The sequence below is a fragment of the Triturus cristatus genome, chromosome 12, assembly GCF_964204655.1.
Source record: "Triturus cristatus chromosome 12, aTriCri1.1, whole genome shotgun sequence".
Lineage (NCBI taxonomy): Eukaryota > Metazoa > Chordata > Amphibia > Caudata > Salamandridae > Triturus > Triturus cristatus.
Genome location: NC_140595.1, coordinates 703,415,372 through 703,487,460, shown reverse-complemented (window position 1 = coordinate 703,487,460; position 72,089 = coordinate 703,415,372). Strand labels below are relative to the sequence as shown.

Here is a 72,089-nt window from a genome sequence, read left to right as displayed (position 1 = left end):
AACATACATTGGACAGACGACTCAGGTCGTAAAGTTGAGGATTTCACAACATAAATCCCGTATACGATGTGGTACCATAGGGGCTCCTATGGTACAACATTTCGTTGATATGAACCATTGTGAAGATGACCTGTACTGGACTGTGCTATTGGTGGTGAAAGCATTCACCAAAACAGCACTACAAAATAAACTCAATCATCTTGAGGCACGAATGATCGAACGTTATCAGACATCCAGATTAGGTTTAAATGACCGTGATGAGGTCTGGGCGTTGATATAGGTACCATTGTCCCATATATTTTGCGTCCTCTTGATACTGTACCTAGTAGAGGGTTTTTGGGCCTTGTATTACAAGGTCGTGACTAGTGCGAATGCATGATGACATTTCCCGTACACCTCTTTTAAAATATGTCTTTCATTTGTGTTGTCATAATAGATTGTGCACTGATCAAGCGTTGTCCGAACGGTCGCCTGTGTTGCCGATGGGGTGTAGTTAGCGGTGGTTGCGCCTTGAGGGATTCGACCCTTTGATATTACACACCAAGTCTGGTCCCCGGTAATTGACTCTGTGGACTTTTTGGGAATTCTTTTTCCATGGGCAGTGTGTTGCTCGTGTTATACCTGGGTTGTACCTTCACCCTTGTCTATTAGATGCTGTCCTGCGATTTATATCTCATAGGTGGATGACTGCACCTGCTGTAATGCACCCCCTGGCTAGATGCTTTCCGCGGTAATGGTTATATGCTTCCGCGTTTTTCCCCCCCCCCCTTTTTCCCCCCCCCCTCCCTTTCCCTCCCCCCCCCCCCCCCCCCCCCCCCCCTAGTCCTCCCCCTGATCCTACTTGAGATAGAGGTTGATTTTAGACGCCCCCGTGCCAAGATGGCCGACACGTTTTCACTCCTCAGTGGAACCCTTCTTCTATGTCCACTACCCTCGTCCGATGCCGGAAAATAGGACTGAGGCTGCCCGTAGCCACACGCAGACCAGCGCTGTGAGGATTGCCGAGTAGAGTGGCTGTTTGTTCCGGACTTTCAGTCGGACGTTTCTTCAAGTAAGTTAAGCCACGCTAGTCCCATTGGACTCACGTAGTCGGTAGGCTCCCGTGTAATTCACTAAAGCCCCCGGCTTTTTGCTTTTGCAGGTAGTCATTGACCTGCATATTGGATTATATTAGTTGTTTCCAGTCAGCGATAGCGGGGAGAACTTCCTACTGAAGGAAGGTAAGCGCCTATTTCCTCATATCGTATCCGCCCTATTCGCATTATTTGCGCTGCCACTAGTGATGAGCTCCTGATATTTCTTGACAATAGGGTCGGCACCCGTTCGGGTACCTGTGGACCCGGATGACCCACACGTAGGAGCGTCCTTTGGACTACCCTACCACTGTAAGTACTACATGTTTGTTTACTCCAGCGAGACACGCAGTTAGAGTCATGGGGGAGAGAAAGTGAGAGTGGGTTTCCTCGAGGTGTTTGTCGGGTTGTGGGCACCAATGGCTACGGTGGACTATGCATTGGGTCTGTGGTGTGACACACTTTCCTTCCGCCTGCCTGAGAGATTGACACGCTGGTGGTCTCTATAACTATAGCACCTTTCGTTATGAACATATAGATTTCCTACGTAAGCCCCCGGCTCACCCCTGGGCCCCTTGGTGAAGGTCACCGACTACAGGCTCCCCGTTGGACGGCATGGCGAACTGCTAGGACTATGCTTGTGATTAGTTTTATGTAATATATTTGTATATTTATATGTGTATATACTTCTTTTTTGTAGTGTGTGTACATTCTTTGTATTAACCCTGTCCTGAGGAGGCCGAGGAATACATATGGCCGAAACGCAATTGCGTAGACCCGGTTTTGAAGGAGGAGTCCTTGAAAATAAGTACAGTGTGGATATTCACTGTTGAGTGTGCTGAGAAAGTCCGACAATAATTTGTTGAGTCGCAGCGCGCTCTGTGGACTTCCTTCCAGTGGTTCGTCCTGAAATTATTAGGAGGACACTAACAAAAATTATATGTTGGTTTAGGGGTTAACTTTTTCGTGTGTTTTTGTTGGTGACGTTCTGCACATGTTCAATTTATGTATATTTGTGTTGTTGTATTTTTGCTTTGTTGCTTCCATTAAGGTCCGTGGTCATTTTTGTTGCAGGAAAGTCCAAATATTTTGATAAAATCTGTCTAGATTAATAAACTAGATATAGAGTCAATTAGTGTGCTCTTGTCCCAAGTTATTCTCTTATCTTTTCCTTTTGTACCATTTTTGTTGCTTGCTCTTTATTGTTCCTTACCCAGGTACTAAAAGGGTCAATTGGGTATTACCCTGTCGGTTGCCAGATCACTAATCACTCCTTTCACTGCCTGCGCCCAGTGCCCTCCCCTCCCACAGCCCCCACACACTCCAGCTCCTTCCGAAGCTCTGACCCGGGGCGCTGGCTGGTCCATTCTTCGGGGCTTTGTACCCCACTGAGAGGGCGGGAGGGTGGGGGGCGTTACTGCATAGGAGCCAGTGTGCCAAGGGCCCTTGTGCAATGAAGGAAATGGGCCCCAGGCCGCTGTCTGAACGGTGAAATACTTTGATCAGGGTTCAGCGGCCTCCTCAGTCCTCTGGACCCGGTGCCACTGCACCTGCTGCAGCAATGGTAGCCATGCCTCCGTCTGGCCCCTGCTTCAATAGTTGCATTTCCTGGGCCTGTGCACTCCAGGTGATGAAGTAGCTGCATGTCAGAGTGTATGTAGTTACTTGGTCTTGTGGAGTGCTTAATTTGTCAAAATAAAATAAAACTGCCAATTCCCGTGGTCAGGAGTCACCTGTAGCTTGCTCCACCCATTGCCCCTGCCGGGCTGCCAAGGATAGCAACAACCTACGAGTGTGACAATACAGACTATTCCAGGCCCTCAAAGCTATAAGTACTTTTGGGCGGCAGATATGAGGCATTTTAGTGTCTGTTGAATTAATAATTTCCTATTGCCGTGGTCATTTCTACATGAGCCGGACAGGGCCACCTTGTGGCAGACTGTCACAAGCACCGCGGTGGACAATAAAGTGCTAGTGCAGAGCACCGGAAACCACCGGCACAAATGAAGGTTGTAGTGGGAGGGCAGGACCTTCATACAAGAGTCTGAAGTAATTCCAGTAATAGAGAAAGCTCCTTATTTCATGCTAGGCCCTTAGGTTACAGCAACAACAAGTAGGTCCTTTTAGGGATCCAACATCCCTGCAACATTTCCTCTCTGCCAGTTTTTACTCCACACCAACATTATACTACATCAAACAACCGCTGAGAAATACAGTGAATGGGGATACTCAGGTGCTACAGGGAGCTGTCAAGAATGCAGCGTAACCTCACGCCAATCATACGTTTACTTTTCAGTCTTCTTCTGGGTCCGGGTGTGCTCCTGCTCTAAGCCCAGTAGTTGCACCCAATGCTCTCAGTGTGAATGATCAGAAATAAGGCCAACTCAAAGTGAGATGACACCAAGAAGTCCTTCTCATGTTGGCAGTTCCCTGTAGAAGTGCATTAGGGGCAGTACAGGGCTCCTCTGTACCTGCTCAGAGAGTGGTAAAGATCATGTTGCAGATTTTTTCAGCCTGAAATGCAAAAGATGTGAACTTGATAGCACCTCTTTTGGGATCAATGAAAATGAAGAGTGGAAATGCTGCAATTTGGTAACCTAGGTTGTCGAATACCAAGGCTGCCTTGTCTTGATTTTGCTTCATGCCTTTTTCTTTCATTACCTTACAACTTCTTTCTTTTTAGTTTACCCCTACAGGTTATTTTTCATTCCTGTGTTCTCCCTTTGTTGCAGTTTTACCATTTTGTCTTCCTCCGCCTTTCTCTCTTTTCTGTTTTTTTGTATTGCTCCAGGTTAAAGCCTGATAATGAAAGCTTTGCGATGGTCCCCAACAATTAGTGGAGAACTTTAGAGCATTACCTATGCAAAGTTAGAAGATGGTACTTTAATTTGCTTTTGAATTCCCTTAACAAAGAAGCATCTCAGATGCCGCAGGAAGTAAGTTCCAAACCATGAAGGCAGTTTCACAGAAGGAGTGCTTCAGGGTGGAGTTTTTTTTAACTTTGCGATTTCTACGTGAAAGAGCAGCTTGCTTATAGATGTTCGGGTTTTTCCAGTATTCTTGATTGCAAGATATTCAGGAGTGCCATGCAGGAGCATTACACAGGAGCCTGTAGCCCTTGCGGTGCAGGTGGCCCCAAACCCTTCAGGGTACCCAAAACCCTTCAGGCGTCCCCATTCGGACCAACACCTTTCTATATTTGTGAAATATTGATAACTCAGAGCTCCTTATCACATTTTGCAGGGGGCCCCATCATTTTGTGTTACACCGCTGGTGCCAGGATGTACTACTGACATATGGTACCAGCTGTCATGTAGGTGCTGCAGGTTTTCCATGGTTTTCCACTGTAGCCATTTGAAGCGAGCCACCACTGTTAAAATATGGCCGAATTTCCTGGTACTGGACGTCAGATGAGCAGCAAAGCGTAACATGGTCCTAAAGGGGTGGCATGCCTCTTCTTTTGAAGACTAGGGAATAGTGTATTCCCATATTATATCCAATAGATCACTGGTCTTTGAATAATTGGTCTTGAAGTCCACTTTAATAGGAAGTGTCTAATGTTTCGGATTATCTTCAAAGTGTGATTTGCCACTATTTCCAATACTTTAATATGTGCTTCTAAATCAAGTTTCACAATACTTTTAGAGTGCCTCTCCATTGTGGTCGAAGCTGGTGGCCAGCTTTGGGAGAAGATAAAACCAGTAATTCAGTTAATTGTAGATTTAATGTGAGTTTCATGGATCCAATCAGTGAATGAACCTCTGACGTGCATGTGGATCAAGTACTGATGTGAAAATATCAGTATGCCTGGCAAGAAATACTAAAAGCTACACATGACTAATCATTTGGAAGTCAAGGTAAATTCCAGCCTTCTTTCTAGAGTATCAAATGTATTTTTCTTAAATTATTATTATTATTATTAATAATGAGAGTGATGATAATATTGGTGGTGATGATGACGGTGATAATGACGATGATAATAAATCAGCCACACTTTCACCCAGGGAGCATTTTGGAGTTGCACATGCGCGATGTGAAGAGACCATAAAAGAAAAAGAGGAAAGAAAGAGACACACTCTGTCTTTGCTCAGATCCTGTCTACCCTTTCTCTTCCTAACCTTCAGGTATCTCTCATGTGTATGCTAAACCCCTCCTCCGGAGTCACTCTATCCTTACTCAGGTCACACAATCCTTGCTTCTTAGTTTTGTTCTAATCTCTGCCAAGTTTCTGACATCAGTTCTCATCTTGCTAATTCCACTCATTCAAGGGCTTCTTCACAAGGTATGAGCAGGAACTTGGGGTAGAACCGGGAGTCTCCAGGCATGAGAACCCAAATCAAAGGCATAAAATCAAGGGAGAATGCCTCAGTAACATGTTAACCTTTGGGGGCAGCCCCTCCAAAAAAGAATTGGCCAGGAGAAACTGCCTGGCTTTAAGGGACCCTTGGTCCCCTCTCCGTAACACTCCTCTGTCTCCCACTGCAAAGAGCACAGCATTTCACATCTGCTTTCTGGACCCTCTCAAATCCTCCATCTTTAGTACCTCTTGAATGCAGCAAATACCATATGGATCCTGGTGTGGCTATGAACATCTGTGCAGCACATACATGCATCCCCTGCACACACAAAACAGTACATGCTCACAACATCCATGACCCAAATGGGTGTGCGAGGTGCCCAGTTGCAGTTGACTGGCAGACCTCTTTAAGAAGTGAGAAAGGTGGATCTCCCTGGCACACGTGGGTAAAAAGGCCAGATTTACCCCTATGAATGGTGATACTGCCACCATTATTAGTCCGCTACAGCCCGGTGAGTTGAGACTAGTCGCGCTCGACAAATAGGTTGAACATGGTGTACCCCTCCTGACAGAGCCCCACTCTGGTTCCCGCTCCTTGTCACAAGAATATGTCTAGTGCACACACATTATTGTCATGTGTGCGGATGTAGAGGTCAAAAAAGCTACAGCTTGCTGTGGTGAATTTGAGGCATAGGTGCACGCTCTCCAAAGCCATGCAGGAGATAGTTCTACATCTTAACCTATCATTTTTGAAATTATTTTATTTTCAATTTATTGCACAGCAAAATTATAACTTTTTCGTGTCTAACACATAGCAAAGTTATCCAGGCATTCTCTTATACATTTCTTAAAACTTTTTTTGGGAAACTGCAATTTTTAATAATGATGACTTGATGCTGTAATCTAAGGCAGTATACAAAGGTCAACATAAATAAAATGTTGTTTTCAAATAAAGCAGCCCTGTCATATTGCTTTTCAATTCATCTGTGGTTGATTTACAGTCTTTTAGTGGCTGAGCTCGTGCTTTTACTTTTAGCGCCAAGCTGAATCTCTGCCTGGATTACCATTGGGTCTCCTTACTAATTTACTGGCATGCCCACCTGCACTTTGGAAGTAGATACACCTCATTTAATTGTTGTTATTGTAACTGGCCATTTATATAGCCCATATTCAGCCGTTAGTATGGTATTGCAGTGCATTCAGTAGCCCATAAATGACAGTTCTGAAATTTCTATTGTACACCAGACTGTGGGAATTACTTATAAATCCATTGCCCCCACAGGTGTGGCACTTTTTTTGATGCACCGGCAGCGCAATGGGCTTGCCCATATTTACAAGACCACGTTAAAGTCACCCTGCCTGACTTTTCATGGCCTTGTAAATATGAGTCCCTTTCATGTGTTAGTCTGCGTGGAAGGGGCATTCCGTGAGTGTTGCTGTGGTTGTTCCCAAGCAACATCCATGGAACCACATTTTGTAAAACTGAGAATGCATCGGATCCTACCACATCCAAGCGGAGGCTTAGGAATGGTGCATCGAGGAGAAATACTTTCATTTCTCCTAATTTTTCCCTCTTTCTATGCGTGCTGCATTTTGCTGCAAGCTTAGAAAGAGGAAAATGCCATAATTATTGTTTTTTGTGCTGAAAGGTGTCCCGAATATTGCAGGCACCCATGTAAAATGACGAATTGGTGCCTGTGCAGGCACGTGGCAGCCAATTGTGCGCCAGTGCAGGGGAAAGCACATGGGTGTGTTGTATTGTTTTTAATACCACGCATACCTGTCCTTTGAAAATGACGTAGCACGGCACAGCTAAATTGCTTGCCACGCTGCATCATTTTCTCGTAGATGAGTCTCCCTGAGTATATTTCTAGTGATGTGTTGTCAGTAAAGTAAGGAGTGTGAGTCCTAGCTCGTCTGATTGAATCGGACGAGCTAGGACTTTTTGCCTGCCGCCCAAACCTTCAAATAAGACAACCTCGTTTGACGAGTGAGATTTATGCCTGCCACCCACTTTTACGAGATAAAAGCGCCCGGAATAAAGACGGCACTTCATAAGGAAATAGTTAACTTCGTTTGACGAGCGAGCGTTTTGCCTGCCACCCACATTCACGAGATAGAAGCGCCCAGAATATAGACGGCACTTCATTTGAAAATAGATACAATTGTGGAGCCTCAAGTGCTACGTGACCAGTGATTCAACTGCTCTCACACTCAACAAAGGCCCATCATTACCACATAATATTTAATTGGAACCCCATCCTGAGATTTACGCTGGATGTGTACTACTCCAAAAGGCCCAGACCATATTTGAATTTCAATCATACTAAGGCCGTCACCTCTTATCCAAGTCCTGATGAAGACCCGCACTGACCTCACAGTAGTGCAGCACCAGGGTTGAAACGTCGACTTTATGTTCGGACCAGTATATAGAACCTGCGTTAAAACAAATTCTTTTGTTTCGCAGCTTTACTACTAAAAACACTCAACTTTCTGGCCATGTTGAAATTATCAAGCTTTTAAACTATTGTGTATATATCACGCACGTTGTCACTGAGCACCAATTGTCACTGTGTCACTTTTTGTTATCACATTGTTAGTTGACGGCCTCTTCAAAATATAGATGCATATATGAATGACGTAATTTATATAAACAATCAGAAACAAACTGTTTGGTGTGTTGCTTATAATATGACATTGCATATTATTCAGATAGCGTTTGACTAATGCTTTATGCGCAAAGAAATTCTTTCACCCAACAGAACCACTGTTTTCTTTACAATTTACTGCCCAGGTTCTGAGGGATACTGGGTTACCCCATTGTTTATATAACTCCAACCTCCTGTAGGCAGCCATCCCCACGCAGAGCATGGCTATTGCTCATGCGTGGCATGGAGTTAGCTGCAGGGCCTGAGTTCCAGCCAGACCCTGCTTTCAAGTCCCCACAAGCAGCCAACCCCATGCTGCATCTTTGGTTGTGAGTATTGGAGGGTTAATCACAGGAGTTGGCCAGCCAACAGGCCCTGCGGCCATACTCCTAGAAGGCTGCTAACCCCACATTGTGCACATCCTTTGGCGTTAACAGCGTAGGTTTGGCCTTCAAGCACCGGGGTGCCATCCCCTGGGGCCAGAGCAAATATATATAGGGGTGGGGACATGCAGCCTCCTCCTCGACCCCTAATTGGCTCGAGGCCCCATCCCCCGGGGTCAAATACAATTAAACACGGAAAGAGGGCATGCAGCCACCTTCCCTGAGCCTTCTTGGGACCCCATGGACTTCTTCCACTGGGGCAAAAATGTAAGGGGAGGGGGCATGTAGTACCCTCCCTGATCCTTATGGGGACCCTGGGACCCCATCCGCAGGGCCAAATATAATTTTAAAAAAGGAGAGGGAGGCCGCATGGTCCTCACCCAGAGCCTCATTAGGTCCTGAAGACCCCGTTCCCTAAGCTCTTATGTATTTTAAAGGGGAGGGTTACCATGTGGGTCCCTTCCCCTAGAACCATTAGGCCCTGGGGACCCCATCCCCCAGGGCCCTATTTCTTTTTAAAGCGGAGGGGGACCCGCATGGCCCCCTTCCCAAGCCTCATTAGGCCCTGGGGACCCCATACTTTAGGACATATATATATATGGCCCAACTCCGGAGCTTCATTAGGCACTTGGGACCTCATCCCTCAGCGCTGTATCTACTTCAAAGGGGAGGGGGCTGCATGTCCCCCCTCCCTAGGCCCATTATGGCCCAATGCCACTGGAATCAATCTATCCTGGCTGAAAAGGGGTGAAACCCCGAAACCGGTCCTAGGATGTTTTCAGTTCAGGGAGGATCTGGCCTGGCAGTTCGGGCTGGACTGTTCCCATGGGGCACAGGGTCAAGACTGATTTGCATATGGCTGGGTCCAAACTGGAATGGCTTGGTGAGCAAAAAAACGATGGATTTAGGCCCAGATCTCTGTACTGGGGTGAATGTATGACATTGTTCTGCATTCTGTCCATCAACAGTTCTTTTTGCATTTGCCACACCGAGTGGGACGGGTATGCTCAGGCGTGAGTCCCGTGCTCTCCATGCCACTGGAATCAAGCTTTCCTGGCTGAAGAGGGGTGAAACCCCGAAACCGGTCCTGGGATGCTTGTTTTCAGTTCAGGGAGGACCTGGTCTGGCAGTTCGGGCTGGACTGTTCCCATTGGGCACAGGGTCAAGTCTGATTTCCGTATGGCTGGGTCCAAACTGGAATGGCATGGTGAGCAAAAGAAACGATGGGTTTAGGCCCAGATCTCTGTACTGGGGTGAATGTATGACATTGTTCTGCATTCTGTCCATCAACAGTTCTTTTTCCATTATGGCCCAAGGACACCATCCCTGGAGCCAGGTATATTATTTATGGGGAAAGGTGCCAGGTATATTATTTATGGGGAGGGTGGTACAAGGCCCCCCTCCCCAAACTGTCTCTGGCCACAGGGACCCCCATCTCCGGAGCCCAATCAATGTAATAAGGGGAGGGGGTGCAGCCCTCCCCCCCCCACCCCTTAGACATTTCCAGCTCTGGGGACCCCATCCCCTGTGGTCCAATGTGTGCATTCAGGGAAGGGGATCTGCGCTGCCCCCCTTCCCCAGGGCTGTATTTTTTTTTTTTGTGGAAGTGGCCCATGTAGCCCCCCTCCCTTAGCCTAATCTGGCTCCGGGAACCCAATCCCCCAGGGTCTGTGTTTAATATGGGTGGGTGCCCTAGTACCCACACAGGGCACCAACCATACACAATGTTGGGGACAACAGCGAAAGCCCCAGTTCCCGCACGGCCCTAGTCAACTCCCCGAATGCTGCAGGAGTGTAGGAAGGTGGATATCTGACTATGGTTACCCCAAAATTTTTGCCTAGTGTCTAGCTGGTTTTTCGACTTAGTTGGCCTGAGATCCTGCTATTCAGGATCTCAGCCTGGCTGTTCTCTCTTTAAAATGGACTCCATGTACCCTAGGTACATACCCAATTGGTTGGATCACCCTGTCAGCCCCTGTACCAGTGTACACTAGGTACCCAGGGCATTGGTGTACCCAAGGCCTGCCAGGGGCTGAAGCATGTATTATGCCACCCCAGGCTTGGCCTAACAATTTGACACAACTGGCTGATCACTCAGCTGGGGTAAGTTGGTGTAATCACCTCTTACTTAGGTGTAGTATACCTATACCTAACCTTAAATGGGACACATGGTAACCTATAAGTCACTCCTATGGCAGGCCTTAACAATCCTGAAGGCAGGGTGCTTGGTTCCATGTGAGATGGTGCTCTGGCATGAGCTGAGCCTGTCTGCAGTGGTCGGAACAACTTCCTTCTACTGTTTCCAGATATCGTCATACCATATACTCTTAAGTGCATTATGAACCTCGCGGTTAAATGCTATCTTTGGTTTGGCTTTATCAAAACATGTCGAGTAAGGTGTCATACGAATTGGAATACTAACCCCTCGCCAATTCTGGCGACGGGGTTAGCATTCCACCCTTCTAGAGGGACAAGACATGTACAGTACCTGAAACCCGGGTAAAATCAGACATAGCCTCAGCTCCACAAAATGGATGCTGCCACCACAGACACAAGTCTGCCCTCCTGCTGCTGGGAGTCCTTCCAGCTTGGGAGGTGTGGACAAAGGGTTTCCTGCCAGGGGAGGTGCATGCACCACCCCAGACAGGATTTTGTGTATTGGTCAGGTAGGGCTTGAAAGAAACCAGACATGCCTGTGGCTCACAAGGAGCCTCGGTGCATATGCCAGTTCAAACCGGTCCTGGGGCACACCAGTCCCGGGCCTGGGGCGAGCTGGACAAAGGATTGGGGGTGTAACCACCCCCCTTCCTGGTCCCACCCATAGGGAGGGACCTAGCAGGTAGTCCGGCCCCTAGAATCCGCTTAAAGGTAGGAGCTGTGTCCTAAGACTTCAGACATCCTGGAATCAACTTAACACTAAGAAGAAGACGGGAACTTCGACGCTCTGCTGCACAGAGGACTGAAGCCAATCTCCCCTGTGGTCAGGGAGTGACCACCTTGCTAACGCAAGCACCATCCAGCGAATCAACGTCTGCTTTGCCGCCGCCTCCCGCCGGAGCCCGAGCCCAGAGACTGACAAGACCTGGACCTCCAGACCTCTCACCGCCCGATCCACAGTCCCTGAAAAGAGGAGACCCGTGGAGGCACCGAGACCCGTGGAGCCAGCCATCTTGGAACGACTACGACAAGCTGACAAGTGCAACAACTGAGGCTCCCTCCAAGTTGTGCTTTGGGGTCTGAGAAGCCCAACACCCGAGCAGCATCTGCACCAAAGGTGAGCCCTCCAGCATCTCCACGATCTGCGTGGGGCCCTTCTGCATTTTGCCACTCGACGCGCCTAACCGGTTGCTGGCCCGCTGGCTAGTAGCCATCTTGGCGACGAACTTCAAGAAATACACCACTGGTCTGGTTGCTCCAGACTGGCCCTTGCTCCCCTCCAAAGGAGCAGTCCTTCTGACCTTGCTGGTCAGAACCATCAGCTTATTTCATCTCCTACAACAATTGCTTTTGCCAAGGCTTGTTTGCTTCGATCAAGTCGTCGACACCGCCGACAGCGAGAGCCTGCGTGGGACAGCTCGTGAACCAACTCCTGGACGTCGTCAACCTCCAGGGACCACGTGGCTGCAGAGACAAGCTACACCTTTCTTCCTGTTTGCACCCGACATCGCCTGGTACCCACCTGGTGCCACGCTGGTCACTGGCTAGTGACTGTGAACACTGTCCCCTCTGCTTACAGGTCTTCAACATCTCCGATCCACTCTTGGATCCACTGCATCTCTCCCGGACCGACCGCCTGCAGCATCTTTGTCTTCAAGCTCCACGGAACAGATAGAAGAAACCCGACGCACTTCGAGGCCTATGCACCCGCTTCCTGTGGGTGAGGTAAAGCTGGCACACCTGTGCCCAAGTGTAGTATTACATCTCTAGTGCCTGTGTTCCAAATCTTGAGTTCCTAGTCCATCCGGAAGATCCTCTTTGCAGTAACTTTGTACTTTTTACGCACCCATTGAAACCTATGGGAGCACGCGTGTGACTATTTGCTCTGCACACGCCACCCGTGGACCTCCTGGTCACTAACTGACGTTAGCTCCTTGTAGGCCCAGCGATTCTAGAGGCCCTAGGCCTTTTCCCTTTTCTGTTCGTGGTACTTATACCACTATTTTAGTATATGGTTCGAGTGGCCACCAGGGCCTATCCACATAAAGTGCAACTTCTGTGTATTCTGCTGTAATCTTGTTTGACGATTTGTGCTCCTGTGCTCATAAAGAGACTAGGGGTTACTTTGAGAAATAAATACATATATATTTTGAATATATATCTGTGTGGTGTCCTTTCATTGGTATAAAAGGGGGTTACATTTGGTAAAACAGCTGGCTTAACACGCTTCACGAGTTTAGCCTCAAAGACTGCTTAGCCTACGCTACCACTAGGGCAGCTAGTCCGAAAAGGTTGACTTACAACCACACCATAAGGGTTGCTTGGCATGGTACAAGGTGATCACTTTAACTAGTGAGCATCATATACCAGGCCAACTTCTCACATTGGTGAGCAGCGGTGGGATTTGAGCTTGCTGTGTTTTACCATTGTAATCTCTTGGTTACCAATTGAAAGATCACATAGGTACCTGTAGGTACATATAAAACAAGATTAGATATACATAAGTTCTACTGAACTTAGTTGTTGTAGAGCAAAGGGAGTAGCACACCCTGACTACAACTACTAGATAGGTTTAGTAGGTAAACCCAAGTGTAGGTAGATTGCAACACATCCACCCACACTTAAGAGCAATGGCCGGGGCAGAGGGGTCCACTGTACCCATCTCTGTTGAGAGTGACCCCCAGAGGGCACCATCCAGCTTTGCTACCCTTAACCAGAATGAGCTCAGGCATTTGGCAACTCTTAGAGGCCTTAAACAGCCCAAGAACCCTACCTCTGCTGAGCTCAGAGAACTCTTACAGAATGATGAGAATCAGAGAGAACTCAGGAAAGCTTCCCAGTTAGCCCCCTTAGGGTCAGGAACAGGAGGCCCCCCTTCTGAAGATGCTACAGAGGTACCCAGTTCCAATAGCCATCCCTTAGATGAGAATCATACTACAGGGGAGGAAAGTGGTGAGGATACAGAAAGTAGTGATGATGAAGGGAGAACTAGCCCAGTGCCAAGTGTTATACTTGGCCCAGCTAAACTAAGGCTATTGGGGATTGACAGTGGGTTTACCCCACTGGATCTCCCCAGTGGACTTAACACAGGGCTTGGGAGGCAGAGGAATCGCTCAGGTGACTCCAATGCTTCTCATGGCTCTAGAGGCTCTCAAGGTCACTCCAGGAAAAGGATGACCACCCCTCAGAGGAGGGAACATGAGGCCAGAATGCAGGAAGCCCAGCTGATGATCAGGAAGCAGGAGCTAGAAGTAGCCCTGATGGAAGAAAAACTGAGGAAGGCTAGGCAACCTAGAGAGAGTGGGTCTATACCCACTGGTGGCAGCATTGTCCCTAAGGACAAAGATAGGGTCTTTGATAATAGGAACCTGTCTAAGGTTGTGCCCCCCTACAAAAGTGGGGATGACATCCACAAATGGATAACTGCTCTTGAGAGAGCCTGCAAGGTACAGCAGGTTCCTGAAGACCAGTGGGCAGCAATCCTCTGGCTCTCCTTTGAAGGAAGAGGCAGAGACAGACTCCTCACTGTTAGGGAGGAGGATGTCAGAAACTACAGAGACCTGAAGAGTGTCCTAGTTGATGGGTTAGGCTTAACCACTGAACAGTACAGGTTAATGTTCAGAGACACCCAAAAGACACAGACTCAGGACTGGTCTGAATATGTTGAATGTGCCACTAAGGCTTTGGAGGGTTGGTTGCTGGGAAGTAAGGTATCTGATTTTACAGGATTGTATAATTTGATGATGAGAGAACAGATTTTAAGTAACTGTCAAAACCAGCTCCTCCATCAACACCTGGTAGACTCAGATTTGACCTCTCCCCAAGAATTGGGAAAGAGGGCAGATAAATGGGTCAGGACCAGGATCAGGCCTAAGAATCAGGGTGGTGACCAAAAGAAAGATACCACCAAACCTCAAGAGAAGGGAGGGGATAAGGCAAAAGAGAAATCTTCCTCAGGGCCCCAAAACTCCACACAGGGTGGTGGGTCCCAAGCTCCCTCCTCTACCACAGGTAAAAAGCCTTACTGCCATGAGTGTAAAACTCCTGGGCATTGGAAAACTGACAGCAGTTGCCCAAGGGCTACAAACAAAACTGTTCCTCCAATTACTCCTGTCACACCACCTATTACTGTCAGCAGTAATCCCCCAGGTGGTGGGAGTGCCCCCAAAAATTTGGGTGGGTTTACTTGGGGAACACAGGGGGACCCTGGCTTAGCCAATTCCCCTGCAGCAGATACTCTTGTCTGTGATGGTGGCATGGGGTTTGCCAACTTCACTGCCTGCCCCAACACTTTGGGTAGGTACAGACAGGAGCCCTACATCAATGGTACAAAAGCTGAGGCCTACAGAGACACTGGAGCTAGCATCACAATGGTGGCCCATTGGCTAGTTCCCTCTGAGCAGCTTTTGCCTGGTTTCTCCTACCAGGTGACCAACATTGATGGCAAACAGAACAGTCATCCCATGGCAGATGTATGTCTCAGCTGGGGAGGTGTCACTGGCCCTAAAAGGGTGGCAGTGTCCCCAACCTTGCCTGTAGACTGCTTACTGGGGAATGACTTAGAACTCTCAGCTTGGGCTGGAGTTGAACAAGACACCCATTCTAAAATGGTAGGCCTTTCACAAAAGGGTAGTGGGGTTGTGCCATTCACAACCCCTGTCCAAATAGATTTCCTCCCTGGAAAGGTTGGAAGGGCAGTGGTAGCCACAGCCCAGGCACAGACAGACTTCCCTGTAGAGACTGGCAGAGCTGTGACAGTCACAGCTCAAACACAAACTGAGTGCCCCCCTGAAAAGGTTGGCAAGGCTGTAATGGTCTCAGCCTATACTCAGACTGACATAGGTGTAGTGAAGCCTGAAACTATGGATCACCCCACACAAACAGAGAGTAGTGGGGAGGAAGAAAAGTCTCCCTCTCCCCAGACATTAGGAAAAAGTCAGCCTCCTCAGGGAGCTGACCTCACCCCTTGTGAAGGAACTGCCCCAGAGGTAGCCAGGCCTGGCCTGGCAGAGCCTCTGATGTCAGTGGCCCCTTCCAAGGTGGGACCCAGTCTGGTGCAGGTAGCCTGCCTCTCTCTACCCTGCCTCAGTCAGCCCAGGGCTGCAGAGGTCAGGGAGGCCAGTGGACCCCAAGAGGGCCCCTGTCCACAAGAACCCCCCCATCAAAAGAATGAGGATTGCCTGGCTAGTAGCCCTAGTCAGGTGATGGGTAAAAACATTCCTGAGGGATCTCCTTTACAGGTAGTTAGGGACCTCCCCCAGAGGGATTCTGTTGGGTACAGGCAAACATGGGACCTTAGGGCCCCAGACCTGACCTGTCCCTCCAGTAAGCCCACAAAAGGGACCCAGCCTCCAGCTTTAGGTAGCCAGAGGCTGACCCTGAGAGCACAGTGCAACTCAGTTAAGGAAAGAAAGGCATACATGGTGGAGGGGGATTGGAGGAAGGTGAGGCCTCACTTTGAGGACACTCACTTCAGTACTCCATCTCAACACCAGCCTTTTACTTTGCCAAGACACACCAAAGGTAGAGATTCCCTATGGTGGAGACCCTCTGATACCCTTAGGGTGAGGGATTGCTTAGTGGACCATGAGACAGGGGGTAACCATGCCAGTGCTGGTTCCTCCTTATATGGCCACTTGGGCAATATAGGCTTACCTGGTCAAGGTCAGCCTTATCTCCCTTCGTTTGGGGGGGGGGTTGTGTAGGAAGGTGGATATCTGACTATGGTTACCCCAAAATTTTTGCCTAGTGTCTAGCTGGTTTTTCGACTTAGTTGGCCTGAGATCCTGCTATTCAGGATCTCAGCCTGGCTGTTCTCTCTTTAAAATGGACTCCATGTACCCTAGGTACATACCCAATTGGTTGGATCACCCTGTCAGCCCCTGTACCAGTGTACACTAGGTACCCAGGGCATTGGTGTACCCAAGGCCTGCCAGGGGCTGAAGCATGTATTATGCCACCCCAGGCTTGGCCTAACAATTTGACACAACTGGCTGATCACTCAGCTGGGGTAAGTTGGTGTAATCACCTCTTACTTAGGTGTAGTATACCTATACCTAACCTTAAATGGGACACATGGTAACCTATAAGTCACTCCTATGGCAGGCCTTAACAATCCTGAAGGCAGGGTGCTTGGTTCCATGTGAGATGGTGCGCTGGCATGAGCTGAGCCTGTCTGCAGTGGTCGGAACAACTTCCTTCTACTGTTTCCAGATATCGTCATACCATATACTCTTAAGTGCATTATGAACCTCGCGGTTAAATGCTATCTTTGGTTTGGCTTTATCAAAACATGTCGAGTAAGGTGTCATACGAATTGGAATACTAACCCCTCGCCAATTCTGGCGACGGGGTTAGCATTCCACCCTTCTAGAGGGACAAGACATGTACAGTACCTGAAACCCGGGTAAAATCAGACATAGCCTCAGCTCCACAAAATGGATGCTGCCACCACAGACACAAGTCTGCCCTCCTGCTGCTGGGAGTCCTTCCAGCTTGGGAGGTGTGGACAAAGGGTTTCCTGCCAGGGGAGGTGCATGCACCACCCCAGACAGGATTTTGTGTATTGGTCAGGTAGGGCTTGAAAGAAACCAGACATGCCTGTGGCTCACAAGGAGCATCGGTGCATATGCCAGTTCAAACCGGTCCTGGGGCACACCAGTCCTGGGCCTGGGGCGAGCTGGACAAAGGATTGGGGGTGTAACCACCCCCCTTCCTGGTCCCACCCATAGGGAGGCACCTAGCAGGTAGTCCGGCCCCTAGAATCCGCTTAAAGGTAGGAGCTGTGTCCTAAGACTTCAGACATCCTGGAATCAACTTAACACTAAGAAGAAGACGGGAACTTCGACGCTCTGCTGCACAGAGGACTGAAGCCAATCTCCCCTGTGGTCAGGGAGTGACCACCTTGCTAACGCAAGCACCATCCAGCGAATCAACGTCTGCTTTGCCGCCACCTCCCGCCGGAGCCCGAGCCCAGAGACTGACAAGACCTGGACCTCCAGACCTCTCTCCACCCGATCCACAGTCCCTGAAAAGAGGAGACCCGTGGAGGCACCGAGACACGTGGAGCCAGCCATCTTGGAACGACTACGACAAGCTGACAAGTGCAACAACCGAGGCTCCCTCCAAGTTGTGCTTTGGGATCTGAGAAGCCCAACACCCGAGCAGCATCTGCACCAAAGGTGAGCCCTCCAGCATCTCCACGATCTGCGTGGGGCCCTTCTGCATTTTGCCACTCAACGCGCCAAACCGGTTGCTGGCCCACTGGCTAGTAGCCATCTTGGCGACGAACTTCAAGAAATACACCGCTGGTCTGGTTGCTCCAGACTGGCCCTTGCTCCCCTTCAAAGGAGCAGTCCTTCTGACCTTGCTGGTCAGAACCATCAGCTTATTTCATCTCCTACAACAATTGCTTTTGCCAAGGCTTGTTTGCTTCGATCAAGTCACCGACACCGCCGACAGCGAGAGCCTGCGTGGGACAGCTCGTGAACCAACTCCTGGACGTCGTCGACCTCCAGGGACCACGTGGCTGCAGAGACAAGCTACACCTTTCTTCCTGTTTGCACCCGACATCGCCTGGTACCCACCTGGTGCCACGCTGGTCACTGGCTAGTGACTGTGAACACTGTCCCCTCTGCTTACAGGTCTTCAACATCTCCGATCCACTCTTGGATCCACTGCATCTCTCCCGGACCGACCGCCTGCAGCATCTTTGTCTTCAAGCTCCACGGAACAGATAGAAGAAACCCGACGCTCTTCGAGGCCTATGCACCCGCTTCCTGTGGGTGAGGTAAAGCTGGCACACCTGTGCCCAAGTGTAGTATTGCATCTCTAGTGCCTGTGTTCCAAATCTTGAGTTCCTAGTCCATCCGGAAGATCCTCTTTGCAGTAACTTTGTACTTTTTACGCACCCATTGAAACCTATGGGAGCACGCGTGTGACTATTTGCTCTGCACACGCCACCCGTGGACCTCCTGGTCACTAACTGACGTTAGCTCCTTGTAGGCCCAGCGATTCTAGAGGCCCTAGGCCTTTTCCCTTTTCTGTTCGTGGTACTTATACCACTATTTTAGTATATGGTTCGAGTGGCCACCAGGGCCTATCCACATAAAGTGCAACTTCTGTGTATTCTGCTGTAATCTTGTTTGACGATTTGTGCTCCTGTGCTCATAAAGAGACTAGGGGTTACTTTGAGAAATAAATACATATATATTTTGAATATATATCTGTGTGGTGTCCTTTCATTGGTATAAAAGGGGGTTACATTTGGTAAAACAGCTGGCTTAACACGCTTCACGAGTTTAGCCTCAAAGACTGCTTAGCCTACGCTACCACTAGGGCAGCTAGTCCGAAAAGGTTGACTTACAACCACACCATAAGGGTTGCTTGGCATGGTACAAGGTGATCACTTTAACTAGTGAGCATCATATACCAGGCCAACTTCTCACATTGGTGAGCAGCGGTGGGATTTGAGCTTGCTGTGTTTTACCATTGTAATCTCTTGGTTACCAATTGAAAGATCACATAGGTACCTGTAGGTACATATAAAACAAGATTAGATATACATAAGTTCTACTGAACTTAGTTGTTGTAGAGCAAAGGGAGTAGCACACCCTGACTACAACTACTAGATAGGTTTAGTAGGTAAACCCAAGTGTAGGTAGATTGCAACACATCCACCCACACTTAAGAGCAATGGCCGGGGCAGAGGGGTCCACTGTACCCATCTCTGTTGAGAGTGACCCCCAGAGGGCACCATCCAGCTTTGCTACCCTTAACCAGAATGAGCTCAGGCATTTGGCAACTCTTAGAGGCCTTAAACAGCCCAAGAACCCTACCTCTGCTGAGCTCAGAGAACTCTTACAGAATGATGAGAATCAGAGAGAACTCAGGAAAGCTTCCCAGTTAGCCCCCTTAGGGTCAGGAACAGGAGGCCCCCCTTCTGAAGATGCTACAGAGGTACCCAGTTCCAATAGCCATCCCTTAGATGAGAATCATACTACAGGGGAGGAAAGTGGTGAGGATACAGAAAGTAGTGATGATGAAGGGAGAACTAGCCCAGTGCCAAGTGTTATACTTGGCCCAGCTAAACTAAGGCTATTGGGGATTGACAGTGGGTTTACCCCACTGGATCTCCCCAGTGGACTTAACACAGGGCTTGGGAGGCAGAGGAATCGCTCAGGTGACTCCAATGCTTCTCATGGCTCTAGAGGCTCTCAAGGTCACTCCAGGAAAAGGATGACCACCCCTCAGAGGAGGGAACATGAGGCCAGAATGCAGGAAGCCCAGCTGATGATCAGGAAGCAGGAGCTAGAAGTAGCCCTGATGGAAGAAAAACTGAGGAAGGCTAGGCAACCTAGAGAGAGTGGGTCTATACCCACTGGTGGCAGCATTGTCCCTAAGGACAAAGATAGGGTCTTTGATAATAGGAACCTGTCTAAGGTTGTGCCCCCCTACAAAAGTGGGGATGACATCCACAAATGGATAACTGCTCTTGAGAGAGCCTGCAAGGTACAGCAGGTTCCTGAAGACCAGTGGGCAGCAATCCTCTGGCTCTCCTTTGAAGGAAGAGGCAGAGACAGACTCCTCACTGTTAGGGAGGAGGATGTCAGAAACTACAGAGACCTGAAGAGTGTCCTAGTTGATGGGTTAGGCTTAACCACTGAACAGTACAGGTTAATGTTCAGAGACACCCAAAAGACACAGACTCAGGACTGGTCTGAATATGTTGAATGTGCCACTAAGGCTTTGGAGGGTTGGTTGCTGGGAAGTAAGGTATCTGATTTTACAGGATTGTATAATTTGATGATGAGAGAACAGATTTTAAGTAACTGTCAAAACCAGCTCCTCCATCAACACCTGGTAGACTCAGATTTGACCTCTCCCCAAGAATTGGGAAAGAGGGCAGATAAATGGGTCAGGACCAGGATCAGGCCTAAGAATCAGGGTGGTGACCAAAAGAAAGATACCACCAAACCTCAAGAGAAGGGAGGGGATAAGGCAAAAGAGAAATCTTCCTCAGGGCCCCAAAACTCCACACAGGGTGGTGGGTCCCAAGCTCCCTCCTCTACCACAGGTAAAAAGCCTTACTGCCATGAGTGTAAAACTCCTGGGCATTGGAAAACTGACAGCAGTTGCCCAAGGGCTACAAACAAAACTGTTCCTCCAATTACTCCTGTCACACCACCTATTACTGTCAGCAGTAATCCCCCAGGTGGTGGGAGTGCCCCCAAAAATTTGGGTGGGTTTACTTGGGGAACACAGGGGGACCCTGGCTTAGCCAATTCCCCTGCAGCAGATACTCTTGTCTGTGATGGTGGCATGGGGTTTGCCAACTTCACTGCCTGCCCCAACACTTTGGGTAGGTACAGACAGGAGCCCTACATCAATGGTACAAAAGCTGAGGCCTACAGAGACACTGGAGCTAGCATCACAATGGTGGCCCATTGGCTAGTTCCCTCTGAGCAGCTTTTGCCTGGTTTCTCCTACCAGGTGACCAACATTGATGGCAAACAGAACAGTCATCCCATGGCAGATGTATGTCTCAGCTGGGGAGGTGTCACTGGCCCTAAAAGGGTGGCAGTGTCCCCAACCTTGCCTGTAGACTGCTTACTGGGGAATGACTTAGAACTCTCAGCTTGGGCTGGAGTTGAACAAGACACCCATTCTAAAATGGTAGGCCTTTCACAAAAGGGTAGTGGGGTTGTGCCATTCACAACCCCTGTCCAAATAGATTTCCTCCCTGGAAAGGTTGGAAGGGCAGTGGTAGCCACAGCCCAGGCACAGACAGACTTCCCTGTAGAGACTGGCAGAGCTGTGACAGTCACAGCTCAAACACAAACTGAGTGCCCCCCTGAAAAGGTTGGCAAGGCTGTAATGGTCTCAGCCTATACTCAGACTGACATAGGTGTAGTGAAGCCTGAAACTATGGATCACCCCACACAAACAGAGAGTAGTGGGGAGGAAGAAAAGTCTCCCTCTCCCCAGACATTAGGAAAAAGTCAGCCTCCTCAGGGAGCTGACCTCACCCCTTGTGAAGGAACTGCCCCAGAGGTAGCCAGGCCTGGCCTGGCAGAGCCTCTGATGTCAGTGGCCCCTTCCAAGGTGGGACCCAGTCTGGTGCAGGTAGCCTGCCTCTCTCTACCCTGCCTCAGTCAGCCCAGGGCTGCAGAGGTCAGGGAGGCCAGTGGACCCCAAGAGGGCCCCTGTCCACAAGAACCCCCCCATCAAAAGAATGAGGATTGCCTGGCTAGTAGCCCTAGTCAGGTGATGGGTAAAAACATTCCTGAGGGATCTCCTTTACAGGTAGTTAGGGACCTCCCCCAGAGGGATTCTGTTGGGTACAGGCAAACATGGGACCTTAGGGCCCCAGACCTGACCTGTCCCTCCAGTAAGCCCACAAAAGGGACCCAGCCTCCAGCTTTAGGTAGCCAGAGGCTGACCCTGAGAGCACAGTGCAACTCAGTTAAGGAAAGAAAGGCATACATGGTGGAGGGGGATTGGAGGAAGGTGAGGCCTCACTTTGAGGACACTCACTTCAGTACTCCATCTCAACACCAGCCTTTTACTTTGCCAAGACACACCAAAGGTAGAGATTCCCTATGGTGGAGACCCTCTGATACCCTTAGGGTGAGGGATTGCTTAGTGGACCATGAGACAGGGGGTAACCATGCCAGTGCTGGTTCCTCCTTATATGGCCACTTGGGCAATATAGGCTTACCTGGTCAAGGTCAGCCTTATCTCCCTTCGTTTGGGGGGGGGGTTGTGTAGGAAGGTGGATATCTGACTATGGTTACCCCAAAATTTTTGCCTAGTGTCTAGCTGGTTTTTCGACTTAGTTGGCCTGAGATCCTGCTATTCAGGATCTCAGCCTGGCTGTTCTCTCTTTAAAATGGACTCCATGTACCCTAGGTACATACCCAATTGGTTGGATCACCCTGTCAGCCCCTGTACCAGTGTACACTAGGTACCCAGGGCATTGGTGTACCCAAGGCCTGCCAGGGGCTGAAGCATGTATTATGCCACCCCAGGCTTGGCCTAACAATTTGACACAACTGGCTGATCACTCAGCTGGGGTAAGTTGGTGTAATCACCTCTTACTTAGGTGTAGTATACCTATACCTAACCTTAAATGGGACACATGGTAACCTATAAGTCACTCCTATGGCAGGCCTTAACAATCCTGAAGGCAGGGTGCTTGGTTCCATGTGAGATGGTGCGCTGGCATGAGCTGAGCCTGTCTGCAGTGGTCGGAACAACTTCCTTCTACTGTTTCCAGATATCGTCATACCATATACTCTTAAGTGCATTATGAACCTCGCGGTTAAATGCTATCTTTGGTTTGGCTTTATCAAAACATGTCGAGTAAGGTGTCATACGAATTGGAATACTAACCCCTCGCCAATTCTGGCGACGGGGTTAGCATTCCACCCTTCTAGAGGGACAAGACATGTACAGTACCTGAAACCCGGGTAAAATCAGACATAGCCTCAGCTCCACAAAATGGATGCTGCCACCACAGACACAAGTCTGCCCTCCTGCTGCTGGGAGTCCTTCCAGCTTGGGAGGTGTGGACAAAGGGTTTCCTGCCAGGGGAGGTGCATGCACCACCCCAGACAGGATTTTGTGTATTGGTCAGGTAGGGCTTGAAAGAAACCAGACATGCCTGTGGCTCACAAGGAGCCTCGGTGCATATGCCAGTTCAAACCGGTCCTGGGGCACACCAGTCCTGGGCCTGGGGCGAGCTGGACAAAGGATTGGGGGTGTAACCACCCCCCTTCCTGGTCCCACCCATAGGGAGGCACCTAGCAGGTAGTCCGGCCCCTAGAATCCGCTTAAAGGTAGGAGCTGTGTCCTAAGACTTCAGACATCCTGGAATCAACTTAACACTAAGAAGAAGACGGGAACTTCGACGCTCTGCTGCACAGAGGACTGAAGCCAATCTCCCCTGTGGTCAGGGAGTGACCACCTTGCTAACGCAAGCACCATCCAGCGAATCAACGTCTGCTTTGCCGCCACCTCCCGCCGGAGCCCGAGCCCAGAGACTGACAAGACCTGGACCTCCAGACCTCTCTCCACCCGATCCACAGTCCCTGAAAAGAGGAGACCCGTGGAGGCACCGAGACACGTGGAGCCAGCCATCTTGGAACGACTACGACAAGCTGACAAGTGCAACAACCGAGGCTCCCTCCAAGTTGTGCTTTGGGATCTGAGAAGCCCAACACCCGAGCAGCATCTGCACCAAAGGTGAGCCCTCCAGCATCTCCACGATCTGCGTGGGGCCCTTCTGCATTTTGCCACTCAACGCGCCAAACCGGTTGCTGGCCCACTGGCTAGTAGCCATCTTGGCGACGAACTTCAAGAAATACACCGCTGGTCTGGTTGCTCCAGACTGGCCCTTGCTCCCCTTCAAAGGAGCAGTCCTTCTGACCTTGCTGGTCAGAACCATCAGCTTATTTCATCTCCTACAACAATTGCTTTTGCCAAGGCTTGTTTGCTTCGATCAAGTCACCGACACCGCCGACAGCGAGAGCCTGCGTGGGACAGCTCGTGAACCAACTCCTGGACGTCGTCGACCTCCAGGGACCACGTGGCTGCAGAGACAAGCTACACCTTTCTTCCTGTTTGCACCCGACATCGCCTGGTACCCACCTGGTGCCACGCTGGTCACTGGCTAGTGACTGTGAACACTGTCCCCTCTGCTTACAGGTCTTCAACATCTCCGATCCACTCTTGGATCCACTGCATCTCTCCCGGACCGACCGCCTGCAGCATCTTTGTCTTCAAGCTCCACGGAACAGATAGAAGAAACCCGACGCTCTTCGAGGCCTATGCACCCGCTTCCTGTGGGTGAGGTAAAGCTGGCACACCTGTGCCCAAGTGTAGTATTGCATCTCTAGTGCCTGTGTTCCAAATCTTGAGTTCCTAGTCCATCCGGAAGATCCTCTTTGCAGTAACTTTGTACTTTTTACGCACCCATTGAAACCTATGGGAGCACGCGTGTGACTATTTGCTCTGCACACGCCACCCGTGGACCTCCTGGTCACTAACTGACGTTAGCTCCTTGTAGGCCCAGCGATTCTAGAGGCCCTAGGCCTTTTCCCTTTTCTGTTCGTGGTACTTATACCACTATTTTAGTATATGGTTCGAGTGGCCACCAGGGCCTATCCACATAAAGTGCAACTTCTGTGTATTCTGCTGTAATCTTGTTTGACGATTTGTGCTCCTGTGCTCATAAAGAGACTAGGGGTTACTTTGAGAAATAAATACATATATATTTTGAATATATATCTGTGTGGTGTCCTTTCATTGGTATAAAAGGGGGTTACATTTGGTAAAACAGCTGGCTTAACACGCTTCACGAGTTTAGCCTCAAAGACTGCTTAGCCTACGCTACCACTAGGGCAGCTAGTCCGAAAAGGTTGACTTACAACCACACCATAAGGGTTGCTTGGCATGGTACAAGGTGATCACTTTAACTAGTGAGCATCATATACCAGGCCAACTTCTCACAAGGAGCATCTGCAGGAAGCAGCTATTTATGCTGCTCCCTCCAGGCAAGAGCAATATCTTGATCTTTTTCCCTGCCTGTATCAATGCAGGCAGGAAAACAAAACAAAGTCTCTCCCAACCGGCGGGAGAATTTTGAAAGCTTTCGCCCACTGGGAGCAGGCATTGTGTTTGCTCAAGTTTGGTGGGAGTTTTGAAAATACTGCCGCCAGACGGAAGGAAACACTAGCTTTCATGCCCGCGCTGATGCAAGTAGAGAAACTTCTGTATCCCGGCAGTAGGCTCCCTGGGACACAGCAAGTGAGCTTGGCTGGGGGATGAGGACCACAGGACCATAGAAGGCTCAGAAAGAGGGGCAAGTGCCACCCCTCACTTTTTGTAAAAGTAGCAGCTGTGGAGGATGGAGTCCCCAGGGCCCTTTTAAGGCTCGGGAAGGGGGGGCGCACAGCCGCCCTTCCCCTTATTTAGTCCTTTGGGTGCCGGAACCAAATGCGGCTTCGGGAAAGGGGGGGCCCACCTGCCCATTCCCTTATTATTTGAATCAGGACCCAGAAGATAGGGTCCCCGGGGCTGAATACACACCCTTAATACATACCCCCCTCCCTAAGCCTCGTTAGGTCTTCAGGATCCCATCCCACAGGGCTGTGTATTTTTTTAAGTGGAGGGGGCCACAAGCCGTTATCCGACCTGTGGACCCCATCCTCCTTGGCCATTTACTTTTTTTAAGAGGAGGGGGTTCTCCTTCCCAAGCCGATACCAGACCCGGGGAACCCATCCCACAGGGTCACTCATTTAAATAAAGGGTAGGAGGGGCACATTGCCCCTATCCCTGAGCTTTGTTAGTTCCTGGGGACCCTATCCCCTAGGGCCAATATTATATAAATGGCCCCCATCTCAAGGCCCATTTCAGCCCGGGCAACCCCATCTTCCGGAGCCCGGTTTAATTTTTATCAGGAGGGGCATGCAGCCCCCTTCCCCGGGTCAAATTCGGGCCTGGGATCCTATCTCCCATGGTCCGGTGACATGTCTAGTGGGAGGGTGGCAATTGCCCCCCCCCCCCCTCCCAGACTGATTTCAGCCTCTGAAACATGTTCAGGGGGTGGAGAGCTTGTAGCCCCCCTCACTGGGCTGATTTTGGCCCTGTGACTCCATTCCCCCTGGCCCATGACATTTTTAGGGAGAAGGGCATGCGGCCCGCTCCCCGATTTGGGTCCAAGGGACCCCATACCCTGGAGTTCAAGTTGGCTTTTTTGGTGCCTACTCAGGGCACCCACCATTGTCTCATTGGGGCTGGCCTCCCCTTTTTTTAACATTTTGGTCCCGGGGGTGGGCTGTATAGCCCGCTCCACATCGAAAGAAATGTTGGCCCTTTGGGTGGACACTTAGGGTCCTCTCAAAGTTCAGGGAGGGGGGCCGTGTGGCACCCCCTCACCATATAACCCAATTTTGTCCCCAGGGTTGGGCTCACGATATATATATAAAAACAGAAAATATTGACTATGGCGAAATGAACATACAAGGTTGCATAGACGAGATTAGGGAACAGGTCAGGCTTAAGGCGCATTAGCTTGTGCGCTTCTTTCTCTGAAAGTGCTCAATATAACTTTGGCTAATTTGATTAAGAAACAAGAAAATTAATTATAAAAGTACTGAATCTGTGCACTTGTTATAATGGGAGAGTTATGCAGAAGACGAACTTGGGGGCATATCAGCAACAACCTGCGATAATTATCGCTAAGGACACTTAGTGCTAGGATAATTATCGCCGGCTAACGTGAATTTTTATCGCTGAGATAGCGTGCTATTAGCAACGCTTATCTCAAAAGCGATAAAAATCCTAGCGCTAACTGCCAAACGTGAGATTATCGCTGGAAACCCAGCGATAATCAAACGAAGTTTGGCGTTAGCTTGATGATAGGGCCTCACATACTTAGCCATGATATCCACCTTTCATAGGATATCATGGCTAAGTCAGTCCTGAAGCAGGCGTAAGGAAAGTGTAGCGATAACAGGGGTTATCGCTACTTTTCTTGCCGCTATGCTTCATAGCGTCGGGCTTGATGATAGGAGAAATGTCGCTTAGCGACATTTCTCCAGTAATGTCAGGTCAGGAACGCCCACTTTGCATCTCATTAGAGATGCAAAGCTGGGTGTTAAGAATCCGGGTGCTAATGCAAGGATTCACGCGTTAGCGTGACCTTGCTAATTAGGCAATAAAATTATCACCGCTTTCGCCCGAAAACGGACGGAAAGGCGGTGATAAATTTATATCGCCTCGTTGGTGATATGCTCCTTGGTTATTCTAGTTGGAAGAATAATGGAGCTGATAACTAATTATAAGCAAAATATTTTTCAATCATGTCACAAGTTCAAGCCATAATGTAGTAATTGTCCCATGACCTCGAATATTTTAAATTCATACTTACTTTTATTTATGTTGTAATTTGTAATGTAGGCAAGAAATTGATTAGTATTTCCTTTATGTTTATGTAGAACCGGAGTATATAAACTGTTTACAAATGGCACTTATCTGGTGACAAAGGCTGTCAAGAGCAGCTGAAACGCGTCCTCTCTGATGCTGGCCTGATGGATTAAATCCCGGAGTTCTGTGCTGAAGTTGTGAATACAAAATTTAAATATATATATATATCCACAAAAACTCCTTCGTCGTCGGGGGCCCCCAACCCTGCAGGGCGGCCTCAGCTGCCAGGGACGAAGCATCCTGGTAATAAATACACCAAAGAAAGTTGCTGAGGCCAATTCACGGAATCACAGTATTTATTCTCCAAGTGAAGAGTGGCTGCAGATTAGAAAGTCTATCATTTCCTGACGCGTTTCAGCAGTTACGCCTTAGTCATAGGATCGAGGTATAAACAGTGTCCAGACACAGGTGCTTTAAATCTCCTGCATCACGTGATCAAAGAACAACCTTCAAGTCCCAGGATGCATTGGTGAAGTACCTTAGTGTTGTGGTGAGTATGTTTGTATTGCTAATAGCGTTTTTCACTACCACCATCAAACACATTTCATAATTTGCATGCATCCTGTTAATAAAGTGTCACGTGCATAGTAAAAATATAAAAATTTCAAAGAGTTCTGGACAGATTTCGTTTTTCAGTCTGTAAGCCACATAGAGCACAATGTCTCATGAAATGGAAACCGGAATTGCAAGGGAGAGGACATCTCTCCCTTCTCCCTGTCTCACCTCCGTGCTTTTTTGTAGCTGGCAAATCGAGATGGATTTGCCAGCTACAAAAAAGCACGGCTCAGCTCCTACCCTCAAAGTCTCGGGGTGATTCGTCAAGCGGGGGCCGAGAAAAAAGGGGGGTCCCAAAACACGTTTTCCCCATGCATTTTTCCATAGGACCTTTAGTCGAAGGTACAGCCCGAACGGCTGAACAGAATTACTTGAAATTTGGCAGAGAGGTAGTCCTCAGGTCAGGGAAGTGCCTTTTGCAGGTCTGGTGTCAATCTGTTCAGTATTTCCTGAGAAAATAGCATTTAAAAGCATATACATATCTATAAGCGCGCACCGTGCGAGCACCCTAACGTGCGTGAGCATAATTCTGATTGGTGGTTACATGTTAGTCAACGTTCGAATCGGTCGAAATCAGGAAGTGTCGGCCGCCATTTTGTTTGTTTTCAGTGCGAGAGTGAAAAAGGAAGGTGGCGAACATGAAAAGGGGGCAGGGTAGAGAGTTCCTGACCCCCTAGCTTTTGTCAGGGGGTCCCTGAAGGACCCCGAAGGCAGAAAAAAAAAAAATACTTTTTTTTAAAGAATCGCGGGGGTGCGCGCATGGTGAAAAACCAAAAAAAATAATACATAAATAAATTAGCATTTAAAAAAACGTACAAATTCACTGAAAAAATCATAGGTTTCACACACGTTATAGTTAGGAATTAGCATTTAAAAAACCTTGCAAATTCACTTAAAAAAACATAGGTTTCACACATGTTATAGTTAGGTGGATATATCACTCGTAAAAAACCAATGAAATTCCCCCGTTATAGTTAGTTCAGATAACTATAACTCGCGCGACCGCCACTCTATCTCAAGGATGATGTCATGAGTGATGCCACTGACCATGTCATGAGTGATGTAATATGTGACGTCATCAGCAGTGGATTGCGGGCGCGCGAGTTATAGTTATCTGAACTAACTATAACGGGGGAATTTCATTGGTTTTTTACGAGTGAAATATCCACCTAACTATAACATGTGTGAAACCTATGGTTTTTTAAGTGAATATATATATATAAGCATGTTTACTAACCACGTTCAGCATTGACCATTTCTGAGGACCCACGGCAAGCATCAGAAAGTATTAATATTCAAAAATAGGAAACAGAGCAACTTCTGTAATTCCAAACAAGCAGACCTAGACTGAGAATACAATACTTCAGTAATTAAAAAAGTACACGGACAAAATAAGACACAGTGATCGAATGTGTTCTACAATCAACATGTTCTTTTCTTCAGTATTCTTCCTGGGTTGAGCCATGATTTTCGGTAGAATTATGTGGGACTCAAAAATATCGTTGGCAGCGGTGGGATTCGAACCCACGCCTCCAGAGAGACTGGAGCCTAAATCCAGCGCCTTAGACCGCTCGGCCACGCTACCACATGCAATTCACTGCACATTTGCTCTCTTTTGTCTAACAAAAGGGGAAACAGGTCGGGGAAGTTTCATTTAAGTGACTTAAGAAAAGAAAGACGCTAGGGAGGGAAGGCTACACAAGCTTCAGAGAAGGACGTATTTGTCAGGACATGACGGATTACACTGTTGACTGTTTGCCAAAGCCCCGCCCCCACAGACACACACCCCGCTGACGCACTCTTACCAGCAAGCAAAACTGTTGCACCCAAGAGAGCAGCGATGCACAAGTGTAACTAAGTATTCCAAAGCTGCTACTTTCTCACTGCTAAATTGAATCTTTAAGTTAATAATGTTGACAAACTGGTGTACGCTCCCCATTGGTCAGTGTCAACCGTAGCTCTGAACCAGGCTGCCTGACGGTTAGGTTTTTTGTCGGTGTTTTGAATGTAGTTGATATTTCTACAGTGCACATCTAACTTGAGGCCTTGGGGAGTGGATGAGGGGAGGGCGGCGAGGTTTCATAGACGTCTTTATGGCTGGCCAAGAGACATTTGTAGCCTCTGGTTGTCGACCTCGTGGTACCTTTACTCTACTGCACACAATGGTGGTGGAACAGCTTTAGGGTGCGGGTGCTGGCGAGTTCAGCAGCTGCCAATCACGTCGGTGTTTTTAATTAATTTTATTCAATGAACTAGTGTGAGAGAAAAACACATTCAAGGGGCAATGTGTGTGTGGGGGAGGTGTGGGAGGAAGGATAGATCCCAAAGACATTTTTTCTAAAAATGGGTTTCAGTGCCGCCCTTAGAAACATTTTCCTAAATATATTTGCTAAAATGAGGTATGATAGCGACTGATCATTTTATAGTGACCACATTATCAAATGCAATTGTGTTTGGGTATTAAAAAAAAAATAGCAATTGGATGTCCACCTCGGCTCAACAAACAAGCCAGACTTTACCTGCACTTCGCAGCTTATGGTGGTCTAGTAGGGGCCTTGACAATGTATCTAATATGTTACAATGTGCAGCAACTGCTATATATGGCAGCCCTTTGGAGCTCAGGAGTGGTACTATGCCCACCCCCTGCATTTGCTCCAATCTGAATCATAAATGCAGTGAGCAAAAACAAGCCGCCCACATGATACATTCCTCCACAGCTGAAGTGACGCTCACCGCAAATACACTGTCAAAATAATAAGGGCCAGGATGAGTAAGAGAGGTACGGTTTAAAGCACCCTATTGAATGATGTGCCAAGAAAAAATAATGACAGTGTTCCAAGTGGACCTAATGACAATCACCCATCAGAATACCATGAAGGAAGGCAGCTCAGAATATTGGAGCATAATCATCCCCTCGGACTTCAGTTTCAGAATATTGTTTGCCAGATTAAAGTCCTCATCACCTGTGTCTACTGGAATCGAGACAATTCCAGCATACAAACTGCAGCCTAACTCTCAACAGTACACCCTTGTGATCTGGAAGCCTTTATAGTATTAATCGAGGCTGACGTATCCCTTAAATTGTTCAAAATAGATTTTTAGATCCTTTTTCTTATTTTTGTCTATCTAGACTCTGATATAATGGGCAGTCTCTGCATGGTGAGCCACTGATATAACGTTGGCCTTTTTTGCTGCAATACAATTTTTTTTTTCTTAGTTATACCCAAAACCTCTATTCACCTTGAAAGTACCTGGACTCACTTTAAAAGCCGTAAGGCATCCACGGCTATCCTACAGATAATACCAAGAGTTGCTCACAGCTCTCCTTTATTAACCAATCAATAAGGATTTATAAAGCACGGCTAATCACCCGATAGGATATCCAGGCGCTTGCAGGTCTCAAAGGCTTATTCGAATAGCCATGTCTTGATGGCCATTCGGAATTCCAGAAGTGAGGTGATGGTCCAGAGGTGCGTTGGGATATTAATAATATCCATAGTCATCCTGAAGTCTATTCTTGATAATGCGCATCCACCCTCAGAGCTCTTTAAAAAACACAAATTCACTCAGACTTTACACACGATAATAATCCAAACTCACACCCAGCTCAGCATAAGATAACACTCAGATTCATTTACTCAGAGCTCGGATCGGCTGGATGTTGGATTTCCGACCCGATTACATACGAACTCGTAATGAGCAACTGTCTCGTTCACAAAAACATCTTACACCTGAGCTTGAATAACTTTCGGAGTACTTATGCTGTGATTTTTAACCCCAAACCTGATTTACAAATTCCTCAGACAAACTCCTTTCACTGTTACAATTTTATGATCATTACTGACATGTGCATGTGTGTTCTAACCTTATAACTGTTAATTTTCTGCCTTTTGGAAAGTTTCCAGTTAACGTGTAATGACGCTTCTGAATTACAAAAAGGTCTTTAATTTATTTTTCCTTTACAAAGAATTGTTTTCTTGATGTGAAGGAACATCCTCACACTACTAATGCAAAATTTCCAAAAGGAAGAATTTTTTTTAAAATGCCTCCATTTTAAGAAAGACAAACCTAAATATAGTTGGGCATGAAATAAAGAACAAGTATTAGTATTTCTGATTTCTAAAGGGAGCATCTCTCTGCTTCAGCCCCCTAACTTTGATACACCCCAAAGGCAGCAACAAAAAAAAGAAATTGAAAGGTTAGCACTACTGTATTCTCTTGCTGAAATGTATCAAAAGCATTTAGGGGGTTCTACAGACCATGCTGCACGGCTACTTCCCACACCACTATCTACATACTTTAGTCACTCTCCTTCTGTCATTGGCATTTTTTTAATTGGCTTCACTTTTTACGTCTTACCTATAGACAGCTTTTAGCAGTCTATTGTCGAAAACATTTTGAGTAAAATACCAATACTTTAGAATAGACTTTGTTTCAGCATATTGCTTATCATATGTTTCCTTTCTTGTCAATTGCCTTGGCTTGCTTCTTGTTCAATGGCTTCCTTTTTAGGTCTCGCCTGACCCAGCGCATGCGCTGGTCTGGCGAGCCTTATTGAGAGGGCTCCAAAAAGTGCTTCCAGGCCAGCCTAGAGCTACAGTGCATGTGCGCGGGCGCGCACGCCGCGCTTTACCACGATTACTTTCACTTTCATGTTTGATAGTGATCGCGATCACTTTCACTTTCGCGGCCGCACGGCCGCTTTGCATAGCCAATAGGTCTCGCTTTTGGGACCTTATAAGTATTTAGTTATGCAACGGTTGCATGGCTCAACACTTATATTGTCCCAAAGGCGAGGCCTATTGGCTATGCCAATGCTTGTTCTTCTTGTGTTTGTCCCTCTCCTGGAGAAGACCTTCTTTATCATCCTTTTACTGGATAACTTGTATCCTTACATGGCTCACATAAAGGAACTACTGTATATTTTTTTTTTTGGGGGGGGGGGATACTCCATGTGTTTTCTTGTTCTCTCACCCATCATAATACTCTTCATATTGCTTCCCCGCCTCTCCCAGCTCATCTGTGAGAGCACAGCAACTGGTGTATTATTTTTGTAAGGTTGTATTAAAGAGCAGGCTTTGCATGAAAGCACAGGGATTGGCACACAAAGGCAACAATCGTGGTGCTGAGAGAGGGGCAGCATTTGTTGCATTCCCTCAACCTGTCTTTGAGGTCGAAGATGTACTTAGAGTGACTGGAAACATGGCTCTTTTTCTGGGCCCATAAATCTGTTTTCCTGACTGCTGCAGAGCACTAAATGGCTGGATCATGTGCAAGGAGCTTTTAAATTCTGTTCATATTCTCATGTATAAAATTTGAAAAATAAATGGTGCCATGTAGAAAGATTTAACAAATTTAATTCAGTGTCAGTTTTGAGATATCTTCAGATATGTGCTTGGTTTTTCTCTGGTATTTTTTATTTATTTTATCTTTTGTTATCAATGCTTTGCAAACAAACACTGATAAAGCAAATAGCTTAACACTAACATTATAAAGGTAATGTTTGTTTTAGAGAGTTTCTGAGTTAAGTGTGTCGACTTTAGAGAGTGCACTGTCTGAAAGAATTGGCACACCACTCTTCTCTGTGCCAGCACTCCCGTTTACTTTATGCTCCAGTTTTTCATGAGTGCATTTTGTGAGACTCTGTACATACGCACAGTACAAATGTTAACCTTGTTGGCTTTGTCAATGTTTGTTTAGAAGTAACAAGAAATGTGTTGTGTGTCTAGAGATGCAGACAAACTTAATTTAGTAAGCAAGTGATCTCAAGAAGTAATAATACTTACAATATGAAATTATGAGTGGGTTTTTCCACAGACTGACCTTGTTAAAGAAAATGTAACATCAGAAAATCTCAAAAAGTGATGATATCTAGGAAAACATAATCAAGTTTAGGCTATGCCCAATGCGGCTGGACCTCTCAGCTGCCTTCAACGCTGTCCACCATCTCACTCTTATAAGCACCCTGGAGACTTGATAGGAATTCACACGCAATATTCTTCACTGATTTGTCTCCTGCCTTTTCAACCGATAACAGTTTGCTCACATTGTTACCCCCCTCCCCCCCGGTCCCAAAACATCCCCATCAATTGTGGAGTCCACTAGGGTTCCACACTTGCCACTGTCATCTTCAACTTCTACATGGAGCCACCTGGTGCTCTACTAACAGACAACACCATCAGGATTCAACAATGTGCTGATGGTTAACAACTCTAGCTCAACACTTTCTCTGTTTCAGACGCCCATCACCTCTGACACTGCCCACACTTCATCTGAATGTCCAGTGCCTACCTGAAGCTTAACCTAATCATGGCAGCATTCCTGTTGCTTTCCAAGAACAACAAACAAGAAAGAGTACAGATCTGGTGCAATGACATGTACCTTGATGGCCTCGAACCACCGCTTTCACTGAATGCCACGTCACTTGGATTCTCCCTGGACACCAACCTCGCCCTCGAGGAATGCACTGTCAAAAAAGCAGAGACGGCCTGGTAGGAGCTCTCACTTCTAAAGAAAGTGAAACTGATTTGTCTAGAATCCAACTTCAGAACTGCTATTAAAGCCTTTGTACTCTTGCCTCTGGATGGTGGTGACATGCTGATCCATGGTCTCCAAGACTCCACACTAGCACCCGTTAAGTTAACTCTACACACACCTCACCGAGGGCATGAAGAAATATGATCTCATCACCCACATCCTGAGAGAACTCCATTGGCTTCCTACGCCTACCTGCACCATCTTCAAAACTAGCTACATTGTTTACATTTAGCAGACAAACTCGTCATCACTGTTGGTTCTTAGCACACCCGCATCCAGGACACTATCAGACGGCAAACTAAGAAGTGCAAGAAAGAAAAATACAAAGCAGCATTCCTTTCCCATCTATGCACCCAAGATCTGGAACAACATCCCCTTATCCATCAGAACGGGCCTAATACAGCGCTAATCTAGGAAAGAGTTGAAGATGCACCTCTCTGAAGAACACTATAGGGCATATTTACAAGCCCTGTTTGCTACCAGAGCGTCACTTTTCTTGATGTTCCGGTGGGCTTGCGCCATTTCCCATATTTACAAGGTGGTGCTAGGCCACTTGATGCCAGCTTGGAACTATGCCCCTTATCGCCGCAGCCCGCTACGGCAAAGGGGCAGGCAATGGGTGTTGCTGTGGGCGTTCCACCGCAACACCCATTGCTTTTTTACACTGCCCCAGATTTACAAGGCGGCGCTAAAAACTAAGGCCTGATAATACCGGGTCATAGAATGGCGATACGAGGAGAAATTATTAATTTCTCCTCATTTTTTGCTCTTTCCATGTGTGCTTTATTCTGCAGCACACATAGAAATAGCAAATAACTATTATTGATTGTTTATGTGCAGGCAGGTGCCCCTGAAGCGTATCACCCTTGCAACATGACGGCAGGGTGCCTGCGCTTGCACTAGGCAGCTTTTTTACTGTCAGAGCTAGGGGAAACACAGGGGTGTGCTGTATTTTTTGTATTTACGGCACATCCCTGTGTTTAAAAAATGTCGGAGTGCGCTATTGCCAAATTCTGCGTAACACTGCGTTCCGGCATTTTTTTGTAAATATGCCCCGATGTTGCTATGCATTAATGATCCACAAATCAACTCTGCCTCCCTTAACTGCTTGGCTTATACTCTGCACAGCATGCGTTCTCTATAGAAATATCACATACAGAGCTTGGAGGAAAATCTGGAGGTATCACCCTACAGCAGCGATAACATTATGTCGCAGTTAGCGCTTCAGTGGGAAAGCAGCACATCAATAAAGGTGTATGGCGGTCAGGCTGGTGCAGTAAAGTTCTGGTACCCATGGGTTTTGGCTGAGATATAAAGTAGTGCAGTGCTTTCTGTAATTCAGGCAAGATTAGCACCAGCAAAAGGTTAGCAGTATAAAAATAAAAAATAATGGAAGGACGGGGCATGTACCAGCAGTGCCCTGTTGCCATCGCTTATTTCGTATGCTTTCAGACAGTTAATAAAAAATAGCAACACGCATCACTCAAAGTCTCTGGCAGGGCACAGATGTGCAGTAAGCAGTCACCGCTCATTTCTACCCTCTTTTCCCTATATTACTACGATGGGAACGGACCCTTAAGTGTACTCAGAAAGAGCCTAAGGGGTATATTATCAAGCCCAATTTCGCCGCTTTAGCAGCCTTCTTTTCTCCACTTTGCATGTCAGCGATTATTATCGCTAATGACATGCAAAGTGGGCGTTCCTCACAGAAGAACATGGGTAAACATCGCTACAGCTGCATCGCGATATTTACAAGGATGCCCCAGACTCGCGAATCGATGATCAAAGTCACGCTAAGGCCCCTTTATCGCAGGATTTTAACTCCTGCTAGTAATCCGATTTAGCCATCTGTAACATGGGAGGTGGATCTCAGGGCTAAGTCCACACCTGCCTATTATCAAGGTTTACATTATCGCAGATCATTTTTCGCTGCTTTTCTCACGCTAATGCATGTTATCACCCTCCATCGCTGGATTTCACATCGCCTGGGTGAAAAGTGTTAATAATACGTCCAAGCGCTGAAATCCAGCGACATACGGCGATAATGAAAATTGCGCTATGCGCGATTTGCGATAATTTTCGCATGTGCTTGATAATATGCCCCTAAAAGCCTTAACAAGGCACGCTTCATAAAAATTACAATTGCTGCAAAAAAATCCTCTTTTTGTGACTCGTCATGACCCGCCAGGGCAGACCCAGATTACAAACCCTTCAGAGGTACCTGCTCGCTAAAACACTTCCTGGGAGTGGAAATTGCCTAAATGTTTACATCTGTGACTTGGTGAGGATTGCGAAACTGGAAGTAAACATTTCCTTAACTAAACCCAATGGCGTTCATGCAAAATCTCATCACGCTGCGAGCAGGATTCGAACCTGCGCGGGGAAACCCCATTGGATTTCGAGTCCAACGCCTTAACCACTCGGCCATCGCAGCTGCCTGACAATGACGTCACTGTTCTTGTATACGAGCAATGAGACACGGCGACAGCTTGTACGCAGCACCTTTAACGCTGCCGTAGTGTAAGTAAAGCACAGTTAAGCCTGGCAGTTCTCGCTGGACACCGCACACGGTGACCCGCACACATACAGTACAGTGTAAGGCGAATAGCCTTTCAATATACACCATATGCACCAGTCCTAAAAGTTGACGTATACAAAAACTGCTGTAAGCAGCAGCCCACGTGTATACACTGAACCCAGTAACTATGTTAGCTGGCCTGTGCATATACTACAACACACTCTAAATCTAACAACCCCTAAGTATATATACTTTGAAATCAGTAACTGGCGGCTGGGCTGCACATATGTTACACACTGTAAAACGAACAGATTTTACATACATACTGTACACCTACCCCCAGTGGCCTACGTATACAAAATGACTGCTTGTAGCCGACACATCCCCTGGAATCGGATATTCACTGAACTCAAAAACGCAGCGCTCGCGTGACGTTGGCATTCATTGCAACATTAAAAGCCACTGAGTAAACTTAGCAAACACCTGTACATACTCTGCACATATGCAGTCTGCACACATGCCATGCACAATGTAACGCTAAAAGCACCTGTGCATCGACACTTCAAATAAAACCCCTAGCTACTCCTGTGTGCATGGGGGCATCAGCCCCTGTTACCCGCGCACTCATTGGTAACACCATCAGCTCCTCCTGTGAGTGCGCCCTTCACAGAGCGTCCCTCCTAACTCCGCAGTGGCATAACAAAGGTGCCAGGGGCCCTGGCGCAATAAAGAAACAAGCGCCCTAGTCCCTGGTTTAGCACTAAATAAACTGCTATAATTGGGGTGCAGCGGGGCCCCGGTGCCACTGCACTTGCCGCACTATTGATAGGTACGCCCCTGCCACTCCGATGTGTACTCACAGCACATGGTAAACCCAGCGGGGCCCCGGTGCCACTGCACTCGCCGCACTATTGATAGGTACGCCCCTGCCACTCCGATGTGTACTCACAGCACATGGTAAACCCAGCAGCCCCGATGCACTTGTATGCATCGGGGCTTGTATGTACATATATACTTTAAGCATTAACCCTTCGAACTCACATTCTACGACTTGACGCGCACGGATTGGTAGATAAGTACATGCATGAGTGACGTATTAACCATTTCAGTACTCATATACACGAATATGAATGGACTGTATAGAGTTTGCCCTGTGTCTAATCACTGTCTCACCCGAAATATTTTTAAATAAAAATAAGGACGCTGTAAGCAGGATTCGAACCTGCGCGGGGAAACCCCATTGGATTTCGAGTCCAACGCCTTAACCACTCGGCCATCACAGCAGCTGTTGGAAACCGTTTGTGTTTGTTTCTACCAACATGGCGTAGCTGGACAGAGTGTGACGGAGTATCTACGTGCAAGACACGAGTATATTCACTATTCATTTCTACACACACAAATATTTAAATCACCTGATAAATTGAAGAAGTTGTGTCTACACTCAATGAGCTGCACGTGGAATGCACGCAGGAACTGCAACTGCGCAAACATTCCTCCTCGAGCCCCAACTGGCCCTTTGTTGTATGTGGGAAATACCGTACTTCACGTGCCTCGGGAATTATGGGCACTGTTTCACAGATCCCTATGAAATATGGGTTGCATCACCACACTGACAGCCCCCAAACCCTCTTCAGCGCGTTACTCGTCTTAGCCGGCAATGTTCTATATTTATGCGGCATGGCTCTCTAAATTATGCAGCAGGAAAAGGCTAATTATGTGGCATCATGCAGCAGATACTCTTTAAGCATTTTTTGGGATATGTTTGAGCTAGGCAGCACAGAGTAGACTGAGATCTGTAAATGTGGTTGATAGGCTACATATGGTTTTTTAGCTGCAGTACTTGCGCGAGGTGACCTGGATGATTTGCAGTACTTACGTCGGATGTGTGCAGGCAAATTTCCAATCTCGGTTGTACACTAAGCACCGTCTCAGCCATATATATATTCCTGTCTCTAACAACTTCTTCTCTTCCACTACAAGGTGCGGGCATGCTTCAGGCTCTAACAGTGCCTCAGAGAAACTTAACCACAGAACCCGGTAAGTGTCAAATGAAATAAAAATAATAACACAATAAAATGTAATTAATTACCCCTTATGACTACTAAAACCAGTTCACTCTCAGGGAGACTATTTCAACCGTAGGTTGAGGCCTCCCTTTTCCTCCTCCCTTATTCGGTGGTCAGTAGGAAGTTGTTTAATATTCATTGTGCTTTTTCCCAGCATAGCACCTCAGTTTGGACCCAGCTTATGCAAATTAGTCGTGAACCTACTCCGATAGGAACAGTCCAGCCCGAACAGCCAGACCACAGCCTCCTTGCACCGGAACACAAGCAACCCAAGGCCGGGTTCGCCCTGGTTGGGGCTTGTCAGTTGGGTGTGCATTGCTTCCAGTGGCACAGTGACCATGGGATCCACATCTGCCTCGCAGGGTGGCATATCACTGGCACTAATTTGCAGTAATCACTAGTGTCTAGACTTATTGCAAGCAGCCCTTCCATCATCTTTTTGTGTATTTGAGGAACACCCCCCTCACCACATGCAGTCTGACCCTTTACACCATAGATGCTCTCAAATGCTTTCCGAGGGGCCCGAAGTGTGGTCTGTGGGGAGCCCGAGGGCAGCATTGAAGGTAGCAGGGTGGGAGTGGGGCTTTGTGGGTGGTTACATGTTGCAGGAGACTTCATTAGAATATTTGACTGAAGTTCAGTCAGCTTGTAAATAAAAGCCTCCCCATTTATTTTGCTGAGTGATTGTGCTTACGGATGTAAACAGCAGCCCGGTGCTGCTGTTAACCGGGGCCACATGTGAAGGCCAGGAGAGCCGCAGGCAGCTCCGGGCCCTACTGTGAGAATCACTGCTGTAGGCGATGTCTGGATTGGATGTGTTCTGGTGATGAAATCTCACCACAAGCCTTGCATGTCCACTCCTTTAGGTAAGGCCTCGCATGTAGACTTCCCTGGCAGTGACATTTCCCTCAACATTTCCCTGCCCCCCTTCGGAGGTAAGGACTGTTGAGTCAATGTTCAAGGAGGTCTCCCCACAGCCTCAGCCTGTCCATCATATTGGGAGTGGATTCGGTGTCAGAATCCTCCCTGACACGAACCGCTCCACTCCCCCCATGGTACGCCCGTGCAATAACCCCTCACCTTGCAGACCGTGCACATGTGATAACTGCATACTTTAAAGCCGTTATCATGCTGATGTATGACCAATATTGCCTGTTCTGTGATATTCCATACTGATGAAGACTGCTGCGAGTGGGAACAATTGCTCATATGTTTTTAGGCTCAGTGTCTCATTCCCACGGTCCCTCACACCCCCAACTGCATGGTTAGACACCCTGGGAAAGTTTGAGCCCCAGGCCTGACCCGAGTCTGCGGACCCTGCTCCTGCCCCCTCCCGCGCAGCCCCCGGGGGTCCAGTGGAGATCAAAGAGCCGCCTCCCCGCGCGAGCACCTCTCCCGGGCCCTTGCGCATATTCACAGTTACTGTGGCGGGTTCAAAGCCAGGAGGTAATAGTCATAAACAGAAGGCGACGAGGCCACGAGCTGGAGGGGAGGCAGAGGTGTGAGCCTGGGAAGCGGGCCCGGCCCTGAGGTCGCGGCAGGGGGGGCTCTTACATCACCAGAGCACGAGGGAGGAGTAACACTGGAAGGGAGGGGGAAGCGGGGTGAGGCAGGTAGAGTGGACCGACTGGGGCGTGGTCTTACATCACAAGAGCACGAGGGAGGGGTAACACTGGAAGGGAGGGGCAAGCGGGTGAGGCCAGGTAGAATGGGGGTGGCTGGGGGTTGGGAGGGGGGTGGTATTACATCATCAGAGCACAAGGGAGGGGTAACACTGGAAGGGAGGGGCAAGCGGGTGAGGCCAGGTAGAATGGGGGTGGCTGGGGGTTGGGAGGGGGGTGGTATTACATCATCAGAGCACAAGGGAGGGGTAACACTGGAAGGGAGAGGGAAGCGGGTGAGGCCAGGTAGAATGGGGGTGGCTGGGGGTTGGGAGGGGGGTGGTATTACATCATCAGAGCACAAGGGAGGGGTAACACTGGAAGGGAGGGGCAAGCGGGTGAGGCCAGGTAGAATGGGGGTGGCTGGGGGTTGGGAGGGGGGTGGTATTACATCATCAGAGCACAAGGGAGGGGTAACACTGGAAGGGAGGGGCAAGCGGGTGAGGCCAGGTAGAATGGGGGTGGCTGGGGGTTGGGAGGGGGGTGGTATTACATCATCAGAGCACAAGGGAGGGGTAACACTGGAAGGGAGGGGCAAGCGGGTGAGGCCAGGTAGAATGGGGGTGGCTGGGGGTTGGGAGGGGGGTGGTATTACATCACCAGAGCACAAGGGAGTGGTAACACTGGAAGGGAGGGGGAATCGTGTGAGGCCAGGTAGAATAGGGGCGGATGGGCGTTGGGGGGGTGGGTGAAGGGGGGGATAAAGAGTGGGAGGGATGCAAGCTAAGACGATAGGTTAATTACTGGAGCAAGAAAATATGGAGGGAATCAGAAATGACAGGCTGAAGGCACTGTCCATTGGCTGGAGGGAGCAAAGATGGAGGAACAAACATGGCAGGAGTCGGAGATGCTAGGCTATAGAGTGGGGCAAAGAGCCTTATCGATTTGTGGCTCGGTGGGTGGGTGAACAGTTGAATAATGGACGGGTAATGGATGCATGGATGCAAAGACGGAAAGATTCAGTGATAAATAGACCTACTGGGCATTGTAATTCTTCATCATTTAACTGTATTTCCACACAGCCCTTAATTGACATCTCTTTCAGGGATCTCTTACAGAGGCATAGATACAGGGGCTGCATAAATCGGTTCTGTGTATGACCAGGCATATAGGGGCATAGCTAGTACTCAGCATCTACAACGCCAGTTGCCCAGGACTCTAACTACAACATACACCCAGTACCCACCTTCAAACTCCCATTAAACATGGGAGGTGTTTGCTGTCCAAGTTGGTCAGATCTGCAGCTCTCCTGTTACAGGAGTGCATTTTCTGTTCTGAAGTTATTTTTTAATATAAAATATACAAGGGTATAGATACTTCAAATGTTTCTACGCACCTTCCCACCGTTCCATTTATATCTCCTCCATTCCCTGCCCTCACACAGGCTCTTCCAGCTACAGATGCATATTAATAATGACAGTGGTAAACCGACTACCATTACATTCGACAACACTAGCACCAGGTGTTTGTAGTGCTTAGACACCGCTGAAGCGTGGTTTGCAGCACTATGCAATCAACAAGTTAGTATTCTTATCATACCCTGTGAAATTAACCCTAGGGTCTTTATTAATTACATTTTTACTATGCCCTTTTTCGCTTCCTACTGTGTTACTACTGTTTTAGGTCTTATATATAAAGCACTTTCACTCCAAATGGGCCTTGTTTTTGCTATGTTAGACTAAAAAAAGTCATGTATAAATGCGGTTTATTGTCAGCATCTGTCGCGCTGTCCCTGCGACCCCTGTATGTTTGCAAGGCTGAGAGGCAAATGCCTTCACACGGTCTCTCCCCGCTGCACAATTGTTGCCACCACTCACCACCATTGATTTTGTCCACTCTATCCAGCGCTAAGCTTTACAGTGATGAAAACACGCATTTCTTTCTATCTACAGTACATGTTTCTAATTTTCGTCCCAGGCAGCTCTCCTGTTAGTCTCACTTGGTTCGGCAGCTCTTGCTGCCAGGGGCCAGGACTAGACCCCGAGGGCTGGAGTCCACTGACCCCCTGTGACTGCTCATTTCACGGCTCGTGGGTCTGTAGAAAAGAGTCCCAGCGCGGCCGCTTGTGCGCCTGGCCCGCTCCACGCCCCCACTGTGATCCGCCAGGCGGAGGGGCTCCATGGAGATCCCAGCCTCACGCAGCGCCCTGAAAAGGACCGCTGGGGGCCTTTGTGCTCAGGGATTATGCAGCAATTAAAAGCCACAATGGTCAGTCAAACCCGATGGAGAGGGCGATTCCCCTGCTAGGAACTGAAGATAAACAGACTTCCCATGTCACAGACAGCTGTTGGTCCAGGGGAGCGCCCCCCTCTCCACACACACACACACGTGCAATATTCTTTCCAGCCCCATTCATAAACATTTCGTCACCACTAGTCACACATGGATGTGGAAGAGGATCCCTGCATGAGAAAGGCGTTTGGCCTAGCTGCCATGTTTCCCAGGTCCATGCAAAGATGGCGGTCCTGGCGCAGAAGTGGCACTTTGGTCTCCAAGCACAGGGAGAAAAATTCCTGCGCATCAAGGGCTTTACTAATTTTTTCTCAAGATTAAACTCCCGCTTTGGGAGTTTATATTTAAAAAACAAAAATCACGGGCCTGCTCAGCAAAGCCTCACTGCCTTCAATGGAGACACCACAGAGGCAGTGAGGGCAGAAAGATACTCACCTGCCTGGCAAGATCTCTAAGTCTGGTGTGTGTTTGCCTTGAAGGCCGGGGTGATGGATTCCACTGGCCTGACGCCACTACCGATTGGCCACCATGCTGGACAGACAGGCTGATGATACCAGCAGACTCTACAGAATTCCATCTAAAGATCTTTCCGAAAAGAGGTCAGATGTAGATTACACAAAGGGGTAGCAAGTTCCATAGAACCACACCTGTGTATAGGAAGGTACCTGTGTATTTCACCCAGAACTTGAAATCAGACCTAAGCAACATGAAGTTGTTTACCAGGAACATCTGTTCTGAAGATACAAGATGGATACATTTTTCAGTGCATAACATGCACCGATTTGAAAGGCATTCTCTTCGCCATAGGGAGTCAGTGCAATTGCGTCAAGTGAGGCAATCTGAAGCATGGTTTCCTCAGACCTAAGAGTAGTCATGCAGCCATGGTTTGACCTATTTGGAATCTGCTCATCTGAAATTACAGTTGGTTCAGATAAGGGTATTTCCATCATCTATTCGAACAATCCTATCCTTGAATCTCTCGTTTCTCAAGTCTGTCTCAAAGTGAGGCCATGGAGTTGTAAATAGTTGAGTCTTCAGATTGCTGGGGCTTTCACAGTGCTTTATTAAGGAAAACCGTGTGGGTACTCACAGCATTGTTTGAGTAGGCAGGGTTAAGGGACAGGTCTAGAAGATATTAAAGTGTGAGTTGTTTAATAGATTTGTTGGATAGATTTTCTAAGCACGCGTGCTCATTTTCCTTCTCTTTTCACACACAACTGTATTTTTGGTCTTCCAAGTGGAAAGAACAGACGTAATATTCTATTTTACATTCCACTCCTCAGCAATGAGGCTTCCATGCCCAGAACCCCTTATGTCTTGGTCTATGGTGCCACCCATGTCCAGAGCAGGATTCCCACTTACTGTGCCTGACACCCAAACCCAATGCAGAATTCCCCCAATCTGCATTAGTAACTCATCCACCCCTCACCTTTCTTTAAACTTTGAAACATGTACTGCAAATGAATACACCTATAATTGCCATAATGCAAAGTGGAATCCAGGAATCAATAAGGCACTCATGCTCAACACGGAAAGACCTGTACAGTGAGACATTCTTAGAGGATTCCCCCTTCCGCTCTATAGAAAACAGGCATCCCTGCAATGCTAAATGGCAATGATCCATGCCAGTCGTGAGGATTGATTGATCCCAATCTCATTTCCATTTCTGCTTTCTGGGATCCGCAGTCATGAAATTATTGAGGGTAAAACAATTCTACAGGTTCAAGAATGCAACAGAAATTACAGGATTTAGGGCCTGATTCCGATTTCGGCAGTACATCGGACCGCCAAACCCATGGTGGTGGTGCGGTGGGGGACCACCACTCCAGTGGTCTGACTACTGATTACAAGTATGGCAGTCGGACCATGAGTGGACCACCGCAGCCGCCAGGGATTTGTGATCCCTGGCGCAGGGGTCCTGAGGCAGCAATACGTGGGGCCGCTCCGTCACTGCCAAGCATTTTACAAGTTTCCTCACTTCAACCCTAACCACAGCGGTGGGACCGCCTTTGTTAGGGTAGCGGTGAGGAAACAAAGGGGGACACATGGCCCATGGGATGCATGTAGGGAGGCACATGGTGTGCCCCCCTGTGTGCATGCATGCCCAATTCCTGAACGGTATGAACCTAATAGTCCATGCTGTGCAGGAACTTGCTTTGGCGTTCCAATTGCGGTGCCTTTTTGAAAGGCACCGCTGAGTGAATGCCAAAGGACCACCCGCCAGACTACAAGGAAACTAGTCAAGATTGGTGGAGCAGGGCAGTGGCATGCCGCCGGCTCCCGCACCGCTAAACTCATAATCAGGCCCTTAGTCCTCTACCCTTTCAGGTGCACCTAGACTGAGACATCTACAGAGGTCCACACAACCGCCAGCCTGATATGGTGATGGATGCGGGTATTTAAATGCGAGCTGCAACAGTGGACATGCCTCAGAGAGGTAAAGCAGAGACTTTAGCGGTACCTACAGAAGAATGGCTAACAGCTGTGTTAATAAGGCATTGTGTTAATAAAACATCACATGTGTGGCTCATTTGTATCTACTGGGATCAAAACATTTACAGAACATTCAGCTCCTCTCGAGCTATTCTAAAGAGTAGGGGGTCTCCCCACTCCTCCCCTGTCCCTCCCTTTGGCCATTCGTTGAAACAATTGCCCTTGTAAAGACACCAATCTTGATTCATTCGACTTCTTTTTCCTTTCTTGTACAGCAACTCAATAATTAGCAAAAGAAAATAATTGAGCATGTACCTGGCCTAATTTGAGGCAGTAATTTCTAGTGCTCAGCACCAGCACTTAATTGTCAACACCAGCACTTTGACAATCTTTCACATGGTGGTACTGTTAGGGCAATTTAGGGATGAGCACAACAACAATTGTTTAGCAATGCAATGTACATTAAAAACAGGGCCGGACTGGCCGTAGCGGGCACCGGGCTATCCCCCGGTGCGCCGCACGGGTGGGGGCCGGTTTTGGGCCCCTGGGGGCCGTTTTTGTTACAGGGTCGTTTTTTCAGCATAGCTGCAAAATCGGCGCTGTAACAAAATCGGCCGAAAATCGGCCCTGGCAAAGAGCTCGGTGGCAACCCCAATCCCCAGGGGGCCGGCCGAGCACTTTGCCAGGGCCGGTTTTGGTTCCCAGTCCGGCCCTGATTAAAAATGACTAATAACTGCTGTCCAAGCCCTTCTTATAGCTTTAGGGGTCTGGGATAGTCTGAATTGTCACACGTGTAGGAGTGGGATGGTTAGTAGTTGTATTTGTTACTATCATTGGCAGCATAGCGGGGGCAATAGGTGGTGCAAGCTGTGAGGCCTTGGCACTTATGTTTTTTACCGATTAAGCACTGAACATGTCCTTTTGTTTTCTACCTGTATAAATGGTATGATGCGGTTCCACCACCTTGGGCAGCAAACCTTGAACAAAAGCAGCACCAACAGCTTCCGGAGCCCTCTCTGCAGAGCAGGCATTACAAGACTAATGTTAAATCCCATCTTTCAAACCGTCAAGGAATCAGCAGGAGATTCACCCTTACTCTGTTTACAGTTACTCATTTTGACCCAGTTAATCTTAGCCAGATACACACACCATCATCATTGCTTTACCAGTCATTTTCTCACAGCAGTGAAGGCAGCTGCATATTCAGAGGACTGTTGAGGCCAATTACTCTTTACTAACAGATAATCCTTTATATCTCTTGCCACGATAAAATGCAACAATTAATTCACATGGGCCCAGTTCAATAAATCAATCAATCAGGGAATTTTAAGCGCGCTACTCACCTGTTAGGGTCTCAAGACGCTGGGGGGCCGGGGGGGGGGGGGCGCAGCTCCAGTCAAAGAGCCAGGTCTTGAGGGTCTTCCTGAAGATGTGCAGCGTGGGGGCGCCTCTGATGTCGATCGGGAGCTCTTTCCAGGTCTTGGCTGGTATGTAGGAGAAGGTTCTTCCACCTGTTCTTGATCTGCGGGTGCGTGGGGTTCGGCGAGAGGCGCGGTCAGCAGATCGGAGGTTTCTTTGGGGTAAGTGGAAGGAGATTCTATCGTTGAGATATTGGGGTCCGGTGTTGTGGAGGCATTTGTAGGCATGGGTGAGTATCTTGAAGGTTACTCTCTTCTCGAAGGGGAGCCAGTGGAGGTCACGCAGGTGTTGGGAGACGTGCTTGTGTCGAGGGATGCCGAGGACGAGCCTGGCTGTGGTGTTCTGTGTGGTCTGGAGTTTGCGGAGCAGAGACTTGTTGATCCCGGCATGGAGGGTGTTTTCGTAGTCCAATCTGCTGGTTATGAGTGAGTGCGTGACGGTCTTTCTTGATTCGGAGGGGATCTATTTGAAGGTCTTTCAGAGGATGCAGAGGGTGTTGAAGCAGGTGGAGGTGATGGCGTTGACCTGCCGGGTCATGGTGAGGGAGGAGTCGAGTATGATGCCGAGGTTTCAGGCGTGGTCCGTGGGGTTGGGGGCTGCCGAGGGCAGTGGGCCACCAGGTGTTGTCCCATGCAGAGGGGGAGGGTCCAAGGATGAGCTTCAGACAGCTGATGCTCATTCAGGATGCGACGTCCTTCATTCCTTCCTGGAAGTTGAGTCTAGTGGGAAGGGGCTCCTTGGTGAGGGAGAGGATGAACTGGGTGTCGTCTGCATAGGGTACTATGCTGAGTCTCGGCTGTCTGACGATGGCGATGAGGGAGGACATGTAGATGTTGAAGAACGTGGGGCTGAGCGATGATCTTTGGGGTAATCTGCAGTTGATCTCTGTGGGTTCAGAGAGGAAGGGTGGAAGTCTGATTCTTTGAGTTCTGCCGGTGAGGAAGGAGCGGAGCCAGTAGATGGTGGTTACCTGTATGCCAGCTTTGTGTAGTCTGGCGGTGAGTGTGCAGTGGGAGACGGTGTCGAAGGCTGCAGAGAGGTCGAGAAGGATCTGGGCTGCGGTGTGTCCTTGGTCGAGGAGGGTGCGGATGTCGTCTGTTGTGGTGAGTAGAGCGGTCTCAGTGCTGTGGTTGCTGCAGAATCTGGATTGGGAGGGGTCGAGGATGGAATTTTCTTCGATGAATTTCGGTAGTTGGCCGTTTGCGGTCTTCTCAGTGACTTTTGAAGGGGAGGAGGGAGATGGGTCGGTAGTTTTTGAGTTCCCTTGGGATCTGCTGAGGGTTTCTTGAGTAGGGTCTGACTTCTGCGCGTTTCCAGTTGTCAGGAAAGATGCCTGTTTTGAAGGTGGCGTTGATGGTGTGCCATAGTTCCAGTGCAATGGCGGCAGTGGCTCTGTGGAAGATGTGCGGGGGGCAGGGGTTCATGGGGGCTCCTGAGTGGATGCCTTTTCATGGTCGATGTGGTGTCTTTGGTGGTGACTGGGGTCCAGGAGGAGATGGTGGGCTGGCTTGCATTGCCGGATGATATTTGAAGTTGTCGTAGAGATCCTTGATTTTTAGACTGTCTGTGGCTTTGCTGGGGGATTTGGTGAATTCCTGGATGATGCTGGAGAGTTCCTTAGAGTTGCCTGAGTTGGCGAGGATCTTGTTCAGGATGAAGGTCCTTGTGGAGAATCTGATGCTTTGGTGGTATTCTGTCATGGCGTTCTTGTAGTTGGTGTGGTCTTCCGAGGATTTGTTGTTTCTCCAGTACTTCTCGAGATGTCTGGAGGTGCGCCTGGATTCTTGGAGGTTAGCGGTGAACCTGGTGGCCTTTGTGGGACGCTGTCTGTCGGGGGTAACGTAGGGGTGCGAGCTCGTCTGCACAGTTGGTGATCCATCTGTGGAGTTCTTTGGCTGCGAGGTTTGTGTCGGTTGAGGTGGAGGGGGCAGTGCGGTTGAGGGTGGAGTCGCGCTGCTCCTCGGTGACTTTGCTCCAATTCTTTTGTGGGGGGCGGGGTGTAGGTTTGGCCGCGGTAAGTTTGTTGACTTGGAAGTGTACGCAAAGGTGGTCCATCCAGGGGGGTTGCATGTTGCGGCTGAAGTGGATGCTGTTACCTCCTGTGAAGATGGGGTCAAGGGTGTGTCTTGCCTTGTGGGTGGGGTGGTGACGAGTTGTTTCAGTTTGAGGTTGGCGAGGTTGTCTAGGAGGGGGGTGGAGTTGGGGTCGCTGAGGTTGTCGAGGTGGAAGTTGAAGTCTCCAATGAGTATGGAGTCCATGGAGGTGATGGTGTGGGGCGCGATGAGGTCGGTGATGGTAGTGGTGAATGCAGTTCGGGGTCCAGGAGGTCTGTAGGTGAGGGTGCCTCTTAGTGTCGTTCTGGGGCTGGTCTGGATGTGGAAATTGAGGTGTTCGGTGGCGGGCGGGCTGACGCTCGAGCTAGAGGTCGTGAGTCGGATGGAGCTCTTGTGTGAGATGGCAAGCCTTCCTCCTGGGGGGGTTGGGTGGTCCTTCCTCTAGATCTTGTATCCATCAGGGTATGGCGGTGGCGATGTCAGGGGCGGAGGTGGAGTTGGTCCAAGTTTCTGTGAAGAAGGCGACGTCTGGCGAGAGGGTGTCGAGGAGGTCCCAGATCTCTACAGCATGCCTGTGCAGGGAGCGCACGTTGAGCAGGATGCACCTCAGGCTTCAGTGGTGTTGGTGTCCGGTGTAGGGGCGGGGCCATGGTGGTGTGGAGGGTGGAGAAGGTTTGGCAACAGTGATGGCAGGAGAACTGACCATGGGTGGTGTTCAGCGTGGACAGCTGGCAGTTGTTGTTACTTCTGGGGATGAGTGTGAGGAGGGCTGCTGAGTTGTAGTGGTGGGTGGTAAGAGATCCAGGGTCTATGTGTGCTGGTTACGGCCGGGTCGGGCATGCCTTTGACACGTCTTTGGCGCGTTCGCTGTGCGGACACCATTAAATAGGGAGGGGGAAGGGAAGCGCAGCTGGGAGGCGGGAGTGGAAAACAGCAGGGGGGAGGGGCCACGGGGGCAGCAGTGGCTAAACAAGAGCGGCAGAAAACGGGCAGGGAGGACACAGGAACAAAAGAGGGATACAGGTACAATACAGTATAAGGAACAATAACAAGAGACAGAACAGAAACCAAAGTCAGAAAAACCGAACAGGGCACAAAGTGCAAGGCAGACAACAGGCCTCAAACTCCTACCTTAGCAGGGCAGTGACAGCGGCGCTACTGGGGGAGAGAGCAGATCTCTGACCAGGATTAGGATTAGGATTACAACATTCACATAGTTTGTAATTTTTCTTGGAATTACAGAGGATTATCACAAATATTAAGAAACTGTCGCTTTGTAGGCTTTTGATCAGCTGGAGACATAGAAGCATGAATGATGTCTTGGCCCCCTACCCTCACAAGGGCAGGAAGGCCCTTTGTCCGATCGTACACCTCACACTGGATTGTAATCGGACTGTAGGCCCTAACGTCTAATGCCAAGCATTGGAACGGTAGCGTGCTGAGTGAGAATGAGTTTTAGAGTAGGAGTGCCCTGTCACAGAGTGAGCCTCCTGTCTCATGCATGACACACCATCATCCCAGATACTCCTGGTCGTCACACCGCAGTCTCTGCACTTGCAGGCTCATCATATGTTGGCGCCCATTCCGCTGGCTGAATTACTGATGCTGCTCAGTTTCCCAGTGGTATTCCACCTTATTGTAAACTAAAGAATATTGTTCATCAACACTATTTTGCTATAAAAAAAAAACGATGGAACATACTATCAAGGATAAGTATATATATATTTTTAAACTTTTCTGTTGAAAATAATATTGATTACTTTAATACCGTTATATAGAATATGCTTATTTCTTTTGTTGAAGTATATCATTTTATAGTTAATTAGTTGTGTCTAAATGTTTGTATAATTGTTTTAAAATATTTTGTTTCCTCTATTTTATTATAGGTTTTAAAACGTTTTTTGATGGGTTATTGAGTTTGTAGGGCAAAAGAGTGGGAGGTGTTTGAGTTTATATATTGCAATGTTTTATTTATTAATTAAATATTTGTTTAATTGTGTCACATATATTTATCTTTATGAACAATTATGACATTATTTCCAATTTTAAACGGAGCGCTGAATGTATTTTAGCGCTGGGGATTGACAAGCAAAGAGGAACACGCATATCAAAGCGCTCCGTTTAAAATTGGAAATAATCTTCCCCCTGCGCGCTCTGCAAAAGAATACGGCCTGCAGTGTTTAAAAGGAACCACGTGGGTCATTCAAAAGTCAGAGACTCCTCCCGTGATCAAGGCTTGCAGAAGCTGAAACGTTGGGAAAAGGATGCCTATTGCCTTCGTGCTTTTCCATGAATAAATGAAATGCAGTAACCCAGCCAGAGTCGGTGTGCCTCTTTTCACAAGGAGGGTTTTGTGGTATTTATTACTGGAAGCCTTGTACCAGCAACACTGGCCGCCCTTCAAGGTCTTGGTTCATTTGCGAGGCAATCTTTTGTGGGATATATATCTATATATATATTCACTGAAAAAACCTTAGGTTTCAGGGGTGTTATAGTTAGCTGGACATTTCCCTCGTACAAAACCCTAGAAATTCCCTGTTATAGTTAGTTCAGCTAACTATAACTCGCGCCCCCGCAATGCACTGCTGATGACGTCACATATAACATCACTCATGACATGGTCAGTGACATCACTGATGACATCACTGATGACATCTCAAATGACATCACTGATGACATCACTGATGACGTCATCCATGTGATAAATTAGTGCATCTTCTCACACCCTAATATAACCTTTGATACACCGACTCACAATTTCAGATGGCCATTTTGAGAACCATAGATACTCCAATACCAATAACTACTCACCCACTCATTGACTTTTAGGTCTACATACATCTCCACTCACTCACCTGTACAGTCACTCATACTTACAGTCACTCTGTGCATTTATACACCTATATAGACACTCACACACCGCCAATCATCCATTGAGGTACTGACACATCTAATCAGTCATGCAAATAATTAATCACAGTAAAATTTATTCACCTATACAGTTAAAAACACTCAAGTTCACTTACTCATAAAAATACTAACAAATTCTGTGTCGTCCTGCAGAAAAACAAACAGCATATGACACAGATATCCATGCACTATGGCGCATACAGCCACTCCCAAAATCAAACACTCTCACATATAGATAGTTATATACTCTTACACACATATACACTGCGTTTCACATATGTAGTTACTGACACATGTACAACTGAGATATACATTCAATGACTAACACACCCATACATACACTCACCCAACCATACAGTCCATCACAGATGCACTCTTAAAAACATGCACCCACTGAATCACCCACTCACACATCTAGTCACTGAGTCACACACACCCTACCCACACAAACACTCAGGCACCCTTACAGATACTCAGACAACCAATCAATAACCCATATAGACACTCATATAGCTATTCACAAAATCATGCAGCCACTTATACACCAACACACAGACGCATACAGACATTCACACAGTTTAGTCACTAGTCTGCAGTAAGATACAATTAATGACTCATAGACTCAGTTACGCACCTAGAAAATCATCCATTCACACACTTGTACACCCACTTATTTTTCAGCAGGCCTTTCCCTATAAATATTAAACATAATAAAACTGTTCAGAAACACATACTCAATGGATGATGTCATCAGTGATGTCATCAGTGATGTCATTTGAGATGTCATCAGTGATGTCATCAGTGATGTCACTGACCATGTCATGAGTGATGTAATATGTGATGTCATCAGCAGTGCATTGCGGGGGCGCGAGTTATAGTTAGCTAAACTAACTATAACAGGGGAATTTCTAGGGTTTTGTACGAGGGAAATGTCCAGCTAACTATAACACCCCTGAAACCTATGGTTTTTCAGTGAATACATATATTACCTACTGGTGGTCGCCAGTAGATAGTTATAATAAGGACCGAGTTCCCATAGGAAATCTGAAAATTCTATTTTGAATTACTTTGGCACCGGTTGACTTATCTTCGTGAAATTTTCAAAACTAATGGGGCGCTCCGCTCAGCTCCTACCCTGAAAGTCTCGGGGTGATTCGTCAAGCGGGGGCTGAGAAAAAAGGAGGGTCCCAAAACGCGTTTTCCCCATGCATTTTCCCATAGGACCTTTAGTCGAAGGTACAGCCCGAACAGCTGAATAGAATTACTTGGAATTTGGCAAAGAGGTAGTCCTCCGGTCAGGCATGTGCCTTTTGCTTAAATGGTGTAAATCCGTTCAGTAGTTCCTGAGAAAATCAAAAGTAAAATCACATATATATCTGGGCGGAGCCTCACCACACATCTAATCGTAAGATCTGATTGGCTGTCAGCACTTCATCCAAGAAGTGTTGACAGCCATCTTGGGACCAATATACATGATAGCACCTCATTAAAAAGCATTGCAATTAATAGAAGGTTTTAAGACTTTAGTTACATTATAAATTATTTGTTGATGGTACCATACTCATTTTAGGAATTGTGGTGTGTTCTAAGGTGATTTTACCATGTGAAAAAGCCTTCTGCTGTGATATCATGAATCATGTTTGAGAGAAAACTATTCTCTCATGCTTTTCCCACAGAGGTTTGGAAGGTGATCTATAAGCTAACTGAGAGCATATTTTCTGAAAATTCACATTATCTTTCTCAGTCATGTGAGAATGAAGTCTGACATTCTCAGTAAAACATGTACATCCAACAAGGGAAGAGACTGTCAGTTGATTCCTTTGTGTTCTACAGCAGCTTCCCAGAGTGTTCTAAAGAGCAACTAGAGCGCTAACAGTCCTACTTATGACAAACGTATGGCACACCTGAAGCCATCTTGGTTGCAATAAAGTGGTAATTCTTAAAACATTTAATTTAAAAAGGAACAAAATGAGGGGGTTCATTTTGCCATAGAAAGTATGATTAGGGCTGCAGAAAGAAAAATTAGGGTACATTTTGAGTGACTTCTCAAATCCTCTACTATTTCATTATAAAATTCTGACATGCAGACTGAAACATGCACTTTCAATACCAGCAGCAGACTTCCCTGGTGAGCAGTAGCTTTAATACAGTGATCTAATGAGCAACTAGAGTGCTAACATTCAGAATTTATGGCAAATGTGTGACACATCTGAATGCCTTCTTGATGGAATCAAAGTAAAAAACTGAAAGTATTTCCTACTGAGGAGACTGTAGTGTATGAGGAAATTAGGAAACATCATAACAAATAAGTCTCCCCAAATGGCCATCAGAGACAAAAGAGCCCAAATGTAGCCCAAATATCACCCAGATGTAGCCCAAGTATAGCCCAATGACAGAATGTCCCAGAGTGTTCTAACGAACAACTAGAGCGCTAACAGTCTTACTTATGACAAAAGTATGGCACACCTGAAGCCATCTTGAATGTAATAAAGTGGTAACACTTAAAACATTTAACTTACAAAGGAACACAATGAGGGTATTCATTTTGCCATAGAAATTATGATTAGTGCTGCAGAAAGAAAAATTAGGGCACATTTTGACTTCTCAAATCCTCTTCTATGTCATAAAAAAATTCTGACATGCAGACTGAAACATGCACTTTGAATACCAGCAGCAGACTTCCCCGGTGAGCAGTAGCTTTACTACAGTGATCTAATGAGCAACTAGAGTGCTAACATTCAGAATTTATGGCAAATGTGTGACACATCTGAATGCCTTCTTGATGGAACCAAGTAAAAAACTGAAAGTATTTCCTACTGAGGAGACTGCAGTAAATGAGGAAATTAGGAAACTTCATAACAAATAAATCTACCAAGATGGCCACCAGAGACAAAAGAGCCCAAATGTAGCCCAAATATCACCCACATGTAGCCCAAGTATGGCCCAATGACAGAATGTTCCAGAGTGTTCTAACGGACAACTAGAGCGCTAACAGTCTTACTTATGAAAAAAGTATGGTACACCTGAAGCCTTCTTGATTGGAATAAAGTGGTAACACTTAAAACATTTAATTTACAAAGGAACAAAATGAGGGGGCTCATTTTGCCATAGAAATTATGATTAGTTCTGCAGAAAGAAAAATTAGGGCACATTTTGACTTCTCAAATCCTCTTCTATTTCATAAACAAAATCTGACATGCAGACTGAAACATGCACTTTGAATACCAGCAGCAGACTTCCCTGGTGAGCAGTAGTTTTACTACAGTGATCTAATGAGCAACTAGAGTGCTAACATTCAGAATTTATGGCAAATGTGTGACACATCTGAATGCCTTCTTGATGGAACCAAAATAAAAAACTGAAAGTATTCCCGCTGAGGAGACTGCAGTAAATGAGGAAATTAGGAAACTTCATAACAAATAAATCTCCCAAGATGGCCACCAGAGACAAAAGAGCCCAAATGAAGCCCAAATATCACCCAGATGTAGCCCAAGTATAGCCTAATGACAGAATGTCCCAGAGTGTTCTTAAGAACAACTAGAGCGCTTACTGTCTTACTTATGACAAAAGTATGGCACACCTGAAGCCATCTTGATTGGAATAAACTGGTAACACTTAAAACATTTAATTTAAATAGGAACACAATGAGGGGGTTCATTTTGCCATAGAAATTATGATTAGTGCTGAAGAAAGAAAAATTAGGGCACATTTTGAGTGACTTCTCAAATCCTCTTCTATTTCATTGAAAAACTTCTGATATGCAGACTGAAACATGCACGTTTAATACCAGCAGCAGACTTCCGTGGTGAGCAGTAGCTTTACTACAGTGATCTAATGAGCAACTAGAGTGCTAACATTCAGAATGTATGGCAAATGTGTGACATATCTGAATACCTTCTTGATGGAATCAAAGTAAAAAACTGAAAGCATTTCCTACTGAGGAGACTGCAGTAAATGAGGAAATTAGGAAACTTCATAACACATAAATCTCCCAAGATGGCCACCAGACACAAAAGAGCCTAAATGCAGCACAAATATCACCCAGATGTAGCTCACATGTAGCCCAATGACAGAAGTGTGCAAAACACTTATTTTTTGTGTATTTGCAGTTTTATATAGTGCAGACTTGTCAGGTATTGGAATGCTTTACATGAGCATTGGTTACATCACACAAGATCAAATTCATTTTGGTTGTAGACCTGGGGAGATGAAGGGATTTGACCACAATCACAGAATGTTGAGCTGAAGCAGAAACTCCAACCTGGTTCCCCAGTTGCAAAGTCTGCAGCTCTGGAAGTAACACCACATCCTCTCGCCAAGGTGCAACATTTAATCAAGTGGTCAACTGGATAAAAAAACATAAAGATTACAAATAATTTAAAAGTTCTTTGTCGCTATTTGAAAACTCAGAAAATATGTCATCATTTTAGTTTTTTAGAGCACTAACCATAATTTTGATGCAAATAACACCCTCTCATATATGTAATTTCTAAAGGAAATACTCTAGGTATTACAGTTTTGATTACATCAAGATGACGTCAGGCGTTCCACACTTTTGTAATAAATATAGAATGTTAGCAATCTAGTTGTTCATTGGGATACTGTTGAGAGGCAGAGGCCAGGGGCACGGATTCTGAAAATTGAAGGCAGGTAGGAGAGTGCAGAGGCAACAATTTAACCACACTGAGCAGGCAGGAAGGGCCGTGGCAGCACAACAGACTATGGAGGGCAGTGGAAAGGGGGGCAGGGGCAACAAACCAACAATACAGGACTTGCAAGAGAGGCTGTGGCAATGTAATAGACCATTGTGGGCAGAAGGAAGAGGCAATGGTAGTACAACCATACATGCCAACAGACCCGATTCAGCCAGGAAACGTCCAATGTTTTTAAGCTCAAATGGGCTTGATTTGATCTGTCTCCTGTCTACAATCTCCTCTTTTTCAATGTAACTCAAATGGGAAAATCAATACCCCAGTTTTTTTTTCAAAATCTCCCTCTTACCAAGTTCAAAATGTTCGCAAGTATGGTACATTGGATCATGGAAGGAAATGGGGTAGGGACATGGACTTGGATAACAGAGGACAGGAGGGACAAGGAGAGGTGCACCAAACTGACCCTGCAGGGCAGGCATCAGGGTTTGCAGCAGCACAATACACCACACAGGGCATGCAGGACGGGAGTGCAGCACAACAATCCATAGAAAGCAAGAGGGAGGGGACAGGACCATACACATGGACAACAGAGAACAGAGGGGCAAGAGGCAATGGTAGCTAGCTGACCATAATGGACAGACAGGAGAGAAAGCTGCAGCATAACAGACCATAAAGGGCAGGAGGGACGGATCAGGGGCATTACAATGGAACAGACAAGCCATGAGGGAGGGAGTAGGGGTCAGCACATGTAAACAGAGGGCTGGGGGCAAGGGGGCAGGGCAGGAGCACCAAGATAGCCATGGAGGTCAGGCAGGATGGGCACTAGAAGCAAGACACACCATGAAGAGCAACAGTGAGACTGTGATGGCATACACACAGACCATGGAGGGAAGGTGGGAGGGGGTCAGGGGCAGCTAACTGACCACACAGGGAAGGTGGGAGGGGCCATGGCAGCACAGAAGACCATGCATGGCAAGTGGGAGGGTTAGTGGCAGCACAATGGCTATGATGAGCAAGAAGGAGGGTGCAGGGGCATGCACAAAGGACGATGGAGGATAGAAGGGAGGGTCAGGACCTGTGCACCGACAAGAAAGCTCAGGGGAAGGGGCCTCACAACAGACCGCACGGGGCAGGCAGGAGGAGCAGTTGCAGCACAACAGACCAGGGAGGGCAGAAGGGTGTGGTGGTACAATGGACCATGTAGGACAGGAGGAAGAGGATAGGGGCATGGCATGTGGACAGGCAGGGTGGAGGTGGCAGGGACAGGTTACAGTCATCTGACAATGCTAGGCAGGTGGGAGGGGAGTGGCAGCTCAACAGAACACTCAGAGTAGATAGGAGTGGCAGGTCCATGGAACATGGTGGGCAAAAAGGATGGAGCAGGGGCATGCACAAAGACATCGGAGGGCAGGGGGAAGGAGAATAGGGGCAGCAAGCAAAGCACAGAGGCTAAGCAGGCGGTCAATGATGGGCCATAGAATTGGGCAATGGAGGGCAGGATGAGTGGACTGGTACATCATGCTAAATGCAGAGCAGTGGCAGCACATCAGACCATGCATGGCAGGAGGGAGGAGGCTAGTCCATGGATTCAGACAACAGAGGATAGGGAGGAGGTGGATGGGGCAACAAGCTAACTGTTCATAGAAGGTGGGTATTAGGAACTTTATTGTTTTTAAAATGTGTGTCTGTGCGAACTACTTAAAATATGAACAAGTATGCAGCATAATCTCACTTTTATTCAGGAAGAAGAGGACGTTAGTGACTGTGACTCCGGGCTCACTTGGCAGAAACACCCCCTGACCCTCCACCCCCTATCGCAAAATGTAATGCCCGTGAAAAGGGTAGGTGAACACAGTGTTATATAGAACATAGTCCTGAGAGCACGATTGAAAATGAAAACTAGATATAGTGTATGGTATAAACTATGCACCAAAAAGTGTGATATAAGATGAACCGGGCGTGAAATATAATATGCAATACATTGTGCGCAATGACAGATTCATTGGAGAGCGCGAGATAGCACAGGCACTAGCGCGTGCTATGCGATGTGCGCCTTGGAGTGTAATATGCACAGGGCAGTGTTGTGTAACCTAACTAGTCTCTAAAGTTGTAATATAAAATATGTGCTGGGGAGTGTAACGTTGCATATGCACTGTGACAAAGATATGGATCCCAGATTGTAATATGTATGGCATAGCACTGTGCGTTATAACATAGGCATCGAGGAAGGCACGTTAGATGGGGCAATATAACCCGTGCGAAGACAAGTGTGGCATGACATATTCACGGGGTGGTGTTACAGTGCACATGGGCTAGAGAGTGTCATAGCATATGCACTAGCTGGTGGAATACAACACAGAGGTGTGTGGCACTCGGCAGGCAATGGTGGGTGTAACACAGCATCGGGCTCTGCCAGGAGAGCGCTGTGACTCTCAAGTGATGTTCGTCCCCTTTCCAGAGAATAAAATAAAAAGTATTACACATCCGGCAGTGGATGTGTGTTTTATTAACCGTGAGGGGGGTTTCTTACATAGTTTTGGTCGAATTTTTGTCGAATCCCCTTTGAATGGCTTGGTGTGCATGTGCATTAAATGTGCCCGTCAATAGCTACCCATGTTTGTATAAATAAACGACAAGGGTGTCTACCGGGATTAGGCACGGTAGGGCATCAGACATGTCAGAGCTTCACTAGTGGTGTAAATACATTCCACGTGGATTCATTGTATGCATAGTCGCCTTTTAATGAATATCACTCAAATCGTCATGGTGATAGGTACGTACGGTTTGTCGAGCATGTCCTAGGTGTGTCTATAAATATATATTTTTTTAAAATAATAAAAAACAGTGGCCGGCCCTGGGGATTGGGGTCAAAAAAATATAATTAGGAGACAGGCCCTGGGGGATGGGGTCATCAGGGCCAATAAATTAGAATAAGAAGGGGAACCACACAGCCCCCCTTCTTAAAAAATTAAAATAAATAAAAGACTGTCATCGTGCCGGAGGCCACGCCCCCTCCTTGCAGCACTCTGCAAACGCGCCCCCTGGCGAGTTGTAAGTTGGGGAATTAATTCCTCTTCAATACTGAGGGTCCCCGAGGGCCAACTAGCCCAACAGGCATCTCCAGAATGCGCCAGGGAGCTGCGCTGCAGACAGGTGTTCTGAGGCCAAGCCCCTTTTTACATCTCTCTGCAACGCAGCTCTGTGGCGCTTACTGGAGGTACCTAGTGGTCTAGTTTGACCCTATGGACCCTTAGGATTCAAGGGGACTTAATCTCTCAACTTAGAACAGCCACAGGGCGCGTTTACACAGTGGTGAAGGGAGGGGACGGGGCCTGAGGTGACGTGTGCAAACACGCACTATGGCACGTTTTAAATTGGGGATATAATTTCCCTTCAATACTGAGGGCCCCTGGGGGCTAACTAGCCCACCAAGTGCTTCCAGTAAGCGCCACTGAGCTGCATTGCTGAGAGGTGGTCCAGGCTGTGCCACTTTTTACACCTCTCTGCAACGCAGCTCTGTGGCACTTACTGGAGGTACCTAGTGGGCTAGTTGGACCCTAGGGACCCTCAGGATTGAAATGAACTTAATCTCCCAACTAAAAACGGACACAGGGCGTGTTTACACAGTGGTGAAGGGAGGGGACGGGGCCTGAGTTAACGTGTGCAAAAACGCCCTCTGGCCTGTTTTAAGAGGTAGTTTTAATCCCCCTGCCCTATTATATACTAGGGGCTTACAGAGGAGGTCATGCTAATCACAGGGGGACCCCAACGCATAATGTTCCCTAGTGTATATAGGTGTTTTCACTGTATTCTAAGTGTCTTTTAACATAGCACTGGCTCTAGGACTGGTTAGTCAGACTCAGTTACCACCAGTATCCGTCTGAAAAAGTTGAGGGTACAGGATGATTTTGCAACAAGGATTCTTTCAGCTCCTCATTTTGTTCTTTCTGCACGTTATCGTTCTTCCTGCACTTTTCTTCGTCTTTGAGGACTTCTGTTGCTTCTTTCTGCACTTCTTTTTTTTCTTTCTGTGCATTTTTTCTTCTTTCTTCACATGTCCTATCTCTGTAGGCATAGTTAGAAATTAGCATTTAAAAAACCTTTGAAATTCACAGAAAAAAACATAGGTTTCAGGCACGTTATAGTTAGGAATTAGCATTTAAAAAACCTCAGAAATTTACTGAAAAAACCATAGGTTTCAGGGGTGTTATAGTTAGCTGGACTTTTCACTTGTACAAAACCATTGAAATTCCCCCGTTATAGTTAGTTCAGCTAACTATAACTCGCGCGCCCGCAATGCACTGCTGATGATGTCACATATTACATCACTCATGACATGGTCAGTGACATCACTCATGACATCACTGATGACATCTCAAATGACATCACCGCAACCCTGGTCTCACCGACGACACCTGCTGACGCCGCCATCGGCCGCTGCTCGCACCGTGACCTGTGGGCACCGCACACAGCACTGCATCGCTTCACAACGATGCCTTGGTATCCCCGACGGCGCCGATCCACCATCACCGTGGTTAAAGAGCACCACTCGTAAAGTTACACGATGCACCGCCCTCATCCCGCACCGCAGCCTTGGCCTACCAACGCCGGTGCCATCGACTCCAGTTCATCAGCCGATGACAGCGCTTCAACAACAACGCCACCACTGCTGCACCGTGACCTGCTAGCACCGTGACGAGCACCACCTTCATCTCACACCATGAACCTGGTCTCACTGACGACGCCATCTGACGCCGCCACCAAGCCGCTGCTCACACCGCGACCTGAGGACACCGCACCGCTGTCCTTCGCACCACAGTACCAGACGCCTGCCGACGCCAGCGCTCCTGATTCCATCAGAGAGGAGATGGACCTGCAACGCGTAGGACAACGAGAGGTCATTGACAACCTGCATTTCTGAAAGGTACTGTTTGCAGGTCTTCCCGACACCGTAGCTGACCCGCGACACTGCGGTCAGCCAGAACTATTTGGATTTGGCTGTTCATGACGCCGTGAGAGTCCCGGACGGAGCTATGGACATCAAGGAACTGTTTTTCAAGGATACTGTGATAACTGAAGATTTTTAACCCTGCGTGTGCGCGCGTTGGCCAACGGCCGTCACGAGCACTACCTTGGAAGTGCCGCACACGTCCGTTGGCCAACACGGCCCCACCCGCGCAATAAATCACCCGCACCGCAGTGGAATTTACGCCGCAGTAAATGGGTTAAAGTACTGTACTGTGGATTTTTATCGGTTTGGTCTTGTCTTAAGTATATAAAAATATTGGCTATTTTTCTAACCTGGTGTGGTGTCCTTTTGCAGTGCTTACACTGTATTACTGTTGGTTCTGTGCAAATACTTTACACACTGCCTCTAAGATAAGCCTGACTGCTCGTGCCAAGCTACCAAGGGGATGAGCAGGGGTTATTTTAGGAGTGCAACTCCCTTATCCTGATTAGGAAGAAGAATCCCTACTTGGACAAAGGTGCAAGCCCTTACCAACTAGAGACCCCCATTTCAAACACCTACTATAACTTCATCCCAATGGTTATGATGCCATCTGGCATAACAGGTCAGCTGGAAAAAGAGGAGGGGGGTGGCGCTTCTGTACGAAAATTAACTGACAATTGAGAAGTTGTCGGGAGAAAACCCGGAAGGAACAGATATTTTAATAATTAAGGTCTGTCACAGCTCTTCAAGCATAGCAATCTTAGTAGCATCCCCCCCACCTAAATGCTCCCCGCGTTTCATGGATCTCCTCACCAAATGTGTCACCAATCTCCGCTCAAGATTCCAACAACTTCTGGTGGTAGGAGACTTTAACTACCACTGGGACCAACATCCCAGAGGGGCACAGGCTCAACAGTTAGAGGATACACTTACCACTCTTGGGTTGAAACAGCCAGTAACGACCCCTACCCATGAGAGGGGACACACCTAAGACCTGGTTTGGGCAACCCTCTCATTAGTGAACCTAGTGGATACTACTCCCTGTGAGTGGTCAGGCCACTATTTTATCAATCTTCTACTTCCCTTAGCTAGGCGCTATTTACGCCCTCCACCCATCTGGAAACTGGTGCGAAGTTGGAGTAAAATCGAGGGTTCCAGCTTAGAGAACACCCTTCGAGAAAACTCCCTTAGGAGGCCGGAGTTAGCTGATATTGCAGAGTGAACTGAATCGATCTCCAATCAGCTATCATATGCCATTAATAAATTAGCCCCAGCTAAGAAAATTAAATTGGAAACAAGGGCAAGGGTGCACCTTGGTTCACGGAAGAGTTAAGGGCTCTGAAACGTACGTTTCTCCACCACGAAAGACTGTGGTGTAAAGCTTATGAGCCACAAGCTCTCGTAGATTACAGGGCCAAAGTCTCCACCTATAAAAAAGCGCTTCTTAGTAGGAAAGTCAAATATTATGGACACAGGATCTTGGAGACAATGAACAAACAAAAAGAAATATTTAAAATCCTTAAGGAACTGAGTCAAAAGCAGACGCTGGACGCGCCGTCCAGCCAGGAACAATGTAATACATTCTTATCCTACTTTTCCGATAAAGTACAAGATATCCTGGCTGACATTGACAAATCCCCCTTTAAACAACTCTTCAAAGAAGAGGCGGAGACACGGGGAAATAGGGTAGAGTTGATTTCTTCCTTTCAAGCTCTTGACCTAGAGACCCTGCGACGCATTGAGACCAGAATGAAATCAGGCTCACCCGCAGATCCTTGTCCACCTAGGATCTATAAACTTGCACTTCCAGCGACTGAGGGAGAAATCCTCACCATGATGAACCTCTCGCTGGAAACAGGGAAGGTCCCCAGGAATTTTAAGGAAGCAAGAGTAATCCCCCTACTCAAGAAGACAGGAGCTGACACTTCTAACTTGAAAAATTACAGACCTATATCCCAACTCCCTTCGTTGGCCAAAATCATGGAACAACATGTCCTGCAAACTCTATCCAGGTTCATGGAGGACTACCAACTCCTTGGAGACAGGCAGGCAGGCTTCAGAGCTCACCACAGTACCGAGTTGATGATGTTGTCAGTACTTGATGAAATCAGGATCACAGCTGACAACAAGAAGCCATGTGTCCTAGTCCTCCTTGACCTGTCGGCAGCGTTCGACACAGTCAATCACTCCCAACTCCTGGAAACAATCCAGGACATTGGTATTGGAGGGCGAATCCTTCAATGGATTACATCATTCCTGACAGAACGCACCCAAAAAATCCAGATGGGTGGCTGGGTTTCAGAGAGGCGGTCTATTCCCTGTGGAGTCCCACAAGGGTCGGCGCTGTCCCCTCTCCTGTTCAAAATATACCTCAGACCTTTAGTGAAGGACCTGGCCCTGATGGACTGCCAGGTATTTAACTATGTGGACGACACACAAACCATCCTACAAATAGAAAACACCCCACAGGCCCACACACGGGTGAAAGACTTACTGCGATTTGTGGTAAACTGGATGACAGCCAATTCACTCAAGATCAATGCAAATAAAACTGAGGTTTTGGCTGTCACCAATTATAGCAGGCCTTGGAACCCCCAGTACTGGCCGCACGAGCAGGGAGATACTCCGTCTCCAGTTCCTTTGTTAAAAAGTTTGGGCATTAAAATAGAGGCCAATCAAGTCTCCACCGTGTTCAGAACTTGTGTGGGCTTACTCAGGCAGTTGAGGAAACTCTCCCCCATCCTCTCCTTCTCAACCATGCGGACAGTGGTGGCTGCCCTGATTTTGGCCCATCTTGACTATGGGAACTCACTTTACATTAGACTGCCCAAATCATTGCTGAGCAAACTCCAGGTTGTGATGAACAATGCTGCCAGGCTAATCTTCAAGCTACCAAGGCGCACTTGGGCCTCACCCCTACTGCAACAACTGCACTGGCTTCCCATCAAGCGGAGAGCTAAATTGAAAGGCCTCTGCATTACACACAAGGCCCTATATGGGCAGGCACCCAAATATATCAAGGAACGCCTGGTGAAATACATCCCCTGCCGCACCCTAAGGTCCTCCACAGAGGGGATTCTAAAATGTCCACGGTTCAACTACACTACTAAAGGCGGTCGAGCCTTCTCGGTCCTTATCCTTCAACTATGGAACAGGCTGCCTGGTCAGCTTCACTCCGAAAGCTGGCTCCTTCCGTTCAGGAAGAATCTGAAGACTCTATTATTCACAGAAGCCCGGGCATTAATTTCCCCCCTAGGACTACCGCTGATCTTCTTGCAGCGCTTAGAGACCTGCAGGTATTAAGCGCTCTACAAGTCAAAATTAACAATAACAATCCTTATCAGGCAGTGCGGTCAGAATCTGGAATTCACTTCCTCCACTACTCCGTACCACCACCTCTATCCGAACTTTCAAAGCCGACCTCAAATCCTTTCTCTTCCAAGGACACTTCCAGAATTAATGCATCCCTTTTCTTGCCTATGCCTGTACATTCCGAATCCTAGTGTGCCTTTTGACCTTTGTGTGACTGTTATCTACTGTTTTATTTGACTTTTTCTTCTTCCTTGTTGTATTTTGTAACTTGTAAGTATGTAAATTTCCTCATGTAATGCTCTGACACCTTTAGGTAAAGTCCGGGCTATATAAAACTGCATTAAATAAAATTTAAAAAAGAATGAAAATATATATATATATATATATATATTCACTGAAAAACCAAAGGTTTCACACATGTTATAGTTAGCTGGACATTTCACTCGTAAAAAACCAATGAAATTCCCCCGTTATAGTTAGTTCAGCTAACTATAACTCGCGCGCCCGCAATGCACTACTGATGATGTCACATATTACATCACTCATGACATGGTCAGTGACATCACTCATGACATCACTGATGAAATCTCAAATGACATCACTGATGACATTATCCTTGTGACAGAGTGGTAGACCTCCTCTCACCCTAATATAACCTTTGATACAAATATTCAAAAATAGATACTAAAATTTTCAAAACAATGGACATACCAATAACAGTTACAACAACCTATTCAGTAATTCTAAGATCCACATACACATCCACTCATCCACCAACAATCCTATACAGTCACTCATACATGTACTCACACATCATCTGTACTCATACACCTAAACATCCTGTAACACAATCCCACTCATCCATAGAGTTACTCACACACATAGTCACTCATGCTAATAAAGAATCAAACATCCATTTACTTGCATATACAGTTATACACACACCAGCACACTTACTTTTACAGAAACTTACACATACTTAGTCTTTTTAACAATCACTTATAGAAACACATACTTATTCATACAGGAACTCTTCCAATCTCTCACTCTCACATATACTCACTTATAAACAACAATAGTCACATATACTAGTTTAAAACATATGTAGTTACTTATGAAGACACTATTGAGACAGTCATTCACTCACTAACACACCCATGCACACACTCATCCACCCATACAGTCCTGCACACATGCTGTCTTCAACACATACAAACAGTGAGTCACTCATTCATGCATCTATGCACTACGTAATACCCCCCACCGCACCATGAAGACACTCAGACACTCATACTGATACTCAAAAAACCAACTATTAACCTATATAGACACTCATGTAGCTACTCACCAACCCATGCAGCCACTTATATACAAAGTGAGAGACTGATACAGGTATTTACACATTTAAACATTACTCACTAAGCTATGTATTCACTAAGATACACTTAATCAGTCAGTTATACAATCAATTTTTCAGAAACAAATCATCAATTTAGACACTTATATACTCATTTATTCTTCCATCGACCTTGAGATATACATATATTAAAACATATTTAATTTTCAGAAAAACACACATTCACTGGATGATGTCATCAGTGATGTCATTTGTGATGTCATCAGTGATGTCATGAGTGATGTCACTGACCATGTCATGAGTGATGTAATATGTGACGTCATCAGTAGTGCATTGCGGGCGCGCGAGTTATAGTTAGCTGAACTAACTATAACGGGGGAATTTCATTGGTTTTTTACGAGTGAAATGTCCAGCTAACTATAACATGTGTGAAACCTTTGGTTTTTTCATTGAATTTCTAAGGTTTTTTAAATGCTAATTCCTAACTATAACGTGTGTGAAACCCATGGTTTTTTCAGTGAATTTGCAAGGTTTTTTAAATGCTAATTCCTAACTATAACGTGAGTGAAACCCATGGTTTTTTCAGTGAATTTGCAAGGTTTTTTAAATGCAATTTTTTTTTTGTCTTCTTTTTTTTTTTACATATTTTTATTTTAATTTTCTATCCTTTTTTAAAGACTATGGTTAAATTTTTAAAATTCTATAATATGTTTTTTTTTATATATTTTATAAAATAAACAGGTAAAATTTTTTAGCAATACATTTTTTCCTTTTTTTTTTATTTTTTTTTTAGTACGCGTACCGTAAGCTTACGGTAAGCGTACGGTTTACGCAATGTCCGTAATTTATCTACGCTGTTTGCGTATAGTTACGCAATTTGCGTAGCCGCGCGTACTCCGCGTGGGTCGCGTACGCGTGTACGCTACACGCGCACGTTACGCGGAAGTGTCGGGGAGTGACTGTTATGCGCATGCGCGCAAGCGCGTGTCTTTTTTACGCGCATGCGTACTTTTGCCGTAAGCGCACCGTAAGCGTACCGTAAGCGTACGGTAGGTCATGTGATCATGAAACAAAACTTTTGATTGGTTGAAACTACTTTCAGTTCTAGAACTCTCCTACACCACACCCATTCCCCTCATTTCTGCTTGTGATCCCTTAGGAGAAGGAGCTGGGTTGTCTTTGTGATATGATGGCAGAACAGCAGAGCTCTTCTGAGAGTGAGGCTAGCAGCACTACCTTGAGGCAGAGAGCGAGGAAACAAAAGACCTCTTACGTATGGGATTATTTTACTTTTCCAGAAGGCCAGCAAAAGGTAAATGCACCCTTAGTGACTTGCAAGCTGTGTAAGCGTGTACTTTCAAGAGGTAATCCTGACAGGAAGTATTCCTTTGGGAATCACACCATGATGAGACACCTTAAGGATGTACACAGAAGGACACATGCTCGACTTACTGAAGGTAACCCTTCAGTAAATCAACCAAGCACATCCACAGCAGCTCAGCCTGGACCATCATCTGCAGTGCCGAGTCCTTCTTCTGCAGGTCAGGTGAGCCCTTCATCTGTGGGGGGAGCATCTCCTTTTTCTGGTCCTCTGGAAACCAACCATCGGTTTGCGAGAGTTTTAATTCGGTGCGCCACTTGTCATGATCTAATTTGTCATAGGGAGACCAGTGTTGCCCTAGTGAACAATTTAATAGATCAGCACATTTGTCGTACCGACTAATATTCCCATTCTTTCTTTCCTCTGTCCCTGCATGAACACAACGGCTCTTTTAAGAGCCAACCTTACCTTTCATCTATTTTTTATATATGTTTTTAAAAACTTTTTTTTTTTTTTTTTTTTTACCGTACGCGTACGGTACGCGTAATTTTTTATTTTTTTTTAAAAAAACACTAAAAATCAATTATCACATTACAAGGTCCTTGAGAGACAACTATTAAAAACTGCAAATGTGATTGTAGAGAAGTGGGAAAAAAGGGACCATGACATTATTGACTTACCATACCCACTCAAAAAAAGATTTATTCATTTAATTTATTTTTAATTGCTTTTAAAATGGTTATAGTTTTCGAAAATTTTCTATCTCAATCTGAAAAAAAAGAAAAAAGTATTAATATTTAATAAAACATTTAATAATACAGTACACATATTTACATATTTTTCAAAAAATATTTTTGCCTTTTTTTTGCTGTTTTCAGAAAATATTGCATTTCACTATAAATTGTGAAAGCAATTGCATTCATCATTTAACAGCAGGCAAAAAAAAATTTACAATCTCAAAGATTGTTTTTAAAAAAGCCCAGAATCTCTTTTTTCATAAACATAACTTTAAAGAAATGCATAATATTCTAAAAAAATATCATCTAATATCTATACTTATTTCTTTAAAATACCTTCTGATAGTTTTGTTTCAGAAGTATAATCACAATAATATATGTCAAATAACTCCACAATACATCTGGTTCCATTTCCTTTAGGCCAAATAGTAATTTTAAAATTCTTTTTTTGTTTAATTTCCAATGGTAATCCAATAAAAAGCAAAAGTTTAAATTGTACAGATGTCACCGTTTCTCTGTAACATTTTGGTTTCCGAAAGATTAATTAATAATTAAATAAGTCCACAATAGAATTGTTTACTTTTCCGCATGGCCAAATAGTAATTTTAAAAATCTTTTTTGAAAAAATTTCCAATGGCAATCCAATAACATTCCAAAATTTAAATTGTGCAGATGTTACCGATTTTTTCTAAATTTTTGGTTTTCCAAAGTTTCCTTAAAAAATGGAAAAATTCCACATTACAATTGGTTACCTTTCCATTAGGCCAAATGATAATTTGTTAAATCTTTTTATTTGTAAATTCCAAATGGTAATCCAATAAAATGGTAAAATTGTTTTCTCCAGATGTTGTCAAATTTCTCTAAAATTTAGGTTTCAGGAAGATTAGATAGGAATTTGCTAAATCAAAAGGCAAACGTTCCTTAAAAATCAATTGGGAATCATTACACAGTGTCCAGCCTTTTTCACATTTAAGATAAACTGTGTAATGACCAGAAGTTACAGTAGGTCCATCATGGAAAATTATTGCAACTGTTACAAAAGTTTTTCCTGAAATTGATAATTGCTGTCCTGTAAACTTCTTTATTAAACTATCCAATTTTGAACCATCAGCTCTACATCGTTGCATCATTAAAATTACATACTGTCTGTATTCCTTTAAAATTAATGTTGAAAACATGTCAGATTTACACTCACTGCATTGCATGCTATGATTAGCATCTTTAACTAATTTAGCAAAAGTGACTGTTTTACTCTCTGGCAATGTTAAATAAATAAACCTTTCAGAATCAACATTAGAGCCACATATATTATAACAGTTTTCACAACTATGTTCCCATTTATAAGAGAGACCAAATAAATTTTCAATGTTAACCCCTTCTTCTTCCAGTACCTGAAGAAAATAAATCAAGCATTCCTGTCCTGAACATACATCTAAAACTTTTCTAATTTCAGTAGCACTTTCTATTTGAGTTTTATCATTACTCAGCTTTTCAAAAAGGAGACTCAGCACAGTACAGAATCTTTTTCCCTGATTTACTATTATCTGCTCTTGCAAACTTTCCAGATAAAATGCAACATTCAGCACTACATTAGCGTAGCAGTTGACACCAGAGCTATTTTCAAAATAACATCCTACAACCTGTTCTTCATTTTCCTTATTCTTTTTGCTTGCAATTACATCACTCCTCTTTTTTTTCCTCCTCTCTACATCTTCATTACAGATATTCTCATTTTTCCTTTTACGAGAAACTACACGTTTCTCCAACACAGGATACTGACCTAAATGAGGAGCATAGCTTCTTCTTAATCTATTATACTCCTTTACACAGTTTGTATCAGCACTAACTTTTGAATCATCAAAGTCTATCATGAATAAACCTGATAATGTTTTCACTCGTGACAAAGCAACATATGCCATACCTTCTTTGAACACAGTTGAACCAATGTTCACAAATGCACAATCTACAGTCAATCCTTGAGACTTGTGAATAGTTACAGCATATGCTAGAGAAAACGGAAACTGCTTCCTACGTACATATAAGTTTTTCACAAGCATGAAACGAACTGTACAACGACAAATATCTTTAACTTCTTCTATCTGATCAAATTTTATTTTTAAACATTCAATTCCATCTTTTTTTCTGATAATTAATAAAACCCACAACTCTTCCCATAGCTCCATTAACTAAACCTTTTTCAACATCCAAATTTCTCCTTAAAAATACTCTACAGTTCATGCAAACATATAGATTTTTTTCTAATCCAGCTGTTTTGGAAATCTTCTTCTCTAGTGAATCCAATTTATTTTTCAGTGTGCCTGTTAATGTGACAGTAATTCTTCCATCCTCAATTTTGTCCACTGCTTCCAATTTCCTGATATCTTCCTTTTCCAATTTCAAAAGCTCCTCATTGAATATTGAGCATTCACGTAGAGTTGGCATTAAGCAGATGATACTTTTGTTTTCTGCAATGTTCTTGCATATCTTCTCTGCAACTATTTCTTCCTTTGGAAATAAATTATGTAGCAGCCGAGTCTGTAATGCTTTTTTGCCAGCTTCTGTGAGTAGTCCAATCCTGATATCTTTCAGAATACTTCCATATTCTTCATCGTTTGCTTGCCTCATATTAGTTGTAAGTTCCTTGTACTCAAAGAAGGACCAAATATTTGTATTACCGATGCTTCCCAATGACTTCTTTGTGTCTTCATGTGTCACAGTATTAAACACTGGTTGTCCTTTAACTGGAGTAAGTTGCAAAAGATCTCCAAAAACTATGACGTGTTTTCCTCCAAATAACACGTCATAGTCTGACTTCAGAATTTGCTGCATTCTTAAATGCACAAAGGCAAGCATTAAGTTCGATACCATGCTCACCTCATCAATAATGAGAACTTGCATCTTCTTCAATACTCTTGAAACTTCCAAGCATGCTTCTCCAGTTAGCTTGTTGTATTGTATTTTGTTCTCATGCTCCACTGGTAACATTAGCAAACGATGTAAAGTGATTCCTTTTATGTTATATGCTGCTAACCCAGTTGGAGCAGTAACCACACAAGACAAAGTAGAATCCGTTTTTTGCTGTAGGTAGCTTCTGATGACTTTTATAAGGAAACTTTTTCCAGTTCCAGCTTGTCCGCTTACATACATCCTGATTGGATGAAATGATGTGCATGAGCACTCTTTTTTTTCATGTAGAAATCCGTGATCAATTTTGTTTCTGATCTCTTCATAAATTTGTTGCTGCTCTTGATTCAGTTGTCTTTCCAAATTTTGTAAGTCTATAAATTCTTCTTGAGCTTGATTCATAGCTGTTTCCACTTCATTCATGGCTATTGATGCTTCATTTTCAACGATTGGTTGTCCTAGGGGATCTTGACTGAGTGTTCCTGAACTTTGGCTGTCCTGAGAACTGTCTCTAGCTATTTCTGCTGCAATTGTAGTTTCCTGTTCAATTTCTTCATTTAACATTTGCAGATAAGTTGTGAATGTTCTGCATTGTATGCTGTCTTTGCAAGCATTAAATGAATCTTCATAGCTTTGAAATTCTCCCAGTAGTTCATCCTCTGTACGCCATGGTTTAAACAGCTGTAAAAGAGCCAAGTAGTAAAATTCCTTTTTGTCAGTAGTGTCGCAACTCAGCTTCCTGTGATTTATCAAACTTCATTTTGTTTGCTTCACCAAACATCCTTCCTCACCAATGACTTTATATTTTCCATTGTTGATGTCTTCTGCGACTTTCCGTGAATAAATGTAGTTCTGCAGCACTTCATAGAGACACATGTTCTCCAGATGATGACTTCTCTTTGGGTAATATGTATCCAACATG

General features: G+C 46.3%; 3 non-coding genes across 3 annotated transcripts; all 3 read right to left on the bottom strand.

The window, feature by feature from the left end:
* Positions 1 to 29,606: 29,606 nt before the first annotated feature.
* TRNAL-UAG (transfer RNA leucine (anticodon UAG)) lies at positions 29,607 to 29,688 on the bottom strand. Its single transcript has one exon. It is a non-coding gene; the product is annotated as a tRNA-Leu (tRNA).
* A 7,304-nt stretch (positions 29,689 to 36,992) lies between these two features.
* Positions 36,993 to 37,074, bottom strand: TRNAS-CGA (transfer RNA serine (anticodon CGA)). The gene has a single exon. It is a non-coding gene; the product is annotated as a tRNA-Ser (tRNA).
* A 1,285-nt stretch (positions 37,075 to 38,359) lies between these two features.
* TRNAS-CGA (transfer RNA serine (anticodon CGA)) lies at positions 38,360 to 38,441 on the bottom strand. The gene has a single exon. It is a non-coding gene; the product is annotated as a tRNA-Ser (tRNA).
* Positions 38,442 to 72,089: the final 33,648 nt, after the last annotated feature.